Source organism: Delphinapterus leucas, chromosome 1 (genome assembly GCF_059928025.1).
Source record: "Delphinapterus leucas isolate spDelLeu-1000000601 "Yukka" chromosome 1, BTC_Dleu_Yukka2, whole genome shotgun sequence".
NCBI lineage: Eukaryota > Metazoa > Chordata > Mammalia > Artiodactyla > Monodontidae > Delphinapterus > Delphinapterus leucas.
This window is the reverse complement of record NC_143129.1, coordinates 88,845,254-88,917,342: the sequence shown is the minus strand read 5'-3', so window position 1 is coordinate 88,917,342 and position 72,089 is coordinate 88,845,254. Positions and strand designations below refer to the sequence as shown.

The 72,089-nt window shown below is 42.9% G+C and overlaps 1 pseudogene; it reads left to right on the top strand.

Moving 5' to 3' along the window:
- Positions 1-28,508: 28,508 nt before the first annotated feature.
- LOC111179881 (small ribosomal subunit protein uS2 pseudogene) lies at positions 28,509-71,603 on the top strand (annotated as a pseudogene).
- The last annotated feature ends 486 nt before the right edge of the window (positions 71,604-72,089 follow it).

Here is a 72,089-nt window from a genome sequence, read left to right as displayed (position 1 = left end):
GTAGGTTTATTCCTAGGTATTTTATTCTTTCTTGTTGCAATGGTAAATGGGAGTGTTTCCTTAATTTCTCTTTCAGATTTTTCATCATTAGTGTATAGGAATGCAAGAGATTACTGTGCATTAATTTTGTATCCTGCAACTATATCAAATTCATTGATTAGCTCTAGTAGTTTTCTGGTGGCATCTTTAGGATTCTCTATGTATAGTATCACGTCATCTGCAAGCAGTGACAGATTTTCTTCTTCTTTTCCAATTTGTATTCCTTTTATTGCTTTTTCTTCTCTGATCGCCATGGCTAGGATTTCCAAAACTATGTTGAATAATAGTGGTGAGAGTGGACATCCTTGTCTTGTTCCTGATCTTAGAGGAAATGCTTTCAGTTTTTCACCATTGAGAATGATGTTTGCTGTGGGTTTGTCGTACATGGCCTTTATTACGTTGAGGTAGGTTCCCTATATGCCCACTTTCTGGAGAGTTTTTATCATAAATTGGTGTTGAATTTTGGCAAAAGCCTTTTCTGCATCTATTGAGATGATCTTATGGTTTTTCTTCTTCAATTTGTTAATATGGTGTATCACATTGATTGATTTGTGTATATTGAAGAATCCTTGCATCCCTGGGATAAATCCCACTTTATCATGGTGTATGATCCTTTAAATGTGTTGTTTGAGTCTGTTTGCTAGTATTTTGTTGAGGATTTTTGCATCTATATTCATCAGTGATATTGTTCTGTAATTTTATTTTTTTGTGGTGTCTCTGTCTAGTTTTGGTATCAGGGTGATGGTGGCCTTGTAGAATGAGTTTGGGCGTGTTCCTTCCTCTGCAATATTTTGGAAGAATTTGAGAAGGATGGGTGTTAGCTCTTCTCTAAATGTTTGATAGAATTCACCTGTGAAGCCATCTGGTCCTGGACTTTTGTTTGTTGGAATGTTTTTAAACACAGTTTCAATTTCGTTACTTGTGATTGGTCTCTTCATATTTTCTATTTCTTCCTGGTTCAGTCTTGGAAGGTTAAAACTTTCTAAGAATTTGTCCATTTCTTCCAGATTGTCCATTTTATTGGCATAGCGTTGCTAGTAGTAGTCTCTTAGGATGCTTTGTATTTCTGCAGTGTCTGTTGTAACTTCTCCTTTTTCATTTCTAATTTTATTGATTTGAGTCCTCTCCCTCTTTTTCTTGATGAGTACTGCTAATGGTTTATCAATTTTGTTTCTCTTCTCAAAGAACCAGGTTTAGTTTTATTGATCTTTGCTATTGTTTTCTTTGTTTCTATTTCATTTATTTCTGCTCTGATCTTTATGACTTCTTTCCTTCTGCTAACTTTGGGTTTTGTTTGTACTTCTTTCTCTAGTTCCTTTAGGCGTAAGGTTAGATTGTTTATTTGAGATTTTTCTTGTTTATTGAGGTAGGGTGGGTAGCTATAAACTTCCCTCTTAGAACTGCTTTTGCTGCATCCCATAGGTTTTGGATCATCGTGTTTTCATTGTCATTTGTCTCTAGGTATTTTTTGATTTTCTCTTTGATTTCTTCAATGATCTCTTGGTTATTTAGTAACGTATTGTATAGCCTCCATGTGTTTGTGGTTTTTATGTTTTTTTCCCTGTAGTTGATTTCTAATCTCATAGCACTGTGGTCAGAAAAGATACTTGATATAATTCCAATTTTCTTAAATTTACTGAGGCTTGATTTGTGACCCAAGGTGTGATCTATCCTGGAGAATGTTCCATGCGCACTTGAGAAGAGAGTATAATCTCCTGTTTTTGGATGGAATGTCCTATAAATATCAATTAAATCTATCTGGTCTATTGTGTCATTTAAAGCTTCTCTTTCCTTATTTATTTTCATTTTGGATTATCTGTCCATTGGTGTAAGTGAGATGTTAAAATCCCCCACTCTTATTGTGTTACTGTTGATTTCCTCTATTATAGCTGTTAGCTGTTGCCATATGTATTGAGGTGCTCCTATGTTGGGTGCATATATATTTATAATTGTTATATCTTCTTCTTAGATTGATCCCCTGATCATTATGTAGTGTCCTTCCTTGTCTCTAATTGTTATATCTTCTTCTTAGATTGACCCCCTGATCATTATGTAGTGTCCTTCCTTGTCTCTTGTAACATTCTTTTTTTTTTTTTTTTTGCGGTACGTGGGCCTCTCACTGTTGTGGCCTCTCCCGTTGTGGAGCACAGGCTCCGGACGTGCAGGCTCAGCGGCCATGGCTCACGGGCCTAGCCGCTCCGCGGCATGTGGGATCTTCCCAAACCGGGGCATGAACCCATGTCCCCTGCATCAGCAGGCAGACTCTCAACAACTGCGCCACCAGGGAAGCCCATATTCTTTATTTTAAAGTCTATTTTATCTGATATTAGTATTGCTACTCCAGTTTTCTTTTGCTTTCCCTTTGCATGGAATATCTTTTTCCATCCTCTCACTTTCAGTCTGAATGTTTCCCTAGGTCTGAAGTGGGTCTCTTATAGACAGCATATATATGGGTCTTGTTTTTGTATCCATTCAGCAAGTCTGTGTCTTTTTGTTGGGGCATTTAATCCATTCACGTTTAAGGTAATTATCGATATGTGTGTTCCTATGACCATTTTCTTAATTGTTCTGGGGTTTTTTTTGCAGGTCCTTTCCTTCCCTTGTGTTTCCCACTTAGAGAAGTTCCTTTAGCATTTGTTGTAGAGTTGGTTTGGTGGTGCTGTATTCTCTTAGCTTTTGCTTGTCTGTAAAGCTTTTGATTTCTCCATTGAATCTGAATGAGATCCTTGCTGGGTAGAGTAATCTTGGTTGTAGGTTCTTGCCTTTCATCACTTTAAGTATATCATGCCACTCCCTTCTGGCTTGTAGAGTTTCTGCTGAGAAATCAGCTGTTAACCTTATGGGAGTTCCCTTGTATGTTGTCATTTTTCTGATGCTGCTTTCAATAATTTTTCTTTGTCTTTAATTTTTGCCAATTTGATTACTATGTGTCTTGGTGTGTTTCTCCTTGCGTTTATCCTGTATGGGACTCTCTGCAATTCCTAGACTTGGGTGGGTATTTCCTTTCCCATGTTAAGGAAGTTTTCGACTCTGATTTCTTCAAATATTTTCTCTGGTCCTTTCTCTCTCTCTTCTCCTTCTCAGACCCCTATAATGAGAATGTTGTTGCATTTAATGTTTTCCCAGAGGTCTCTTAGGCTGTCTTTATTTATTTTCATTCTCTTCTCTTTATTCTGTTCTGCAGCAGTGAATTCCACCATTCTGTCTTTCAGGTCACTTATCCATTTTTCTGCCTCAGTTATTCTGCTATTGATTCCTTCTAGTGTATTTTTCATTTCAGTTATTGTATTGTTCATCTCTGTTTGTTTGTTCTTTAATTCTTCTAGGTCTTTGTTAAACATTTCTTGCATCTTCTCAATCTTTGCCTCCATTCTTTTTCTGAGGTCCTGGATCATCTTCACTATCATTATTCTGAATTCTTTTTCTGGACAGTTGCCTCTCTCCACTTCTTTTAGTTGTTTTTCTGGGGTTTTATCTTGTTCCTTCATCTGGTACCTAGCCCTCTGCCTTTTTATCTCGTCTGTGTTTCTGTGAATGTGTTTTTTGTTCCACGGGCTGCAGGATTGTATTTCTTCTTGCTTCTGCTCTCTGCCCTGTCCCTCATTTGTTGTCTGTAGGAAATAGGCTTCTTTCAGCCTCTGTGACCTTCCCTGAGTTCCAAAGGGCAGATTCAAACAGTTGCTAATCAGAAAAGTGAGGGAATGCTGAAACAAAGGAGGAGCAATCAAGAAAGTGTGGTGCAGCAATAAAGCAGGATCCTGGTTCCTCCTCAAAGGATATACATAACAACACCTTTGGTCTTGAGAACTAAGGCCACCACCCAGGTGAAGGATGGTAACTTCAGGCTGAGCACAAGAGTCCTGGAGTACCACCCTGTTACCTCACCACCAGCCAGTCAGAAGAAAGTCTGCACACAGTGGAAGATAATGAAATTTCTGAACCCCTCCCCAGAGGATTAACTGCAATTAACTTCCCCTTTCTCCCTTTAAAAACTTTTATAGTCAAGCAAAATCTTCAGAGTTGGTTCTTGGACTTGAGTCTGCCTTCTCCTCAGGTTTCCAGCCTCCTGAATGAGGCAACCTTTCATTTCCAACCAACACTTGTGTCACGAGTATTGGCTTTCAAGAGGTGAGCAGCCAAACCTGATTTCAGTAACAGCATTTTATACAATCCAGGCTTCAGGTGTCTCACCAAAGGCATGGAAAAAAATAGCTTGTTTTGTTCACATTACAGAATACTGGATCACATCCTGGGGTATGACACGTAAGTGTAGGTTGCTTTCATGTAGCTTCTATATCATATGTACTGATATATTTCACATAATTAAGTCTATTGTGTCTGCAGCACTACATTTGAAGACTTGAAGCATTCCTGCAGACTGCCTTCTTGTCTGAGGAACCCATTTCCTGGTCTTCATGTTGCAAACATAAGCTTCTTTGCCTGAACCTTGCTTCTTAGGCTGTGCTTTCCTCAGCTCTTGGGTCTAAGCCTATCTGTCTCCCCTTCCATTCTGTCTCATTTTCATCTCTTTGCTTCTGCTCTTTTGTTTGAGTAGACAAATAAACCCAGAAAGCAATGTTTGAGGCAAAATTCTAAAAACAACCAACCAAACAAAAATCCAGCTGCTACAGTTTAAAGCTCATTAATGCTTGGAGGGAAAATTGCTGAGTGTAAAATATATTTCAGTAACATTTTTGGAGGGGAATTTGGCAATATCTATCAACATTTAAAATTTGTACACTCTTTGATGTTTTGATTCCACTTTTTGGAATTTATTCTATAGATAAACTTTCACAAATGTGCAAGTGTGTGTCTGTCTGTGTGTGTGTGCACATAGACACATCATTGTACCAACTTACAATAGATGTTGTAGCAGCATTAGAAGAGCAGGAAGTTGATAACAACATAAATGTCCATCAATAGGCCTGTTTAAATAAAGTAAGACATTCATATACTAGATTACCACATAATCATTAAAATAATGAAATAGAGCTTCCCTGGTGGCACAGTGGTTGAGAGTCCACCTGCCGATGCAGGCGACACGGGTTCGTGCCCCGGTCCAGGAAGATCCCACATGCCGCGGAGAGGCTAGGCCCATGAGCCGTGGCCGCTGAGCCTGCGCGTCCGGAGCCTGCGCGTCCAGAGCCTGTGCTCCGCAACGGGAGAGGCCACAACAGTGAGAGGCCCGCGTACCGCAAAATAATAATAATAATAATTAATTAATTTAATTTAATTAAATAATGAAATAGATCTATATGTACTGATTTTTAGAAGACATCTAGGAATCTAGAAAAATGGTACAGATGAACCAGTTTGCAAGGCAGAAATAGGGACACAGATGTAGAGAACAAACATATGGACACCAAGGGGGAAAAGTGGGGATGGGGTGGGGTGGGATGAACTGGGAGATTGGGATTGATGTATATACACTAATATGTATAAAATAGATAACTAATAAGAACCTGCTGTATAAAAAATAAATAAATAAAATAATATTCAAAATTTCAAAAAAAAAGATATCTAGGGATTTCCCTGGTGTTCCAGTGGTTAAGACTCCATGCTCCCAATGCAGGGGTCCCAGGTTCGATCTCTGTTTGGGGAAATAAGATCCTGCATACTGCAACTGAGCCCGCACACCACAACTACTGAGGCTGGGTGCTCTAGAGCCTGCATGCAGCCACCAGAGAAGCCCGCATGCCACAACGAAGAGTCTGCGCACAGCAACGGAGACTCAGAGCAGCTAAAATGAATAAATAAATAAATTAATTAATTTTTAAAAATAAAAAGACATCTAAAATATACTGTCAAGTAAAAAAATAATCAAGCTACAGAAGAGTATATTAAGCTCCTTTTGAGTTTTAAAAATGTAGGGTGTGTGTGTGTGTGTGTCTGTGTGTGTGTGTATACACCAATATTTTCTGAATGAACCCCAAAATTGCTAGGGGTTATTGACCCTTGGAGTCAGACTGGATGTTGTGAGATGGGTGGGAAGTGTGGTGGAGACTTATTTTTCACTTCATGCCCACCTGAACTTTTAGAAAATTTTCCCCCGTGGACACAATTTATATTTATAATTTAAAATAAATTTAAATAGGAAATATATAATTAATTCAGCAAAGTTGTATAAATCATCTTCCATGTCCCAAGTCATTTGTATCATTCAGGGTGTTAAGTTACTCGTAGTCAATCCACTCCTGTCAGTTTGAATAGCAAGGGGTTTATTACGAGATACTGGATAACTCACAGAATTGTTGGGAGGCCTGGAGCATTGGGTTCTAGGCCAGACTTCTAAGAATGATTCCTACAGCCACAGACTTGTGATGAGGGAGCTTCCACCACCCTCACCATCCAGGCCCAGGCTGGTACCCACGCCCAACCTCATGGAACTGACTCCAAACCCCATCTCACTCGGGCAGCCATGACCTATGGGATCTCAGTCACATGTTTGTCCTCTGGCAAGGAGGTAGGAAATACAGGGATGAAAAAGAAAAATCTTCCTTAGGAAGGCAGAACTCACAATGTGGGAAATACCAAAATGTGGAGAGGTTCAGTTTAAAAGACAAGGGCAATTAAAGGCGATAGATATCCACTACGTGGTTCTACAGGTTACTGCCTCTGGGATCCTACTAACTAAACATATTTTATCAGAGAAAAAAATGTTTTCCAAAATTGTGCTGTGTCACATTGAAAATGAATGATAGCAGTGACTTGGACTATCCTTTAGTTAACCATTTGTCAATTACATGTGGGAAGCTTTTCTGGCAGAAATAAACAGAACTTCAAAGTCCGGTGAAATCCAAATAAATCCTGGATTTAGATGGTTTTCTCTGAGTTCTAGAAGAGTAAATGATAGCTACCATTTAATTAATGCTCATTATATGTTAGGTACCATTCCAGGGTCTTTACACATGAAAAAGGGGAAAATTGTCTTAAAGAATATTACCATGGCCACCAACCCTACAACCTATTGTATCAGTCAGGGTTCAACCAGAGAAACAACCAGCAGGAAATATATATTAAGAGAGTTATTATAAGGAACTGGCTTATGCAATTGTGGGGTCTGATGAGGCAAGTCTGAAATCCAGGATGCATGCCTTCAGGAGGGGCAGGCTGGAACTCTTGGGCATGGGCTGAAGCTGCTGTCACAGGTAGAATTTTACCTTCTTCAAAGAAGCCTCAGCTCTGCTCTTAAACCTTTTAAATTATTGAGTCATGCCCACCCAGAATAGCTAAGCGATAGTCTCCCTTACAAAATCAACTGACTGTGCACCTTAATCACATCTTCAAAATACCTTCACAACAACACCTACACTGGTGTTTGAATCACTGGGGATTGTAGCCAAGATAAACTGATATGTAAAAACTGACTGACCATCACACCTACCTACTGTTAACCATAGCAGACATTTTATTCTGCAAAGATTGTTCATGGATTCTTTAGTTATGCAAAATAGCCCATTTGGTGCTAAACTAGAATGGGACTCATTGGGAGAAAAATGATTTGTACTCACTAATTCACTCAATTCATTGGACAAGTCGTGAATGCCTTACTACAAGTTATTGTTTTTGGTGCTTGGGATACATCAGGAAATAAAACAGCCCCAGTTTCCTGCCTCCATGGAATTTATATTCTTTCTGTAATGGAATGCTGACAATTGTGAGTTTTCTTCTTCTTTTTTTTTTTTTGTGTGAGTTTTCTTTTGGCATTTGCAAGATATTGAAGTTTAGAGGCCCAGCATCCAAGAAGACAGCTAAGGAAGACAGATTTTAGGAAAGAATGTGTTCCAACATAGTAGTAGGTTGGAATCGAGGAAATGCTGATCAGTGGGAAATCCTTTTGTGCTGACAGCTGACCATTAAGAAAAATGATTTCCAGTAGTCCAGTTGTCTGCTCTGCTGTATTTTCCTCCATTATCCCCAATGTTTCTGTTAAAGTTATTGACACACCCTGCCTCAGTGAAGTTTGTTAGTGTCCATGCATTGAGCAAACCGGTGCAGGGTGAGGACGGCAGCCACAGGGAGCAAGAGGGCTGACGAGGGAAACAGAGCTAGTAGCTAAACATATATATATAGAGAGAGAGAAATATAAATACATATATTGAAATACGTTTCAATATACATTGAATTCTCAATATATATTGAAATATATTTCAATATATATTGAGAATTCAATGTATATTGAAAATTGAAATATATATATATATACACATATATATATAATTTATATAAATAAATTTTCAAGAAATTGGCTTATGTGATTGTGGGAGCTGTCAGGTCCACAATCTATGGACAGACCAACAGACTGGAAACCGAGGCAGATTTCCTTCTTCCTTGGGGAAACTTCAGTTGTGTTCTTAAGGCTTTTCATCTGATTGGATCAGACCCACTCACATTACCGACATAAAGTCACAAAGTCAACTGATTGTGGATGTTAACTACATCTGCAAAATACCTGCAGAGCAACCCCTAGTTTCACGTTCAATTGAATAATCGAGTATCATAACCTGGCCAGCTTCACACATAGAGCTACCCACCACAGGCAGGAAATCGAAGTGACCAGAAGAATCTAAGACCCCAGGAATCCTCGGAAAATTGAGAATGGAATTGGACTTTTGTGGGATAGAGTTTGAGACAGTTTGTCTGTTAAAGTAGTAAGGAGAAAAAGATCAACAATTTGGAAATAGGCAATAGGATGACTGCATGTCCTATGAGTGTCATCCTGAAGCACCACCAGCTCCATCCAAGGATTATCTCATCCTCTGGAGGCATGTAAGTGTTTTATTCAAGATTTATAATTTTTTTTAATTTATTTATTTTAATTTATTTATTTTTGGCAGCGTTGGGTCTTCGTTGCTGCACGTGGGCTTTCTCTAGTTGGGGCGAGTGGGGGTTACTCTTTGTTGTGGTGCATGGGCTTCTCACTCTGGTGGCTTCTCTTGTTGCAGAGCACGGGCTCTAGGCACGTGGGCTTCAGTAGTTCTGGCACGTGGGCTCAGTAGTTGTGGCTCGTGGGCTCTAGAGCGCAGGCTCAGTAGTTGTGGTGCACAGGCTTAGTTGCTCTGCGGCATGTGGGACCTTCCCGGACCAGGGCTCAAACCCATGTTCCCTGCATTGGCAGGCGGATTCTTAACCACTGAACCACCAGGGCCCATGGTTTACTATTGATTAGGGTGCTTTACAAATCTGGAAGGGTGGTGGTTAACTTGCTGAAGATGATTCTTATTTGACTGCAATGCAAACATCTTTTGGCTGATATAAGGAGTACAAAGTCACAAAGTCAACTGATTGTGGATGTTAACCACATTTGCAAAATACCTTCATAGCAACCCCTAGATTCATGTTAGATTGAATAGTCGAGCACCATAATCTGGCCAGGTTCACACACAGAGCTAAATGCTACTTCAAAGTATGTCTAGAGGGACTTCACTGGTGGCGCAGTGGTTAAGAATCCACCTGCCAATGCAGGGGACACAGGTTTGAACCCTGGTCCAGGAAGATCCCACATTCTGCAGAGCAACTAAGCCCGTGCGCCACAACTACTGAGCCTGTGCTCCTAGGGCACATGCTTTGCAACAAGAAAAGCCACCGCAAGGAGAAGCCTGTGTGCCACAACGAAGACCCAACAAAGCCAAAAATAAATAAATAAATCAATTTATATTTTAAAAATCTATGTAGAAAATGTGTCTCTTTAAAAACACACACACACACACACACACAAAACAAAGTATGTCTAGAAGAAGATGCTACTCCAAAGTACGTCTCTTCGACAAACGGATTATTTTGAGCTATAGACCACTGAGAACCAGCAGATGAAAGAAAAATTCTAAAAGCAGGGCACAAGTTTTCCTTTTGTAAAGGAAGTTAACACTTATAAAGGAAATTTTAGTTTGCAAAAAGTATCTCGCTACCAGATCAGGAAGAGGTAGAAAACAACTTTATGAAATGACCCTTACTTACCATGCTTTTCTTGGTCACCTTCCCATTACTTGCTTCCTCCCCTCCCGACCCCCGAACCACCCAGAAGCCCCAAACCCCTTTTCCTTTGTTTTACCCTAACATGATATATAAACCCAAGTTCTAATCACCCCTCTGAATTACTCATCTCTGGGTACTCCCATGTGTAAGCACGATTCACAGGCTAATAAACTTCTGTTTGTTTTTCTCTTGTTAATCTCTCTTTGGCCAGTCTCATTTACAAGGTTTCAGCTGGATAATCTAAGACGGGTGGAGGAAAAGAATTTTTCCTCCCCTACACATAGAAATGAAAATTATTTCCAACCAGAGAAAAGACACTCCGCAAAGGTTACTGTTTTGTTGCCCTGTGGATCATTAACCAGTTTTGTCACAAATCAAGCAATCTTAGTCTTCGGTCTTTCTTTAAGTGACTGTAAATATTTCTGTCTCTACTATACGCCTTTGAAATAGCTTTGCCATTCTGGTGCTTCCCTCATCAATGAGTTACATAAGTCTTTGATGATGTGTGTACATTTTATATCTGTATGAGAGACCTGTTTTTAACTTTTGAAAGTTATACCTGGACAAAAGGAAAGGGTGAAGGACCCAGAGGCTGAATGACTTGGGAGTATTTGGGTGATGCTTGCCTTATCCTATTTAATTGTCACAAAAATCACAGTGGTTTAATATTAGTATTGCTATTTTAACATATGAAGAAGTAGATACTCTCCAAGGTTAAAAAACTTACCCAGAACTACATAAATAACATGCGGCGGAGCTAGGGTCCAAGCCCTGGTCTTTACTTGCCCTTCTCTATGCTGTGCTATCCACAACTGAAGAGCAGGCAGAAGGGATTCTACAAGTCTAAATCATCACACTCTGCCCGAATCCCCTCTGTAAGGTCCTTGATAAGTAGTTACTCTTTTCCATCAGACAGGAGCATAGTATTCACTTTCCTACAGTTTATCTTCTTTTCTGGCACATCCTCTGTGTTCTCACCCATTCCTCAAAATGTCACAGACTTCAGATCTGTAACTTCCTAGATACTGGCCCTTCATCAGCTATCTGTGACTATCACTCCTCAGACATAGCATTCTGAATTGCATATCATAACAGTGTACATGGAGCTGATAAATGAAAAGTAGAAAACCATCAATCATCTTCCTTATTGTATTCTTTCATTATTCTGCCTAAGATTGAATTAGCTTTCTTGGTAGTCTCAATAACTGATAGCGACATTAATCTTGTAGGCAAACAAAAAAATAATGTCCTTTGCATCTCAGCATTATTTATTTCACTACTTCTTGTTTTCTCCTGTCTTTCACTGAAATGAAACAGAAATGTGTGGCCCAGATCTAAGAAATCCATGAGAGGAGGGGAACAGCTCAAACAGTTTCTGTATGTATTTTAATCAAAAGAAAAAAGAATATCACTTTTTTTAAAAGTAACTAAGCTGAAACAGCCAGCTGCAGAAATTCCTAGAGGACAAAAAATATATAAAAAAACAGAAATCAAGATTTGACTGACATAGTCTAGGAAATATTTTAATGCAGACAAGAGTCATTTGAAAGTTTTAAAGTGAATTTCTCAACCATCAAAATAAAATGTTGCAATGACACAAAAAATAAAGCTGTATTTTTCAAAACAAACAAAACTGAATTTTGAAAATAAGTCATTCGTGTTTGGTTTCACAAGGAGTTGAATTACATGGAGAACTACTTGTTTTAGCATCTGCATGCTAACGATTGCATGAGGACAATGATTAACTCATGAAAATGCAAGAAAATCATCTTTTTAGATCACGAACAGCATTAACCTCATCTGAAATTACCGAGTCTGGAGCATCAAGCTGAGTGAATTAGGTCTCTTCGGATGACAGAAACCTATTCAAATTTTCTCAGAGACAGAGGTTTCATGTGCTGCAGGAAGGACCCAAGGAGACACATCAAGCCCTCTCTGATTCTGCTTCTCTTCAAGTTGGTGTCCATCTCTCCTGTTGAGAACATCTCCTTCTGCACCGTGGGCAGTGTGGTCAGTCCACAGGCTCATATCTCCACTCCCACAGATCTGAGACTCTCCAAGTAACCCCAGCAAAAGGCTCTCATTGACTCATCTTAGACTTGGTTCATGTCTAGATCTGAATAAACAGTTGTGGCCAAGAAAGAGGGGTGATATGATTGGTCTGGCTTAGGTTAGATACTGACTTCTGAAGCAATCACTATGGCCAGTGGGGTGGAATCTAAAAGAAAATGGCAAATCCTGTTCAAATCATATGGTTTATGTCCAGGAGTAGGTAGAAAGCTACTCTTTTGGGCATTCTGAATAACAGATATTCAATAAACAGGGACAATTAATATTTGGAATTTGGTTTTTTACCTGAAAAAAAAAAAACCAAACTATTTTTACATTAGAGTTAAAGCATTCCACTTCAAATGATTGTTCCATATATTCTGTGTGTAAAATTGAGAGGCGTTAGCATCTTGTCTGTAGGGGCCTGCAGGAATAGAAAGGTCTTGCTGCCACTTATGAATGCAGCTCACCATTTCATACCTCCAAGAGCTACTGCTTCTTGGCAAGCCTCCATTAAGACTTTGATTAAGTTCAAGGCGATGAGACTATTATTTACATTAGTCATACTCTGGTAGACTCATTTCGCCCCCCCCTCCATTCCTTTAATCATTGATTTATTCACTTGCTCAACAAATATTTAACGTGACATTTGTCTAGATATAGAAAGATATATAGAGAGAAATAAGTATGGTCCCTGCCCTCAAGTGCTACATCAAAGAGGAGACATCAAACAAGTAAACAGATTATTACAATACAGTATGATAAGTGCTGTGATTGCCCTATTCTGTTTTCCACTAGCCTCTAAGGTCACAGTGAACAACCTGTTTCTTTGCACCTCAAAATACTTATTCATCCTACCTACTGATGTCTGCCTCTTTTCAAGCAGGAATTAACTTTCATTTACAAATACAGAGAAGTATTAAAGTGCAAATGCCCACGAGAACTATTTTAAATTCACACTGGCAATTGGTTCAAGATGGCAGAGTAGACTTGAGGATGTGGGGAGGGGGAAGGGTAGGCTGTGACAAAGTGAGAGAGTGGCATGGACATATATACACTACCAAATGTAGAAAAGACAGCTGGTGGGAAGCAGCCGCATAGCACAGGGAGATCAGCTCGGTGCTTTGTGATCACCTGGGGGGGTGGGATGGGGAGGGTGGGAGGGAGGCAGATGCAAGAGGGAGGAGATGTGGGAACATGTGTATATGTATGACTGATTCACTTTGTTATAAAGCAGAAACTAACACACCATTGTGAAGCAATTATACTCCAATAAAGATGTTAAAAAAATAAATAAATAATAAAATAAAACACTATGTATATATTATGAAAAGTCTGGACTATCAAGTAGAAGGAAGAAAATTTTAAATGACTCATAATTCCAATACTCAAAGAAAATCACTATTAACATATCCTTATTCATTTGGTCGTTCATTTATACTTTCAACAAATATCACTAAGGGCTTACTATGTGCTCCATATGCTGGCTTTCCGGAGGTCATCCTTGCATAAATAAACATTAAAACCCAAATATCTTTCACAAAACCGGGATCATGTTACGCTATTAAATAAGTTTGTATTTTCACTTGTTGATATGTAGTGAATATTTTCAGATATCATTAAACATTTTTGTTACATTTATCAAGAAAAAAAAAAAGATGGCAGAGTAGAAGGATGTGCGCTCACTCCCTCTTACGAGAGCACCAGAATCACAACTAACTGCTGGGCAATCATCGACAGGAAGACACTGGAACTCACCAGGAAAGATACCCCACATCCAAGACAAAGGAAAAGCTTCAATGAGATGGTAGGAGGGGCACAATCAAAATAAATCAAATCCCATGACCGCTGGGTGGGTGACTCACAAACTGGAGAACACTTATACCACAAGGGTCCACCTACTGGAGTGAAGGTTCTGAGCCCCACATCAGGCTTCCCAACCTGGGGGTCCGGCAATGGGAGGGTGAACCCCAGAGAATCGGACTTTGAAGACTGGAGCGATTTGACTGCAGGACTTCGATGGGACTGGGGGAAATGGAGACTCCACTCTTGGAGGGCACACACAGAGTGGTGTGCATTGGGACCCAGGGGGAAGGAGCAGTGACCCCTTAGGAGGCTGAACCAGACCTATCTGCTAGTGTTGAAGGGTCTTCGTCAGAGGTGGGGGGTGGCTGTGGGTCACCACAAGGACAAGGACACTGGCAACAGAAGTTCTGGGAAGTACTACTTGGCATGAGCCCTCCCAGAGTCTGCCATTAGCTCCACCAAAGAGCCTGTAGCTTCCGTGCTGCGTTACCTCAGGTGAAACAACCAGCAGGGAGGGAACCCAGCCCCACCCATCAACAGACAAGCAGATTAAAGTTTTACTGAGCTCTGCCCACCAGAGCAACACCCAGCTCTACCCACCACCAGTCCCTCCCATCAGGAAGCTTGCATAAGCCTCTTAGATAGCCTCATCCACCAGAGGGCAGACAGCAGAAGCAAGAAGAACTACAATCCTGCAGCCTTTGAAACGAAAACCACATTCACAGAAAGACAGACAAAATGAAAAGGCAGAGGACTATGTACCAGATGAAGGAACAAGACAAAACCCCAGAAAAACAACTAAATGAAGTGGAGATAGGCAACCTTCCAGAAAAAAAATTTGGAATAATGATAGTGAAGATGATCCAGGACCTCGGAAAAAGAATGGAGGCAAAGATCAAGAAGATGCAAGAAATGTTTAACAAAGATCTACAAGAGGGACTTCCCTGGTGGCGCAGTTGCTAAGATTCCCCCTGCCAATGCAGGGGACACAGGTTTGAGCCCTGGTCTGGGAAGATCTCACATCTGCGGAGCAAATAAGAATGTGCATCACAACTACTGAGCCTGCGCTCTACAGCCCGCGAGCCACAACTACTGAGGCCCACGTGCCTAGAGCCTGTGCTCTGCAACAAGACAAGCCACCACAATAAGAAGCCTGTGCACTGCAATGAAGAGTAGCCCCCGCTCGCCACAACTAGAGAAAGCCCACGCACAGCAATGAAGACCCAACAGCCAAAAATAAATAAATAAGAATAAATAAATTTATGATAAAAAAAGATCTAGAGGAATTAAAGAACAAACACCCAGAAGAATTTTTTAAAAAACCAAACAGAGATGAACAATACAATAACTGAAATGAAAAATACACTAGAAGGAATCAATAGCAGAATAACTGAGGCAGAAGAACGGAGACAGAATGGTGGAATTCACTGCCACAGAGCAGAATAAAGAAAAAAGAATGAAAAGAAATGAAGACAGCCTAAGAGACCTCGGGAACAACATTAAATGCACTAACATTATCATTATAGGGGTGTCAGTAGGAGAAGAGAGAGAGAAAGTGCCCAAGAAAATATTTGAAGAGATTATAGTCAAAAACTTCCCCAACATGGGAAAGGAAATAGCCACCCAAGTCTAGGAAGCACAGAGAGTACCAGTCTGGATAAACCCAAGGAAAAACATGCCAAGATACATAGTAAACAAATTGACAAAAACAAAGAAAAATTATTAAAAGCAACAAGGAAAAAAATGACAAATAACATACAAGGGAACTCCCATAAGGTTAACAGCTGATTTCTCAGCAGAAACTCTACAAGCCAGGAGAGAGTGGCACAATATACTTAAAGTGATGAAAGGGAAGAACCTACAAACAAGATTACTCTATCCAGCTAGGATCTCATTCAGATTCGATGGAGAAACCAAAAGTTTTACAGACAAGCAAAAGCTAAGAGAACTCAGCACCACCAAACCAGCTCTATAACAAATGCTAAAGGAACTTCTCTAAGTGGGAAATACAAGAGAAGGAAAGGACCTATAAAAACAAACCCAAAACAATTAAGGAAATGGTAATAGGAACATACATATCGATAATTACCTTAAATGTGAATGGATGAAATGCTCCAACCAAAAGACACAGCCTCGTTGAATGGATACAAAAACAAGACCCATATATATATGCTGTCTATAAGAGACCCACTTCAGACCTAGGGACACATACAGACTGAAAGCGAGGGGATGGAAAAAGATATTCCATGTAAATAGAAATCAAAAGAAAGCTGGAGTAGCAATACTCATATCCCATAATATAGACTTTAAAATAAAGACTGTTACAAGAGACACAGAAGGACACTACATATGATCAAGGGATCAATCCAAGAAGAAGATATAACAATTATAAATATATATGCACCCAACATAGGAACACCTCAATACCTAAGGCAAATGCTAACACCTATAGAAGAGGAAATCAACAGTAACATAATAATAGTGAGGTATTTAACACCTCACTTACATCAATGGAGGGATAATCCAGATAGAAAATTAATAAGGAGAAACAAGCTTTAAACAACACAATAGACCAGATAGATTTAATGGATATTTATAGGACATTCCACCTGAAAACAGCAGATTACACTTTTTTCTCAAGTGCACATGGAACATTCTCCAGGATAGATCACATCTGGGGTCACAAATCAAGCCTCGGTAAATTTAAGAAAATAGAAATCGTATCAAGTATCTTTTCTGATTACAACGCTATGAGATTAGAAATCAATTACAGGGAAAAAAACATAAAAAACACAGGCACATGGAGGCTAAACAATGTTACTAAATAACCAAGAGATCACTAAAGAAATCAAAGAGGAAATCAAAAAATACCTAGAGACACATGACAACGAAAACACGATGATCCAAAACCTTTGGGATGCAGCAAAAGCAGTTCTAAGAGGGAAGTTTATAGCTACACAAGCCTACCTCAATAAACAAGAAAAATCTCAAATAAACAAACTAACCTTACACCTAAAAGAAGTAGAGAAAGAAGAACAAACAAAACCCAAAGTTAGTAGAAGGAAAGAAATCATAAAGATCAGAGCAGAAATAAATGAAATAGAAACAAAACAATAGCAAAGATCAATAAAACTAAAAGCTGATTCTTTGAGAAGATAAATAAAATTGATAAACCTTTAGCCAGACTCATCAAGAAAAAGAGGGAGAGGACTCAAATCAATAAAATTAGAAATGAAAAAGGAGAAGTTACAATGGACACCGCAGAAATACAAAGCATCCTAAGAGACTACTACAAGCCACTCTATGCCAATAAAATGGACAACCTGGAAGAAATGGACAAATTCTTAGAAAGTTTTAACCTTCCAAGACTGAACCAGGAAGAAATAGAAAATATGAAGAGACCAATCACAAGTAATGAAATTGAAACTGTGATTAAAAACATTCCAACAAACAAAAGTCCAGGACCAGATGGCTTCACAGGTGAATTCTATCAAACATTTAGAGAAGAGCTAACACCCATCCTTCTCAAACTCTTCCCAAAAATGGCAGAGGAAGGAACACGCCCAAACTCATTCTACGAGGCCACCATCACCCTGATACCAAGCCAGACAGAGACACCACAAAAAAATAAAATTACAGACCAATATCACTGATGAATATAGATGCAAAAATCCTCAACAAAATACTAGCAAACAGAATCCAACAACACATTAAAAGAGTTATACACCATGATAAAGTGGGATTTATCCCAGGGATGCAAGGATTCTTCAATATACACAAATCAATCAATGTGATACACCATATTAACAAATTGAAGAAGAAAAACCATAAGATCATCTCAATAGATGCAGAAAAAGCTTTTGATAAAATTCAACACCCAGGGCTTCCCTGGTGATGCAGTGTTTAAGAATCTGCCTGTGAATGCAGGGGACATGGGTTCGAGCCCTGATCCAGGAAGATCCCACATGCAGAGGAGCAACTAAGCCCGTGTGCCACAACTGCTGAGCCTGCGCTCTATAGCCCGCGAACCACTACTGAAGCCTGCGTGCCACAACCACTGAAGCCTGTGTGCATAGAACCTGTTCTCTGCAACAAGAGAAGCCAGCACAATGAGAAGTCCATGCACTGCAATGAACAGTAGCCCCCACTTGCTGCAACTAGAGAACGCCCGTGCACAGCAACAAAGACCCAACTCAGCCAAAAATAAATACATTGATTAATTAATTTTAAAAAATTCAACACCCATTTATGATAAAAACTCTCCAGAAAGTGGGCATAGAGGGAAACTACCTCAACATAATAAAGACCATATGCAACAAAACCACAGCAAACATTCTCAATGGTGAAAAACTGAAAGCATTTCCTCTAAGATCACAAACAAGACAAGGATGTCCACTCTTGCCACTATTACTCAACATAGTTTTGTAAGTCCTAGCCCCGGAATTCACATTGGAAAAGAAAAGGTAAAACTGTCACTGTTTGCAGATGACATGATACTATATACAGAGAATCCTAAAGATGCCACCAGAAAACTACTAGAGGTAGTCAATTAATTTGGTAGTCACAGGATACAAAATTAATGCACAAAAACCTCTTGCATTCCTATACACTAACAACAAAAAATCAGAAAGAGAAATTAAGTAAACAATCCCATTACGATTGCAACAAAAAGAATAAAATACCTAGGAATAAACCTACCTAAGGAGGTAAAAGACCTGTACTCAGAAAACTATAAGACACTGATGAAAGAAATCAAAGATGACACAAACAGATATAGAGATATATAGCATGTTCTTGGATAGGAAGGATCAATATTGTGAAAATGACTATACTACCCAAAGCAATCTACAGATTCAATGCAATCCCTATCAAATTACCAATGGCATTTTTTACAGAACTAGAACAAAAATTCTTAAAATTTGTGTGGAGACACAAAAGGCCCCAAATAGCCAAAGCAATCTTGAGGGAAGAAAACGGAGCTGGAAGAATCAGACTCCCTGACTTCAGCCTATACTACAAAGCTACAGTAATCAAGATAATATGGTACTGGCACAAAAACAGAAACATAGATCAATAGAACAGGATAGAAAGCCCAGAGATAAACCCACGCACCTATGGTCAACTAATCCATGACAAAGGAGGCAAGGATATACAATGGAGAAAAGACAGTCTCTTCAGAAAGTGGTGCTGGGAAAACTGGACAGCTACATGTAAAAGAATGAAATTAGAACACTCCCTAACACCATACACAAAAATAAACTCAAAATGGATTAAAGTCCTAAATATAAGAGTGGACACTATAAAACTCTTAGAGGACAACATAGGAAGAACAGTCTTTGACATAAATCACAGTAATATCTTTTTGGACCCACCTCCTAAAGCAATGGAAATAAAAACAGAAGTAAACAAATGAGACCCAATGAAACTTAAAAGCTTTTGCACAGCAAAACTATAAACAAGACGAAAAGACAACTCTCAGAATGGGAGAAAATATTTGCAAACGAATCAACAGGCAAAGGATTAATCTCCAAAATATATAAACAGCACATACAGCTCAATATTAAAAAAGCAAACAACCCAATCCAAAAATGGGCAGAAGACCTAAATAGACATTTCACCAAAGAAGACATGCAGATGGCCAAGAAGCACATGAAAAGCTGCTCAACATCACTAATTATCAGAGAAATGCAAATAAAAACTACAATGAGGTATCACCTCACACCAGTTAGAATGGGCATCATCAGAAAATCTACAAACAACAAATGCTGGAGAGGGTGTGGAGAAAAGGGAATTCTCTTGCACTGTTGGTGGGAATGTAAACTGATACAGCCACTATGGAAAACAGTATGGAGGTTCCTTAAAAAACTAAAAATAGAATTACCATATGATCCAGCAATCCCACCACTGGGCATATACCCAGAGAAAAACATAATTCAAAAAGACACATGCACGCCAATGTTCATTGCAGCACTATTTACAATAGCCAGGTCATGGAAGCAACCTAAATGCCCATCAATAGAGAAATGGATAAAGAAGATGTGGCACATATATACAATGGAATATTACTCAGCCATAAAAAGGAATGAAATTGGGTCATTTGTAGAGACGTGGATGCCTCTAGAGACTGTCATACAGAGTGAAGTAAGTCAGAAGGAGAAAAACAAATATCGTGTATTAACGCACATATGTGGAACCTAGAAAAATGGTACAGATGAACCAGTTTGCAGGGCAGAAATTGAGATTCAGATGTTGAGAACAAACCAAGGGGGGGCACCAAGGGAGGAAAGCCGTGGGGGGGGAATTGTGATGAATTGGGCGATTGGGATTGACATGTATACACTGATGTGTATAAAATTGATGACTAATAAGAACCTGCTGTATAAAAAAATTAATTTAATTTAATTTAAAAATTAAAAAAAAGAGAGCTTGGAGGAGGGGAGTATGAAGAGAAGAATATGGAAGACAGGGTCCAAAGATCAAATCTCCCTGCTTCACATTGTCTCCAGTAGGCAACAATGGAATCAGGAGGATGTTCCTAGGAAAGGAGAAGTCTGGTTTAACTTGGCCCCATTTTCAAGATCACCTGTTGGTGTGAGTAGTTGAGTTGCTGAGATGAAGATAGACAGCCAGGGCAGTGCGTGATTTAGAAGTCATCCAGGTAAGGAGGATTGTAAGCCAGCCTCAGTCACTAACAGCTAGACTCTGTCTTCATGAAATCTGGTGGAGAGCGGTATGGAAGAGGCTGTGAGCTTCTCAGAATGGGCCCAGCCTCACACTCTGGGCAGCCCCCCTGCTAGGGATGGAGGCCAAAAATGGAGGGAGAGATGAGGGCTTCCAGCCCTCGGGAGAGGCAGGGAAGTGGGAGCAAAAGAGGAGCTCTGCAGACGAAGCTCACTTATTTCCCAATTTTGTCCAAAGTGAGCAGTCCAGAGAAGAAAGAGTAGGGCCGAGGTGCGGGAGTGGAAGGGGTGATGGAGAATTAATTGGCAGTGCAAAGAACAGGTGAGAGAGTCTTAAGTAGAAACTTTATGCCTTTATGAAACTCCACAATATTCTGCTCCCTAGCAGTAAGGGATCAGTGCTTTTTTTCTGTCTAGCAAGTGAGAACTTGTAGGTAGCGTCCCCGAAGCTTCTGAATAAAGTGCGTACACTGGTCAGCATGGAAACTCCTTTGAGATCCTGGGAACTCCTTACAGACGGTCCCTTTGTGGAGCAGTGACGAATTTTTATTCAGGAAGGTAAATTATGGGAAGCAAGCTCTACTGAATGCAACTGAACTATGTAACGTCACAGGGGTTTATTCCTTACAGACCTTGCCACTGATTGTGACATTCTGTTGAGTCTAGACGTCAGCTCTGTAGCTGGCAGCTGGTATTTGCAAGAGAGTAATTGTTCAAGGAAAACCCTTCTGTCTTTTTCTGAGATCAGTGTGCTCCGGAGCCACTAGCACCCCTTTCTTTCCCCACTCCGCTTGCTGTCTGCGTGAAGTGAAATTCTGGGCTCCCTGTGAAATTACTAGGAACCAGGCACCATTTTAACGCATTGTTAAACATCGTCTGTTTTTCTCTGGGTCATAGTGGCGCCGAGCTCTCTTTCACTGAGGAGATGCAAAGTAGCATATTTCATGCACTTTTATGAGTCCTTTGGCTCTTCTAGGCTTTTCTTTGTTTAGCTCAGCCCACAGACCAAAGTGAGTATCTGTTAATATTTCCCCAGACCGCTATTCAAAAAAAGGAACCGCTTGATATGAATCATGATGGCAGAACTCCCTGACAGTCTTGGGTCCAGAATTCTTGAGGCTACAGTGCCTGTGGCACACTGCTGATCTAACTCTGCAAACCCACGAAACTCCCTGAGGAGTTCGCTAGCAATGCCGGATCCAGTAAGTTCCCCCAAAGATTCTGATCCAGTGGGTCTGGGGTAGGACCCAGACATTTGCACTGTTAACAAACCCGCCAGCTGATGCTCCAATAGGTGTGCTGAGGAGCAAACGTGAAAAACCCTGCAATGCAGGTTTTTTTTCCCCTTATTAGCGAAGTTGTTGGCTCATGGGTTAGATTCATTCATTCATTCATTCATTCATCCATTCCTGTTACCCAGCACTTGTTATGTGCCTCCTATCTTGATTTCCCATTTCTAAAGACTTTAAATTCCATCATCAAGTTTCACTTTTCTTGGGAAGACTTGCCAAGGGTGAGGCTCACAAGAGACAAAGTGAAATTGGCTGCAAGAGTGGTCACTCCAGCTGCAGGCCTGGAGGTGGGAGGGATGACATCCAGGTGGTTGGAAACCATCTGGTAGGGAAACAAATCCAATGATGACCCTCACCTAAGGAACTTGGCTGTTTGTCTAAGCCTCCAGAGGGAGTGATCCCTGGCCCCATAATGGGCTGAAGCAGCTTCAAGTGTTATGAGGGAATGGAGATTTCAACATGTGTGATCGGGAAGCTGAATACAATCTTTGTTTGGGAAGCTAGTGGGCCTCTTTTCTTTACTATTGTGCTGTGACTAATAATTGAGTGTTTGATTTTTGTTATATCTTGAAAATTGTGGACCAGGTGAAATGATGTCTTGTAAATATTCCACATGGGTATAGCCCTCTCACATCCTCAGTTCTCTCAAAGTCTTTCTGGAGGATTACAATCCCTCACTACAAACACAGGTTTCATTTTAGGGCTGACCCCAAATCATATGGACTCCTTCGAAAATGCCACAGTCACCCCTTGGATTGGGGAATGTGAGGCAGGCTGTGTTGAGCTTTTGGTTGGTTTCATTTTGTTAGTTTTCTTTTTGGGAGGGATGGTAGAATTTCACAAAGATTTGGTGGGAGTGAGTGAGGAGAGAGGTATCCCAGGGAGGAGGAGTACTGTATACCCCACATCACCCTCTGACCTCTATTATCCCATTCAGGCTGCTATAGCAAAACACCACACACTGGGTGGCTTATAAACAAGAGATATTTATTTCTCACAGTTCCGGAGGCTCAAGGCCCAAGATCAGGTCCAGGCCTTGGGCTTTCTTCCAGGTTGCAGACTGACATCTTTTCTCCTCACATGGCAGAAAGAGGGCAAGAGAGCTCCCTGGAGTCTCTTATATAAGGGCACTAATCCCGTTCATGAGGGCTCCTCCCTCATGACCTAATCACCTCCCAAAGGCCCCACCTCTAAATACCATCACTTGGGGGTTTAGGGTTTCTAATATGAATTTTAGGGGACATAAACATTCAGAGCATAGCATGACCTCACTTTTTAAAATGGACTTGTAACCCGTCTCCAAGAGACTTGGGTAAAGGTAAGTCGTGTGTGTGTGTGTGTGTGTGTGTGTGTGTGTGTGTGTGTGATCTATGTGTTTGCTGGGGAAAGCAGTGTATGGGTGAGTGGGTATACAACATTCCCAGTCCCACGATCAGGTATGCAGTAGCCCATCCATGGTAATAAATATGCCTGTTGTTTGGTTTGCCCCTTAAGTGTGGAATTCTCGGAGCCCTGATCCTATGGAGAAGAGTAATTTCAGCTGGGATAAAGAGAGATCACAGATATCAAAAATCCAAGCAGAAGAGGGAAATCTCATGGGTGTTACAGTCTCACCCAGCCAGCAAGCAGCAGAATTTGTGTTCTCCCCACCCCATCATGATAAATGGGGACGTCCATGAGGACAGGCCACCAACATGAGGAGGTGACATGTATAACAGGCTCAATCCTGGGCAAGCAGGAAAATGGGCATGCAGACACTCAGGCTCTGCCTTCCACAAAGTTTTTCCCATGACTATCCAACCCTCCACCTTCACTCCTCCTTCTGTTGTCATCCCAAGCATAAACATGGGCCCAGGAGACTCTCCTGCTCACTCAGAGTCTCTCTGGCAGCCTCACTTGGCAGCTGTCGTAACATCAAGGACTTGCAAGGCAGAACTGACTTCCTGGGTGTGTGACCTGTATAGTCTTGCAGAACCTTGTGCTCAAAAGCGCCCTGTGCTTGGTTCAAAGCTCTGCTGTCACCATCTTGAAATGTTTAATAATTTTTTAACTAGGAGTCTGCAAATTATGTCTCCAGTCATGCTGACAGGGCCAGGAGGATGCTTCTGGCTCAGTGGTGGGCAAGGCAAGGTGGCTCCTGGTTATGTCCTAGCAGCAGAGCACCCCTGTGTCTTCTAGGTCTGCTACTCATCACCTGCCTTCCCCTCATCCCTCCAGGAAATGACCTAGAAAGACACAGGGAAGAGAGAGCTCTGGTGTTATTTATTACTGCTTCTGGTAGGATCCAGGGGAGGGCACAGGGGAAGACTGCGAACGTTGGGACTGAATGAACTTTGATTAGGGGAGGCGAAAAGAATGGCCCTCAAATAGGCCCCCAGCACGAGGGGCAAGTGCTGCTCACGGGGGTAGAGGCCAGGCCCTGGTGGGATGAACTGCTGCATGACCACCTTTATCAGTAGACCCTCTCCCTTGGCCCAGCACAGGCCTGGCCTGGATCCCAAGAAACTAGGGCATGGAGACCTCATGGGGCCCATCCTTACCTGACTTGTCTTAGGATTGGGGTGCTGCTAAGTGCAGAGCCTCTGTCTACTGTCCTGTGTGCTGTTGGCAGTACCCCAGCACATCACCCTGGCTTCATCACCCCGGAAAGGAGCAGGCTCATGTGCAAAGCTTGTGGTGGGATTCATCATGACCTAGTCAAGGAATCGAAAGAAGGTCAGTGAGGCCGAAGTGGACAGAAAGAGAGGTGCATGGGTCCAGAAGAGCCTGAAGAAGAAAGAGGTCAGAACCCGCAAGGCCTTTGAGGATTTGAGTCTTTATCCTAAGATCAATGGAAAGCCATTGATGAGTTTTAAGCAAAGTGACAGGACCTAAATTGCAGTTTAAGAAGATCACACTGAGTGCTGTATGGAGAACACGTTGAAGAGTGGCAAGAGTGGAGATGGATGACCATTGTTGGCTATTTTAGAAGTCCAAGAGAAAGACAATGGTGGCTTGGAGGCAATGTTGGAGATGGAAAAAAACTGAGAGAGAGTAAAGAGGTAAAATTATAGGTATTGACTATGATTGAATCGGGGAAGTGAGGAAGAGAAAATTTTCAAGGATTTGAATTCAGGTCTGTTAGTCTCCAAAGACTGTACTTTTAATCACTACTCTTAAGCACTTGGGTTTTCAGGTTTAAGTTCAGCTGTATATAACCAGAAACAGCGAATAGCAATAGTTTAAATAAGATAAAACTTTATTTTTAACTCACATTTAAAAAGCCTGAAGATGGTCAATCCACGACTAGTTCAGGGTTCTGCCATGTCAAGCACACAGGCGTCTTCTATTTTCTTGCTTTGCCTTCCTTAGCGCAGAGTCACCACCTCCTGGTCCAAAACTGTCACCTTGAGCTCAGCCATTGCATCTGCATTCCAGCTAGCAGAAGAGGGGAAGAGGAAAAGAGACATGTCTCCTCCCTTTGAGGGTATTTCTTGGAAGTCACATGCCAAACTTCTGATTACCTCTCATTTACCAGAACTTAGTCAATGGATATACTTATCTGCATAGGAAGCTGAGAATTCTCCCCTTTATGAAGTACCAGCTTAAAACCAAGGGTTCACTTACTTAGAAGGAAGAATAGATGTCAGGGTACAACTAGCAGTCTCAACTATAACCACTAGTCCTGAGTCTGTGCAATGCCCAATGACACGCTAAATGATGAAAAGTCAGAAGCAGAGACTCAAATATAATGAAATAAATTTCTCTATAAAATTGAGACATAAAATGTCTCAATTTTATGCATATTTTGAGGTTCCGTTTTTGTATAGCCGTTAGACTGTTTACTAGGTTAAAAATACCCACTTGAATATAACATGGTGCAGCCACTGTGGAAAACAGTTTGGCAGTCCCTCAAAAACTTAAACATAGAGTTACCATATGATCTTACAATTCCTCTCTTAGGTATATACCCCAAAGAACTAAAAATATATGTTCATGCAAAAATGTGTAAACACACACACATTCATGGCAACATTATGCAGAGTAGCCAGAAAGTGGAAACAGCCTAAATGCCCATCAGCCGATAAATGGGTAAATAAAATGTGGTATATCCATACAATGAAATATTATTCAACAGTAAAAAGGAATGAAGTACGGATATATGATAGAACATGATGAACTTTGAAAACATTATGCTTAGTGAAAGAAGCCAAATAAAAAAGGACACACTGTATGATTCCGTTTCTATGAAATGTCCAGAATCGGCAAAGCCATAGAGATAGACAGTAGATTAGCGGTTGTCAGGAAATGGGAAGAACAAATAAGTCGTATTTTTGGAGTGATGAAATTGTTCTAGAGCTAGATAAGGGTGATGGTTGCACAGAATACTGAGTACAATAAAAAAGACGATAAAGGTTGTACACTTTAAAGGGATTAAGTTTATCACATGATATTGCTTCTATGTGGAATCTGAAAAAATAATACAAATGAAATTATTTACAAAACCAAAATAGAGTCACATAACAAACTTACGGTTACCGGTGGGGGTCGGGGGGAGGGATAAACTGGGAGGTTGGGACTGACATATACACACTACTATATATAAAATAGATAACTAATAAGGACCTACCGTATAGCACAGGGAACTCTACTCAATACTCCGTAGTGGCCTATATGGGAAAAGAATCTAAAAAAGAGTGGTTATATGTATATGTATAACTGAGTCACTTTGCTGTACGCCTGAAACTAACACAACATTGTAGATCAACTATACTCCAATAAAAATTTATTTAAAAAAGGATGAATCTTCTGTTATAAGAAATACACCTCAGTTTTTTAAAAAACCTCCATCTTTAGTTCCACGTGTAGTTCTTTTTTTTAAACCTCCTCCCAAATCCCATAAATATATATTTCTTGGTTAAATCTAATTAAATAACACTCTAATTCTGGCTTTGATCCACGTCGTCAGGATAACTTTAGCTATAGGAAGCCAGGCATTTATGTTTTTGCCTGGATTTGGAAGTCTTCCTAAGGATGCCCATCACCCCACATCACTGCAGTGCTTCTGCGTAAAAGTTATCTAGGGCTGAGTAGCAAATCACATCACAACTCAGCCGCTTAAGACAACAGACTTTGGCTGTATCAGAGCTTCTAGGGGTCAGGAATCTGGGAGCAGAGCTGGGGGGTTCTGGCTCATATTTTCTTGTAGGGTTTCTGTCAAGCTGTCTGTCAGCCAGGGCAGCAGTCCCTGGACCCATGACTACGGCTGCAGGACACGCTTTGAAGCGCCCTCCAGTGGCCGTTGGGCAGTGGACTTCAGTTCCTCACCATGAGACTCTTCACGGGGCTACTCTCAACAGAGCTTCCTCCCAGAGTGAGTGATGAGAGAGAAAGAGAAATGCCAGCTGCTGTGTCTTTTTAACCTAATCTGAGACGTGACACCCGTCACTTCTGCCATATTCCACTGGGCCAAAGACCAAGCTAGCAGAGTGTGGGCGGGCACTGCACAAGGGTGTGAACACCAGGACGCAGGATCACTAGGGCCATCTGGGGGGCTGGCTGCTCTGGGGAGGCAGCAGCTTTCAGACTGTACGAACCCCAAACTCAGAAACTCAGTGACACTTCCCGAAGTGCCGTCACTCAGCTAGACAGAGACCCCACTTGAGTGCTGTAAGGTGAAGGCTCCAGTTCAGCAGGAGTGACACCCAGGGGTCCAGTTGTTAGTGCTGCTGCTGTGGGGGCTGCCCCGGGGGCAAAGCGTGCCAGACCCGGCATGAGGCGTCCCTGAATCCACTCTGCGAGCTCCTCCCTCCGTGAGCTTGGACAGGCCGCTGTCCCACTCCAGGCCTCTGCCTCCTGATTTGTAAAAGAGACAGTATGATTAGGCCAGTGTTTTTCAATCTGCGATCTCTGGGCCCCCAGGAATCCAAGAAGGTACTGCCAGGTGAAGCTCTGGTTTGATCAGGCCCCATGTAAGAGTTCATTTGGTAAAAAAATAAATAAATAAAAGTATAATGAAAGGAACACAGGTAAAAAAAGAACGAAGTCGTCTTGAAAGCCACCGTACTCTATGATGTTTGAGCCCCCTGTGCCTTCACTTTTTTTTTTTTAACATCTTTATTGGAGTATAATTGCTTTACAATGGTGTGTTAGTTTCTGCTTTATAACAAAGTGAATCAGTTATACATTTACATATGTTCCGCTATCTCTTCCCTCTTGGGTCTCCCTCCCTCCCACCCTCCCTATCCCACCCCTCTAGGTGGTCACAAACCACCGAGCTGATCTCCCTGTGCTATGCAGCTGCTTCCCACTAGCTATCTATTTTACGTTTGGTAGTGTATATATGTCCATGCCACTCTCTCACTTCGTCCCAGCTTACCCTTCCCCCTCCCCATATCCTCAAGTCCATTCTCTAGTAGGTCTGTGTCTTTTGAATGTCCTGATCTCTCAGCAAATCCTTCACTACAGGATCACCCTCAGTCACGCTAAAGGTATGCAAAGAATGTGCAGTTATGTTCCATCCCGGAGTTGGCTAGCCAGAGGGAAATTGCCCTTGTATCAGATGTCACAGTAATTGTCATTCAGTCGTTTTCTTGTTGTCTGGAGGGGGAGTAATCATAAGGAAAGGGCGGTGTCGGCAGTGTTGAGAAGGGGCCAACATATCTGCATGGAAAGAGAAAGGTCAGTCATGGAAGTTGGAAGCCCGAGCACCGGAAGGAGCACAGGGGGAGAGCGCCGGGTTGAGAAAGGGCTGCACCTGGAGTCCTCTGAGCTCTGCTCTCCTCACTGTGATCACCTCAAGCGTGGCCAAGATGAGCAAATGAAGTCGTGGCTCACTCGGAAAGTGTATAAACAGGTAGTGCCCCAGCTGAGGGAGGCTGTAATACGATAGGGGTGGTGGTGCCGCAGGGGAGAGGGCAGGAGGGTCCCCTGGAATGGTGGCAGCCTCCACCCACTCCCTTTCCACACGGGAATGCAGGCTCAGGGTTGCAGATCTTCACATTTTCCAGGAGAAGCCAGAAATCCAGGTTTTCATGTGAAATTTTCCAATTTTAAAACTTGCCAAACAAAACTTATCACTGCACCAGACCTGATCCATTGGTCCAGTTTGCGACCCCTGAATTCCAAATGAGTGACTCCATTTTAATTAAAAACACCAGGAAAATTGGATTAAATTTTCCGTTCTCCTTCTGAGAATTTGGAGGCACATTATTCAACTACCAAGTCCCTACTGTGTGCCAGGCACAGAGAGGATTCTAGAATGTTCTCATTTTCTCATCACCTCTCTGACCACAGAGCCCACTTTCTCCCTTGTTCCATCTGTGGCAGGAAGGGGGACCCCTTCCAGGACCCGAGAGTGGGCTCTCGTCTAACACTCGGAAATGAATTGTCCGGGGAGACACACGTGCTGACAAAGCAGGAGACTTTACTGGGAAGGGGCGCCCGGGAGGAGGGGAGGAGGGAAAGGGAACCCAGGAGGACTGCTCTGCCACGTGGCTCGCCGTCTCGGGTTTTATGGTGATGGGGTTAGTTTCCGGGTTGTCTCTGGCAAATCATTCTGACTCGGGGTCCTTCCTGGTGGCGCGCGCACATCGCTCAGCCAAGATGGATTCTAGCGAGGAGGATTCTGGGAGGTTGGTAGGACACATGGACTGGTGTCTCCTCTCTCCTTTGACCTTTCCTGAATTCTTCTGGTTGGTGGTAGCTTTTTAGTTCCACGTTCCTTACCAGGAACTCCTGTTGTAAGAGAATTCATGCAAGTGGTTAATATCGGGGCTAGCCAGGGAGCGTGGTTTCAGTCAGTGGCTCCCCTAACACATCCATTAAGTTTTCCAAACGTGGGAAAGTGGGAAAAATAGAAATAGAAGGGAAGGAGAATCGAAGCCTGGAAGAAAAATTTGGCCAATGTCTCATTCCACAAGCGGGGGTAAAATTATGCCCCCCAAATCACCATCTTTGTTCCCTCAGAAACTAGCCCAGCGCTCATTACGTATTTATCGAAAGACTCAATAATGATTATAGCATACATCGATGGATCACCCACCGTGTGCCTGCCCAGTGGGGGCATTATCGTATTACCATGCATTTTATTCCTCATAACAGGACCCCTTTGTAAGATGAGGAAACCAAAGCCTTAAAGAGGCTAAGTTACGGCTGGAGTTCACAGAGTTCTCAAGCTGTGGGGCTGGGATTTAAATCCAGATGTGCTGACGCCAGAGCACACATTTTTAACATTATACCGAATGAATGAATGAATGAGTGAGTGAGTGAATAAGTGAGTGAGTGAGGCCCTCATCCCTTACCCTCCAGCCCCACCCTGCCTCCCAACTCCTGCCCTGGTTCTGAGACTTAAAGGCCTGAGTGACATATTTTCAGGTCTCCCAGAGGAATCTTGGGGCCATCAGTTCCCTTAGTGGCTCAGGAGGCTCCTAATTGGCACGGCCTCCCAGGAGCGGTCAGTGTTAAACAGGAGCTCAGCCCCCTTCCTGTCACGCTGATACACTTGGCATCATTTGCCTTTTAAACATGGTGAAAGGGAAAGATTCAAGAAAGCTGCAGGTTTTATGCATCAAGGAGGGGTATTATTTACCAGCGCACTAGTTTCTGTTATTTTTTTCTGTACCTTAGTGTATAATCAGAGCTCATAAATGTGCTACTGTGTGGGAGGTCTACATTTCCTCCCAATTAAGCATCCCCAGATGTTCACAGATCCTGACAATTTGTGCCTCCCTGCCTGCTTCAGCTCACCTTCCATCCTCACTCTTCCGCTTTGCTCCAGCCCAGGAGGAGCTCGGAATGTCCCGCCCTGCGGTTGCCCTAATCAGTCAGCATTCCCCAGTACTGCAATTCGACCTCTGCCTGTGTCTGTTTCTTCCTTGATGTGGTTGAGCATCTACTGTCTGCTTTGACTCAGAAATCTCTCCTTCATTAGAACCTGACTCCCAAAGGCAGCTGGATTTCCTTGCTGCTTTTGGAGAGCACCAATAGGACTCCCTTGGTGCAACCACAGAAGTCCCTATGTGATACATGCTGGCCTGATGGCTAGACAAGGGATCAGCAAACATTTCTCTACACCGCAGTTAGCAAACTTACAATTTCAGGGGCTGTTGGGATGAAACCAGGAAATACTGTGGTCCTTCAGATAGGCCCAATGGTCTATGTTTGCAAAGTATCATACCCAGAGGATACTAGGGCTAACCCAAATAGGGGCCTCTCTGTTTTCCCCCAAATCCACCCAAGACAAGCTCCACGGGCTTAATGGCTCTGTCCCGAGGGCTTTGGCCTTTATTCCCCAGGAAAAGACAATGAAAGGATCTTAGAATGACATAAGACTTGGAATCTGCAGAACTGGGGTCACATTCTCGCTCTGCCATGTATTGGTTCTGGGATCTAAATAAAATCACTGAATTTGGGGTTTGTTTTCCTCACCTATAAAAATGAAAGTAATAAGGACAAAAATTGGCTCACAAAATTATTGTGAGAATTACATAAATTGGCATCTGTGAATGTACTTGGAACAGAGTAGGTTTTTTACCAAATGTTAGATGAATTTCTTTAATGAAAGAATAAAGGTGGGGCTTCCCTGGTGGTGCATTGGTTGAGAGTCCACCTGCCGATGCAGGGGACACGGGTTCGTGCCCCGGTCCGGGAAGATCCCACATGCCGCGAAGCGGCTGGGCCCGTGAGCCATGGCCACTGAGCCTGTGCATCTGGAGCCTGTGCTCCGCAACGGGAGAGGCCACAACAGTGAGAGGCCCACGTACCACAAAAAAAGTAATAAAGGTATCCCCTTTCATTTTCCCTTCTCACCATTGAGGAGAAAGAAATATCATTACCTCCAGTGAGGAGCTCTGCACCCAGACCTGAGGCCACTTCTCTCTCAGCATGACGGTGCGGTCCGGTCCATCCTAGTCCTGGCTTCTTCTCTCTACCTGGCCAAGAAGTCTGGTGTCACTTTTTACCTCTACTCTTTTACTTAATTTTTTCTATTATGAAAAATTTTACGTCTACAGAAGAGTGAAAAGAACAATATAATGAACAATCTACCACCTAGTTAGCATTTTGCCATATTACATATTATGTTATATATGTGTGTATATGTATGTATGTATATATATATATATATTTGCTGAACTACTGCAGAGATAGTGACTCTTCATCCCAAAGTATTTCAACATGCATTTCCAAGAGAAGTCATTCTTTTATAACTAAATTAACATTATACACTAACCAAATTAACAATTTCCTAGTATCATCTAATACCGACTTAATGTCAAATTTTCCCAAATTATTTCCAAAATAGATCTTGTAACTTTTTTTGGAATAGGTATCCAATCAAAGATGCACTTGGTTGTTATGTCTCTTAAATTTTTAAAAATCTAGAACAGACTACTTCCCACCCACCCCCACTCCCAGCTTGCCTGCCACATACACACACTTTCTGTCTCCTTTGATGCTAATTTTTTTTTAATTACGGTATAGTTGTTTTATAATGTTGTGTTAGTTTCTACTGTACAGTGAAGTGAATCAGCCATGTATATACATATATCCCCTCGTTTTTGGATTTCCTTCCCATTTAGGTCACACAGAGCACTATGTAGAGTTCCCTGTGCTATACAGCAGTTTCTCATTAGTTATCTATTTTATACGTATTAGCGTATATATGTCAATCCCAATCATGATGCTAAATTTGATTCCAGGGCTAAGATGGTGATCAGCCAGACCTCCATGTTTTTAAGGTAGAGTGCTCTCCTTTGTGATTAGCGAGGTATGGGGGTGAAGGGGAGGAGGGGCGGGGAGGTGGAGAGTTGGCTATTCTCTTTCCATTCCCCAGTTCCATTTGCTCCTCTAGTGCTGAGGAATAAAGAACATTCCTGGTTCTTCAGGAACAACCGTTGGTTCTGAAAAAAAAAAAAAGGACCTCTAGGTGACTTTGACCAAAAGAGAAGTTCAGGGAAGGGAGAAATTGCAACCCTAGGGAGATGATAGGAATATTCATTCATTAGATGGCATCTGAGTCAGCTCTTGAAGATTGGATTGGCAGATGTGGAGAAGTGTGTGAAGGGTGTCTGGCAAAGGGAACAGCATGAGTGAGGACATAGAAGCAGGAAAGTCTGGCGTGGTGTGTACAAGGAACAGTGAGCCGTTTACTTTAAATATAGGGTGGGCTAGCCCTACTGATAATACCCACAGTGGTGGAAAATACATACAAAAGGAGCCAATTGTTGTCAACCGTGGATACCCTCAGGGATCCAGACGTCAGAACAAGCATTGCTTTGCGGTCCCCCTTGAGTCAGAAGTAAGGCTTACTGTACTTTGCAAGGGTGCAGGGGAGCTCTTTCCCCTTGGGTCTTCCCCCTTGCTGTTCTACTCTTTATCCCCGTGGTCTTGGCTCCACATTATTGCCTCATTCTTTACCTCTGCAGCCAAGCCCCACATCTCCTAGATCTATGCTATCTCCGGATAGCTCAAAGGAGGCAATCCAGTCTCTCCTGCTAGATTGATTGCCTCTCATGACTTTAATACTTTATTATGATAAAATACCCTAAATCAAGGATGCTGAGAGTCACAGGGGTGTCAGGAGCAAAGAACCCTGTACTGATGAGTGAGTCAGGCAGAATCTCCAAGTGATAGGAAGTAGGGTTGGAAGGGTTGGTTGGGATTTGGTCATCAATGGTTTCTGATCAAGGAAAGGGCCAGATCAGAACTCCTGAAATGTATCAATCTTGCAGCGGTGCATAAGTGCATAAAATGACTTGGTGAAGAGAAGTGATCTGAGGAGGGGAGATTCGGGTAGAGACACCAGCTGGCAGGTGGCAGGTGACTCTAGAAGCATGGATATCACTGTGTAGAGAGAATGTTGAGATGTAGCAAAACAGCAACAAGGATGACTCCTCAGTGGACACCCAAGGGCTGGGAGGTAAAAAGAAGCACCTGAGGAGAAGATAGAAAAGACTCATCCTGAGAGGGAAGAGGTAAACCGACCCATCCCTGTATAACACAAGCAAGTGAAGACATTGCCTGCAAGGAAGGAGTGGTAATAGTACAGTGCCGAACTATCTATATTTTCACAGAGATGAGAAGTGAGCAAGAGACTTTGAATTGGGTGGACATGTTTCTCCTCCAGCCCTACCACTTGCTCGTCTGCATCCATCTCCCTTTCCTGTGGTCCTCCTCTGCCATCCATAGCTCATCTCTCCTCTGAACTCTGGGACCATCTCTCTTCCTTCATGTTCCATCAGTCCCTCCTCTCCCTCTCACCCTGCTCGGCCAAGAAGAGGCTCAAAGACTCTTCTATCTTAAAAACACAAACCAACCAACCTTCCTCAATCTTATATCTACCTCCAAATCTTGCCCTTTTTCTCTATCATTCCACATTTAACTCTGGGAGGAAGTTATCTTAGCTGCATCCGTTTGTCTCCTTTTACTCATTCCTTACTGCTGCCCAACCTCCCTTCACCAAAATGTTCTCATTATGATCACTGATGTCCATACAGTTAAATCCAATGGACAATGTTTGGTCTATAGCTTATCTTGACTTTGTGAGCCATTGATAATATTAATTACTTTCTTTTTCTTGCAGTCTCCTCTTGCCTTACCTCTGAACACCACTTATTCCTGTTTCCTCTCATGCCTCTCTGTCCGTTCCCCCTCAGTCTCCTCTGCTCATGCTGTACACACCCTTGGACACCCTCGGGAAGGCCCATGGTGACCACTACCATTTTCATTCTGATGAGTGCCAGATCTGCGTCTCCAGCCCAGACTTCTTCTTTGAGCTCCAGAACCATATGTGGTATCTAACTGTCTACCAGAGAACTCAATTTTTATTCAACAAATCCTTATATACTCTGTAGCAGGTACTGCTCTAAACCCTTTCTGAAATACTAGCTTATCCACTGCCCCGACCCAAACTGAAAAGCACCATGACCAGAATTGTGCTCATCACCTTTCCACCCAGCCTCCTCCTTCTCCCCCTGTGAGGCCGGCATTGTAGAAGGTCATCCACCATTCACACAGCTGCTCCAACCAGGAATTACTGGCTCTTCCTAGGCGTACCTCTCCCTCACCACCCAATCCTTGCCCTTTCTCTCCAAATACAACTAGTCTTCAAGACTGGCTGATCCCACCGCTTTATCACCTCCCACTGCCACTGCTTTAATTCAGGCCTTCATCACTTGTGACCTGGATCATCTAGAGACTCTCCTGCCTCTGGTCTGACCCCGCTCAAATCCACTCTCCATGATGCTTTCCAAATAATTTCTTCTAACATACAGTTTGAGCCTGTCTCCATCTCTGCCTTCATGTTTAAGTCCTTCCATTTTGCTTCAAGATTTAAAGATGAATAAAATTCTCAGACCCAGGAAGTAAGGTTAGGGGGTCCAGGTGGGCTCCGGAATGGCTAGCTGTCTCATGCCTCTGAATATTCTTGCTATGCCCTTCCCCTCTTCTCTCTATAACCATCACATACTCCTCCATACGTGACTTTTGCTCTCAGAAGACTTTCTTATTCCGATTTAAACCCCCTTTCTTGGTGTTCCCATAGCATACTTTGTATATATCTGCTGTTGTATATATCATTCTGTCTTTTTTTTGTGGTCTTATCACTGACTGTAAACTTCTTAAGAGGAGAGATTAAACATTATTAAACTGTGACTCCCCAGTATTCAAAAAGCTTCTCTTGGATGAATGAACAAATAAATGAATGAATAGCAATAACTGAGTAGCATTATAATTAAATATTTAAGGATGTGGGGTTTTAGAACAATCGAGTTCAGTTCAATCCCAGTTCAGCTATCATTTACAAGATCTATGACTTTGGGCAAATTTCCTAATACCCGGCACCTTGATTTCCTCTTCTATACAGTTAAGATTAATGAGAGAACTCCATCAGTTCAACGTGATAATTAAATGAGATTATCTATATAAATCAAGTAGCAAAATACCTAGCTCACAGTAATGCTTAATAAATGTTTGCTATTATTACCATCTTTAAATTAGGAAATCAATTACTTTTGAGGCGCTTGGAAGTAATTTTTTAAATGTAGATGGAATATTCTCCCTGAAATGTTTTAAATTAATTTTCATACTTTTTACTATTTATTGTTACTGTTGTTAATTTGCAGAGTTAAAACTTAGTTTATAGCTAGGAAAAGTTCAGCCCAGCCCCTGGCATATCATCAAAACTTCCCCCAAAATGGAGCTGAATTCATAAGATGATCCTACCCTGTTGAAGGTCCCAGAGTCAGATGGCTAGGGAATATAATCTTTCATTCCAGGAACTAGGGAATGTTGCCACTCACTTATGCTTTAAGCAGTTTCCTGACTCAGAAGCCAGATGATCAAGATATACATTTACCAGCACCCCAGATACCCACTAACTGTTTGTCCCCAGCACATTTCAGAGACAGTCCTTTCTTTCACTGGTTGGAAAGGGCATGGGGATGCAAAGGTATTTTCATATTTGTAAAAGCAATACTATGGATCCTTCAGAACACTTAAATAGAGCAGAGTTAACTCTAAGACTAAACACAAATAGTTTCTGACCTAGCCACGGATTTGGAATATCCACGTAAGGAATACCCATCTTGAGCAAAAAGGAAAACCGACTATAGAATTTTGAAAGCCTGTCTTGGTTACTGAGCACTCATTTCAACAACTGATTAAACAATATCACAAACTTAATTGACAAACCGCTCATCAGCTCAATTTCTTCTATTAATACCCATTTACCTGAATGTACATTTACAGTTGGAGCCAGTCCAGCTGCTGCCACCAGATGGTTTATAGATGCATGCTGAGACGCATCTGAAAAGTAACATCTGGAAATCTTTGAATCACATTCTTCTTGCTAAAATATCCCTGGGGGAACGGGGGCCTCAAAGAGAGAAAAATCCAAACTTTTAATGTATATTGTGAAGGATGTGAGATGTTAAAGTTTTTCTGTCTTAATTAAAAGTCCCAGAGAACAAAACAGAAATTAATCTAAAATTCTAATTGAAAAAGCATTAACGCTATCGATAAAGGAGTATCACCTTTCAAATTGTATTATGATATCATTTATGAGAGCTCATCTTTAATACAAGTTTATGAAAATGCCCAACCACTCATAAGGTCTACACTCAAAACCATTTGTCCAACCGTGGTGACAGATTTGCACTGACCCTCTACATGCACATTTGCTCCAAGGGGCCTGGAGCAAAAAACTTCCCTGGGTTGTTCCCAGGTTTAATGAGATAATGAATGTGAAAGTGCTTTGTAGAATGAAGAACACTTTGTAAACTGTAAAGGGCTACATTAACACAAGATTAGTCACTGTTAAAGACAAACTGTTTGACAGAACTCATAGTACAGCAAATAATCGTGGGTAGAGCAAAGAAAAATGATTAGCTCAGGCAGATACAAAACCACAACTAAGTCTTTATTTTCAGACCAGTGATCAAACCACCACAATTAAAGGGCCAGCTCGCATTACAGACCTGGGGTGGGGATGGGGAGGCTGTTCTTGTTCTTTTTCCTAACTTTGAAAATACTCTATATAGAATATTATCCTAATTTGGGACTTCCTTCCCTGCCTGTGACTTCAGACTTTCTGGGGCCACAGGGTTATTATCAAGTATCCATGGATCCTTATGCTGAGCCAGCCCTGAGAGTAGCCTGGACAATTTGTACTTACTAGGCTCTGGTAAATATTTATTAAATGAATGAATGAACCACCTCATTCATTTACATACTAGTGTATTTCAAATTATGTAAATACCATTGTATTTAGATTATCTATGGCTGCATAACAAACTACTCCAAAACTTACTGGCTTAAAACAACAATGATCTTGTCATTTCTCATGATTCTGTTGGTTGCCTGGGTTGTCCTGCTGGTTCTACCTGGGATCATTCATGTGGCTGCATTCAGCTAGCAATCAGCTGGTGACTGGACTGATAGCTCAGCTGGGACAGGTGGGCCTCTCTCTCCCCTTGTGAGGCTAGACCAGCTTCCTCACATGATGGCAGCTAGGTTCCAAGAAGGCAAACCCCAGAGAGCAAGCACTTACCAAGCTATTGCTGTGTCAAGTTTATTGATGTCCCCTTGGCCAAGCAGGTCACTCCATCCAGAGTCAATGTGACAGGAAACTAAACCAGGGGGTTGTTTTTTTTGGACCAATAGTGTGACAATCTATAACAGTGTGATTAATTCATTGCAAATTCAGAGTTACTGAATTCATAAGAGCTTTTGGTCATAATGTTCTCTCAAGCATCAGGATGTTCATTAAAGTTCAGACATTCTTGTGAGGCTCCACTAAATTGTTTGGCAGTTTAAAGGGATCCTTGTAATCAAAAGAGATGGAAGGAATTTAAAGTATTTGATCTTATTGATATATTTGGGATGAGATTTGAGGTATTTGGAAAATGTTGCTTTAATATTTATTATGTTCTCCACCATAGTAGGACAATGAGTGCTAACTGAAGAATGTTTAAAAAGTTAATACAGCGGCTTCCCTGGTGGCGCAGTGGTTGAGAGTCCGCCTGCCGATGCAGGGGACACGGGTTCATGCCCCGGTCCGGGAGGATCCCACATGCGCGCGGAGCGGCTGGGCCCATGAGCCATGGCCGCTGAGCCTGCGCGTCCGGAGCCTGTGCTTCACAATGGGAGAGGCCACAACAGTGAGAGGCCCGCGTACCGCAAAAAAAAAAAAAAGTTAATACATTACTGCACTTTTGATAGAGGGATAAGATGGAATGTTGGTTCTTTCTCATCCAGGGCAGAGCACATCACCCTTAACGCCTGAGGCCCACCCCTGGCTCCTATGACTTTAATGTGGCAGAAATCAAGGATGAAGTACCAAAAGTCAACTTTTGCAAAAAAAAGCGACATTGTAAAAAGCTGGCAACTGACAAATATAAAACTTTTACTTTTACATACTAGTTCTATAGTGCCAGCCAATAACTATAGAGTGAGAAAGGCATCAAACAGTAACAGGAGAGCAGGCAGGGGAAATGGCAGGTGAGTGAATGTGCCCACTGACAGAGAACCTAGTGGTCATCCTGTTCAGAGGGGTGAAATCAGAAGTGGGAACTTAAGTGTCTTGGTGAGTTGGATATTTTCCTTGGTGATAATGAGTCTGTGCTTTCTTTGGGCAATCAATCAACTAGCGATGTCGAGAGATCCAAAAGGAGACCAGTTCCCTTCCAGGGGAGCCTACCTACAAGGATGCTCGCTGCACGTGTGGCCAGAAGGCAACGCGTTGGCTTGTGGCCCAACTGCAGGCAGCACCGCTCTGGCTGACCGCAAGGGGCTGCATTTGGGCACGTGGCCACCAGAGTGGCGTAAGTTGTTCACCCCATCTTTATTGGCACCTTCCAGGCCCCACCCACACAGTTTTCTATGTGATCCTGACGTTTCTCTTAAGACCTTTCTAGCAGACCATTTTCCCAGTTTCTCCTCTGTGGCTCAACACTCCTCTCCAGTTTCCTCTTTGTTTACTTATTCTTTCCATTAATTTACTCAACATGTCTTGAATGGCAGCTGTGTTCAAGGTTCTCGGTGAGGTCCTGGAGCTACACGGGGCAAATACAGTTGGTTAAGGAAGACATAGCCTCCAAAACGCAGGAAGTGCTAGTAAATGTCACACGTGGTAGAATAAAGGGTCAGAGGAAGGAACTGATCATTTACGACCACTGCTTCTCAGCTTGCTTCACGGCCCCTTTTCCCCTTTGCCAGGATTCACTTTCCAGCTGCTTCTGTCTCCCTCACCAGCCACCCAGCCACTCTGGCTTTGATACCTCGTCCCAGCCCTGATCATTCTCCTTAAATCCCAACCACCCTTTCCTCTCTCTATTAGATGTTGTCATTGAAGGATTCTGGGTCTTTAGTCAGGCAGCATGGTGGCTAAGGCTGAACTTATTCTTCTGGGACCTACTGTCACTCCTGTATTCCCGGACTCAACAATGGCTACAAGTAACCTACAAGAAACCTTAAGTAGTCTTGGACATATCCTATCTGTGGGCTTCTGAATTTACCTTGCCAAATACTTGTGGGTTTTACCTTCGTTTTACCTGGGAAATGCCTCATCTCATCCTATTCCTATTAATCCCCAGGACCATCACACCAACCTACTAACTGGACTCACACCTCCATCTCTTTCTTCTCTAAACTATCCTCCAGGGACTTCCCTGGTGGCATAGTGGTTAAGAATCTGCCTGCCAATGCAGGGGACACAGGTTTGATCCCTGGTCCAGGAAGATCCCACATGCTGCAAAGCAACAAGCCTGTACACCACAACTACTGAGTCTGCGCTCTAGAGCCCTCGAGCAACAACTACTGAGCCTGCGTGCCACAACTACTGAAGCCCGTGCGCCTATAGCTTGGGCTCCGCAACAAGAGAAGCCACAGCAATGAGAAGCCCGCGCACCACAACGAAGAGTAGCCCCCGCTCGCTGCAGCTAGAGAAAGCCCGTGCACAGCGATGAAGACCCAGTGCAGTCAAAAAATAAAATAAAAAATAAAAAGCATAGGCTCAAGGGCCAGCCTGATAAACTATCCTCCACTGAGACCAGGGTGATTTTTTTTTAATATATAAAGTGATCATGTCACTTCTGTGCTTCAGAACTTTATCATTGTACACAGAGTAAATTTTTTGGCATGGCATAGAAGACTGTCCGAATGTGATCTCAGTTCCAATATGTTAATACTTCCCCTCCACCGCTCCACCCTGCCCGCACCACACACACACACACACACACACACACACACACACACACACAGATACTTTTAACTCCTTCAAAAAGCTCCTAGGGAAAAAAAAGCATGAAAGTCTCAAAAGTGAAGAAAATCGATTAGTAGAGTACCTTCTGTGAAATGCTGGCCTTGCCTAGTGTGATTGTCAGGGACGGTCTAACTCTACACGGACTGTGCACCTCTAATTGCCTTTGGTGGGCGAGGCTGTTTCAGAACTCTAGAATTAGAGGTTAAGTTGTGGAAAATGGATGGTAATGCAGATGTCTTCTTCCACAACAGGGCAAATGATTCCTTTTCCTAACTATGCAAATACATTTTGTCTCACAGAGACTACAAACTGCTGTAAGCCAAATCTTGATTCAAACTGATTTTAACATCTTACTGGTTCCCTCATTAATTAAAGAATTACATAACATCCTTGGTACATGTTCATTTTAAATTTCTGTGAGAGTCATCAATTTACCACTTGACAATATTTTGAGGATTTCATCAGTCATCACCAAGATGCTCCAGTGTACTTTCCTGGGGGAGCCAGGGAAACTGCTTTGCAAGAGAAGTCTCCCTCCTGGGTTGCTTATGCCTAAGCCCATCTTTTCTTTGCCCCCAGAGTGCTCCTTAATTGACAACAGAACCTTAACTTTTTTCCTCAGTTTTTTATATCAACAAAAATTATGTGTTGTCTGCATCAGCTTACACATAATTTTCAGTATTTTAGGAAACTTAAAACCTTGAACTAATATCTTTTTACATAAATTTATTTTTTTTATATTTATTTTGGGCTACATTGGTTCTTCATTGCTGCACATGGGCCTTTCTCTAGTTGAGGCGAGCGGGGGCTACTCTGTTTCGGTGCGTGGGCTTCTCATTTCAGTGGCTTCTCTTGTTGCGGAGCACAGGCTCTAAGCACGCGGGCTTCAGTAGTTGTGGCAGGCAGGCTCAGTAGTTGTGGCTCACGGGCTCTAGAACGCAGGCTCAGTAGTTATGGTGCACGGGCTTAGTTGCTCCGCGGCATGTGGGATCTTCCCAGACCAGGGATCCAACCCGTGTTTCCTGCATTGGCAGGCGGATTCTTAACCACTGCACCACCAGGGAAATCCCTTGAACTAATATTAATTGAGCCAATAAAAGGAAAATACTGGACACAAGTATTGATATTTATTTACTTTTGTTTTCATTTTCATATGCTATAGAGTGGTTATGTTGGGGGTCATTTAATAAACATGGTCATTTTTGCCACTTTAAGAAGGTGTACAAGGATTGGGTGACAGTAGAAAGTTGTGCTTTGTGTATTCGAGATCTTTTTCTGGCCTGCTAAAATGCTTGTATACGACTAAGGCCAATCATCTATTGTGCAGTTTTCTTTATAAAACAGAAATTAATTACTTTGATTAAAAGTAATGGTCATATAAGTGGTTACAACTATATAAGAACAATAGTGATGAAGAAAAACAACTTTATGCATTTTTTTATTTTCAAGGGAGAAAGAATAGTTTCATCCTAAAATAAGAGTTTGTTACAGTCAGAATAAGAATGAAAGACAAAACTCGAGAAAAGTACATTTTATTTGCCATGGTTTTGGGGCTTTTTTAATTTATTTATTTGATTTATTAATTTTTGGCTACATTGGGTCTTCGTTGATGCACGCGGGCTTTCTCTAGTTGCGGTGAGCAGAGGCTACTCTTCACTGCAGTGCGTGGGCTTCTCATTGCAGTGGCTTCTCTTGTTGTGGAGCATGGCCTCTAGACGCATGGACTCCAGTAGTTGTGGCACGTGGGCTCAGTAGCTGTGGCTCTCAGGCTCTAGAGTGCAGGCTCAGTAGTTGTGGTGCACAGCCTTAGCTGCTCCGCTGCATGTGGGATCTTCCCGGATCAGGGCTCGAACCCGTGCCCCCTGCATTGGCAGGTGGATTCTTAACCACTGCACCACCAGGGAAGCCCCTTGCCTTGGTTTAAAGCATCTCAGTCTGAAAATAAATTTATGAACTCTTAAAATTGTTATGGGCTTTCTTCCCTGGTTTATTAATGCCCTCGTTTACAACGTGAAAGGTTATTTACCATCTCTGTCATCTACCTAGAAATCAAAGATTCCATGTCTTTGCAGAATAATTTTCTGTGACGATGTTGACTTTATGATGTTTTTGATTATTTTTTTTAAGTTTCTTTACTTGTGAAAAGGCTGAGTTTCTATAGAATTGTATTATTTTCTTCTGTTTATTTTAAAATATTTTATTCTAATTAGATTAAGTTGGTAAGTTTCTCAATATTGTTTCTCAATCACCCATGATCCCATTTTAATCAAGTGATTAAGATAGGATTAAAACTCCTCTGACAAGCTTTTTAATTTTGTCCTCCTAAGATTGAGCCCTAAGTTTAGAAAGAATAAAGTAAAGTTTCCGGAATATTATTTGCACCTAAACCTATCGTTGAGGTAACCTAAAAGGCCCATGGAAAATGGCAACAATTTGTTATTTTGCCTCATAAAAGGAGCAATGTTAGAAATAATTAGGTTTGTTGACATGCCCATATTTCTTAACAAGCTCAACATTATTGTAAAAGCTGCATAAGAATTACCACATCATGGGGCTTCCCTGGTGGCGCAGTGGTTGAGAGTCCGCCTGCCGATGCAGGGGACACGGGTTCGTGCCCCGGTCCGGGAAGATCCCACATGCCGCGGAGCGGCTGGGCCCATGAGCCATGGCCGCTGAGCCTGCGCGTCCGGAGCCTGTGCTCCACAACGGGAGAGGCCGCGGTGGTGAGAGGCCCGCGTACCGCAAAAAAAAAAAAAAAAAGAATCACCAAATCATGAAAAAATCTTCCATGAATTAAGTTAGAATAGGTAAACTATTATTAATATAATTTTTTAATTGTATGCTTTATGTGAAACTCCTGGAAACTTTTCAGTATACTCACTGTCCTTAATATGTTTTTACTTTCAGGGGAAATCGCTGCTCAAACTCATACGAAATGTCCCCCAGTAGAGGATTTTATTTTTCTATATACTGATATGATCAGTTAATGTGATAAATTAACCTCAGCCTTTCTGTCTTTGTCATTTACAGATAATTTTTGCTTTACTTTTATGCTTGCCTGATGGCTCTCTCATAAGCTATAAACTAGAGTTTCTCTTGTCAACTAAGAAAGAGTCTCAGAGCTTCATGGGAAGGATTGCATCAGGGACTTTGAACTATTGATACTCCAAAGAACAGATTCTCAGGGACAAGCTTCTGAGCTGACACTGCTTGGACAACTTCAGACCACACCAGTGGACCGGGTGGGATTTCCAGGACTCATTTTAGTCTGGAAGCAAATGGCTTTCTGAAAACAAACTGCCGACAGAAAACTCAGCAGCAGAAGAATTAATTATATTATTAATTGTGAATTATAGTATATTAAGAATTAATTACTTACATTAGATTGAGTGAACTTGATGAGCTAAGTTTAATTGGAGCTACTTGTTTGGAGTATTGTTCATGTTGCTTTTGTGTGTCTGTGTTTGTAGGTTTTTTTTCTCCATTGGATACATCAGGAAACCCTTTCTCTTTCTTCTTAAGCTATCTCTAACCTTCACTGTAGTAGACTCTGCTTTGGTACCTGAAGTTAAGCAAATGGTACCCAATTCTCCCTGACACTCCTCTCCCCTCATCCTTCAATTCAGAAACTCTTATAGTCTCCTAACTTCCCTTGAACAATATAGTTATTGCATGGGTTTAATTAAAATGTCTTCTTTTTGCCAGAATATAATTTAAAACACTGACTTGACAACCAAAGCCATCCACTCTATTTAGAGAAAGACGGAGCACCATATTTGAGAAAGATTCCCATTTAATTAGATATGAAAAAAGCAACATATGTGGAGCCAGTGCTCACAAAGCTCTCTATCAGGGAGATTGTGAAAGCTTTGGAAAGGGGCAAAGAAGAGGACCTAGTGTCCTATCTAGACCACCCTCTAGGTTATCTCTCTGCTATTCATTGTCTTTGTGCTGTGACACAACTCTGTATGTTGTAGAAATTAATAATACATTTTATTCTCATCCATGGAAAAGCAAATTGTGTCTGGTGAAGATGCACTTGATTACTGCCCTGTGGATGCTAAGTGGTTTCACATAATTAAGCAAATTTATTTCTATATTCCTGATGGCCTATATAAGTATCTCCTCTTTGATTTCTCCTTTGAACTAGTTATAATGCCCTGCTGTTTCCCATATTAATAAATGGGTTAAATAAAGCCTTTGGCATGAGTTTATTATCATGATTTTACTTTTGTTAAAAATTTTTATTTTTTTAAACAGTTTCAGAGGTTAGCCTAGCTACCCAATGGATTTACCTGACAGAAACAGGTAAATTGCATTGCCTCAGGAGTGCGCTCCATGGGGAGGCTAACCCAGATATATCTCTTCTTGACACCCACAGGTGAGTTCCAGGTGACAACAGAATTTAACTTTGCTAACTCTCCCCTTCTCTGGTTTATTTTTATTCTTCCCTACTGGATTTTTGTTTTTGTTTTCTTATGGCCAATGAGTTAGTCCCCATTGTTGGTAGGAATGATTAGGAATTTGGTTTTATAATCTCACAATTCGGGTGATTTCTCTAGAAGGAGGACAGACATCTATTCTCTGTTGGGAGAGATGACAGATAATTCAGTTCAGTAGGGTTTTTTGTTTGTTTGTTTATCTGTTTGTCCTTTTATCTAAAATCAATTAATCATTTAGTGCACAGTGGGAGAAGAAAAGCTCTTTGGTATATTTATAACTGAAATTTTTTTTTGTTTCTGTATTTTTCTGTGGCTGAAGTTGCAGATTTAAAGCTATAAGCACTCTGCGTGTCTGTCTGTCTGTCTCTAATTCAGAAAGGCCTTTATCGTTCATTGTAAGACTATGGAAAGATTTCCTATTTTCTGAAGGCTCAAGGTTTGTCATGAGTTTGCAGTCCAGCTGTTGGCCAGGGCTGCAGTTTCGTGTGAAATCTCGAGTGGGCAAGAATCTGCTTCCAAGTTCACTCATGTGGTTGTCAGGACTCAGTTCCTCATGGGCTGGTGGGCAGAGGTCTTCAATTTCGCACTGGCTGTTGGGCAAAAGCCTTCCTCAGTGTCTTGCTACATGGGCTTCTCTAGAGAGCAGATCACAGTGTGGCAGCTGACTTTCCTCAGGGTGAGCCAGAGAGCAGGAGAAAGCACCCAAGAAGGAAGTCATGGTCTTCTTGCAACCTTGGTATCAGAAGTAACATCTCATCACTCTGTCATATTTTATTCATTGGAAGCAAGTCAGTAAGTCCAGCCTACGCTTAAGGAGAAGCAATTACAGAAGGTATGAATACCAGGATGTAGACTCAGTGATCGTCTAGAGGCTGCCTACCACAGATCTCAAAGAGCTTTTATATATGTGGGTTATAGAACTGTCAATATTTCCCATATTAGAAATTGATATTCAGAAATTTTACAAATATTTATTAATTGGCTCATTTAAAGATAGCAATGATAAATGCATTTCATGTTAACATAAATAACATCTTAGCATTATTATTAAAATAATTTCAACCTCATGGACCCCTGAGAGAGAACTGCTATCTTAAAGTGTCAGTTTGCTCCAGAATGTGAAAGGGCATAATGAAGAAAAAAGCTTGGAAAGTTATGTTTCTTTTCCTTGGTTTAACATACCTGCATTTGAATAAAAAGTAATGAAATATGTTAAAATTATAGCAAAGTCCATTCAATGCCAATGGGCTTACTTGGTTTACCAACGAATGCATTTGACTATAACATGAAAGGTTATTCTCTGCCTTCTTCATAACCTTCCTGTGTAGTAGAAACTCTGGGTCTTAACAGCATAATTTTCAGAACTTTATATTGACTGTATTAAGGCCTTTATTATTTAAGAAAAAACAAAACAAAACAGAGTCCTCTCTTACAAAAGAACTAAGGTTCTTTTCCATCCCATGTTATCTTCTGTGTTTGTCCTTTAATGTGTGATTGTCATTTTGATTGAGTAGGTAACCAAGTTCTGTTTCTCTTCACCCATGACCCTATCTTAGTCAAGTGTCCAAATTTCCTCTTACAACATTTTTTTAAAAAATGTTTGCCTACTCAAAATTAGATCCTAGATATAGGAAAGAATAAAACTTTAGGATCTCTCTTACATCTAAAACTATCTTTCCAGTTCCCTGGAAAATCACAAAATTTGTTCTTTTACCTTATAAAAAGAGAGGTATTAGAAAGAATTTGATTTATTTGATGTGCTTTTACTATAAGAGTTACATGGGAAGAGTTGTCACATCAGAAAAGATACTCATTCTACCCTAGGTTAAATTTGGATAGATAAAATGTTATTAATATAAATATTCCAGGAATTGTATGCTTTGTGGGAAGTCCCTGGGTAATGGTCAATACCCTTGCTGTTATAATGTTTTTTCCCTCTAGGATAACTGATCAAAACTCTGATGAAGTAGTTTTGCAGCATTTTCCTACACTTGTCAGAGTCCTGGAGGTGCTTTGCCTGATATTAGAAAACAACAGTATCTTGTTAGCCATAATAATTTTGCATATTATTAAAATGTTTAATTGGCCACAATCTTCTTTTATTTGCATAAAGCATCTTCTAGGCCAGTGGATGTCAAGCCGCATGCACATCAGACTTATTCTTGGAGTTTTATAAAAATTCAAATATCTAGGCCCTACTCTACACCTACTGAATATTTTTTTTATATACAGCAGGTTCTTATTAGTTATCTATTGAATCTTTTTACTTAATATTCTAAGAAAAAAATATGCCTTTAGACTATTATATGTTAACCTTAAGATTTTTCTATCTTTATTTTATGTGCCATTGAAACAACCAAATTTCTTCAACCAGTGTATTTTTCATGTTACGAAACTTCATCAGACCTTTCACCTTTGAAAATGGTCAATTATAAAATAACCATAGCCATTATTATTTCTGTGTTGTGGAAATTTTTTTAAAAAACCACCCAAATGAAAATAAGCAAAGCCTATTTTTTCTGAGCTTACTATAACAAGGGAGTCAGCCACCATTGCTTGCATCTTGGCAGAAACTCAAAGGCGGGTAGAGGAGTGGGAAAGCTCTGTAGTGGGAAAAAAGGGAAGGCTTCAAGTATGCCCTGATTGGAGGCTGTTGACCAGGAGAAACTGGAGGTGGCAAATTAGAAATGGCACATCCTGTGTGATTGGTTAGGGGGGGCACATTTAGCTTTGTTGGTTGGCTCTAAGTTGGAAGCTAGGGCAAAAATTCAGGAAGCTGTCAGTTTTTAATCAAGTGTTGGCCATTTGGGGCTGATTGCTACAGGAATTATCATTTGGCTTCTTGGACAGGTTGGCTTCTTGGGCTGGTTGCTGCAGGTTGTGGGTCAGAGTTCTACTTTTATATATAGTCTGGCCCTAGTCCATTGGTATATTCAGTCTCCCATCATCATTTACAGATAGCTTTTGTCTCACTGTCTTCAAGCAAGTTGCTTGCTTGAAGTCTCTTCTATAAGCTACAGGCCAGCATTTGTGTCTTCAGCAAAGGACAGCCTTAGAGCCCACCTTGTGGAGATGGACAGTACCACATCCTACGAACTATTGATGCTTCAAAGAGTAATCTCTCAGGTCCAGGATTCTGTGCTGGCTCTGCTTAGACAACTTTCAGAAAACAGCAAGATTTCCAGGACTGCTTTTAGTTCAGAAACAGACAGCTTCCGCTTCATGAAAACAGACTACTAACCCAAGATCCTGCAGAACAAGAATTAATGACATAAGACTGAATGAACTAATGAAAAACATTTTTGTGACTATTCATTTTGAATACTGTTGATATCATTTTCATGTATTTAAGAACGTCATTTTACTTTCTTCCTAAACTTTCCATAAACCAAATCAATTTAGTAAACTCTACTTTTGTAAACCGAAGTAAAACATTTAAAAATGGTATCTGGGGACTTCCCTGGTGGCGCAGTGTTTAAGAATCAACCTGCCAATGCAGGGGACACGGTTCAAGCCCTGGTTCAGGAAGATCCCACATGCCGCCGATCAACTAAGCCCGTGCACCACAACTACTGATCCTGTGCTCTAGAGCCCATGAGCCACAACTACTGAGTCCGCGTGCCACAACTACTGAAGCCCCGGCACCTAGAGCCCGTGCTCTGCAACAAGAGAAGCCACTGCAGTGAGAAGCCCACGCACCACAACGAAGAGTAGACCCCGCTCGCCGCAACTAGAGAAAGCCTGCATGCAGCAACAAAGATCCAATGCAACCAAAAAATAAATAAATGAACTAATTAATTTTTTTAATGATATCTGATTATCCCTGGACCCCAAATCAGAAGTTCTGAATTCTGACTTTCCTTACTTTCCATGGCGATGCAGTTACTTGCACAAGTTCTTACCAGGATATAATTGGGCAAATGGATTGTGCGACCAAGACCTTAGCTGGAGTGTCACACTTGAGAATGATCCTCATTGAATTAGGTATGAGCAGCCTCTTTTAAGGAGCAAGGGCTGACTTTACTCATCAAACTGATGCCCACAAAGCCCTACTGGAAGTATAAGTTGGGTTCCTGATTTCTAGGGTCCCATTCTCACAGATGGTAAAGAAGGTCATTTCCTGGAAAGCCAGAAACCTTTGTCAATTTGGGGGACCTGGAGAAGAGTGGATTTTCCTTTAGTTTATAGATACTGCAGGTAGAGTCTAGTGGACAGAGTTTCTTGGGTTCGGCTTTCTAACATGCTCTTCCCTCCGCCTAAAGTCCCTACCTCTACTTCTCTATCAGACGGATTACCACACCAAAGCCAAACAATCCTTCTAGACTGAACTAAAATTCCTCCTCCTCTGGGAAAGGCTTCCCGGCTCCTCCTCTAGATAGAACTCTCCCTCCAGGGTTCTCAAAGCACTTGCACATTTTCATTATCCAAGAGGCCTAGAGCAGAGCACAGTACATGGCATCACATGGCAGATGAACAAAAAAGGAGGGAAGGAAGGAAGGCAGTAGGAAGGAAGAAGGGAGAGAGAGAAGGCTTGCAGCTAAGAAGAAATAGTGTGTGGTTTAAATTTCAAGAGAGATTGGATTTTAAAATTGGGGAGGGAGCTCAGACTTAGGCTCTCAGTAATGCTACCTCTTAGCCACTTTGGCCTACTTTGGGGTCTGCTGCTAGACTCTCCTTTCCCTCCCTCCCTCTCTCCTTCCCTTCCAGGAATGGGGACATGAAACATCTAGTCTGTAATCCTCCATCACTTACTCCTGCGTGAGCCAGCAAGTTACCTAACCTCTGTGAGCCCTCCGTTTCCTTATCTCTGGAGTGGGAAAAGCGATATCCACAGTCTGGGGTGGCTGGTAATGTCTGTAAAACCTTTTAGCCTGGTTCCTGGCCAGAAGTAAATGCTGGCTATTGTACTGTTATCATCGCCGCTCCCCCTCCAGGAATCCCAGTGCCTGTCCCATTAGCAAGTTAATAAGCAGCCTGACCTCACTGTGCTTCCTTGACACATCTGTAGTCCTCAGTGGCCCTTCTGCCTGCCAAGTCTTCTCCCTCTGGAGGTCAGGGTCCGGAGTTAGTGATTTTTGCTAGCCGGGTGTGTGTTTCTGAGACTCCTGAGGCTCTGATGCCCACTCTGCTCCCAGTCTGCAGAACTGGTGTCCAGGGAATTCTCTGCAGCATCCCCTGGGCATAGTGTGTGTGTGTGTGTGTGTGTGTGTGCGCGCGTGTGTGTGTGTGTGTGTTTTGGCAGTGGAGACGCTGGGCTGCGAGGCACAGTCTCTTGGGTGGACCTCCGCCGAGACACTGTGTTGGGGAAGAGCCAGCCGCCCACCGGGAGGAAGCAGGGAAGGCTGGGCAGCACCCTCACCCTCCCACCCCCGCCCTCCCCCCACCCCCTCACCCGCCTCCACCCCCGCCCCCCTCACCTGCCCCCTCCCGCCACCAGGCACGGGCCCTCCCCACCTCTGCTTCACAGGTGGACCAGGGCTCCCTCAGAGGGGAGAGAGGAGACGCACGCTAGAACTCACCGGTACTAAGAAGTACCTGCTCCGTTTCAGATCCTCTGTGACCCTCTGGGGCAAGGCCTTCATAACCTGAGAAAGACCCCATCTACTTCCATTTCTTGAAGCTTCTATTTTTAAGAAATGCATAAATGCCAAAATGGGGTCATAAAAAGGGCAATTTATACATTATTCTTTGATGCTTTTTAACAAAAAAGCACCAACTGAATGACCACATTTGGAGACAATATGGGGGTCACATTTCAGGCTTACTGTGCAGGGGAGACCCAGGCCGCCCGGCCCTGCCTCCGCAGCCCTTGCTGTCCGGTGTGGTCCTCTCCCGCTGGCGGTGGACGTGGTGGGACGTGCGGTGTGTGTCAGAGGGAGCGGACTGTGCACGTGACGGGAAGTGGGGGGGCTGTAAAAACAAGGCTGGTGCTGGGCCTTGCGGGGGACACAGCTTCCTCCCAATCTGGGTGTGCGGGGAACCAAAGGACCCCAGTCCTCCCTTCAAAGCCCTACCCAGCCTCGGAGCCAATCCAGTCCAAACTCCGGTCATGGTAAATGGTCATTTCTTTGACCCTGAGGTCACAACCACGTCGCCTTATCGCCGGAGCAGATCCCCACGCTCAGCCCTGGGCTCCAGGAGCACCGTCCGGCACGCCTGGAGTTGTGGATGTTCCCCGGGGCCCTGAGAATGAGAATGAGAAGGGCAGGACTGAGGAGTGGGAGGGCACTGGGGCGAGGGGAGGATTGACGAACAACCACACAGATGATCGTGGAGACGTCAAGGCTCCCTGTCTCAGAAAATTAGAATTCAGGCCCCCGGACTGTGTGTTGAAAGGATGGGTTGGGGGCCACTGGATGGGCCCAGCCCAGTCTGACCAGGCCTGCAGCTGGCCTGCTGCCTCTCGGTCCCTGCGCTGTCCTTGGTCCAGAGGATGCAGCAGGAGAGCCCTTGCACTTGCCCTGGGACCTAATGGCCAAGCTGGGGGCTAGTCTGATTCAGTTCTAAGCCACTAGGCACAGCCATGGGAATAGAAGTCTCTGGCCAACCCTCTGGATTCCTAGGCATACAGGGAGGACATGGCAAGAGGAGAGACCCTTGCCCTGGGTCCCCCCATCTCCCCCACGCTGTCCCCAGCCAGGCTCGTGTGATAGGCACACGTTATCTCTTTGAATATGCACAAAACATGGAAGATGCACATGGTCGTTTCCCGCTGTTCCACGTTAGGCATTAAGAAACCTGCCCCAAGTGTCTATTGTGGAGTAAGTTTTAGGGCCAAGCACAGGCACCTGTGGCTCCCAAAATTCAGCACCTGCTCCCAACATCATGTTGAAATTGCGAAGGGCTGAACACCAAAGGGCGTCTTTCCTGGTCCCGGTCTCTTATGCTGATAGCCTCGTCTTGTTCTTCCACGATCCCTGTTCTGCCTTCTCCTCTCTGCCCTCTGCCTTGGCTGAACTTCACACCAGCATCAAAGGCTCCCCTGCCCTCTAGCTTCCCACTGGGCTTGGCAAAGGGAGGCCCCCACGGAGACCCAAGGAAGAGAGATGGGAGGAAGCAGGCAGAGGAGACGCGAGGAAGGCAAGGTAGGGGCATTTCCCCAGCCCTGGCGCTCCAAGTCCTGCTTCTCCCGCTAGATTCCAGTCACTGCCCTTGCACTGGACCCTTGGCCCAGGGATGGTAATGGCTCTCTCCCCGCTGTTGCTAGCATTGCTGGAAACATCATCTCTCGTTGGTTTTCCGTAATCCTGCCCCTTCCCTCGTACCCTGCTCCCTCATGAAACCCTCCTCGGTCACCCTGTTCAGGTGTATCTTCTCTCTCGCAGGGGTTCCTGACTGAGCTCTCCTGTTTGCTCCCTCTTCTCAGCTTGTGGTACTCTTGTCTTCCCTCTTTGCATACCCCGTGGTCCCCCGGGTCTACTCTTCCCTTCCCAGCCCCCCTCCACTAATCCTCCTCTGACACAAGATGGAGCTATTGCTTCTGAGGAAAAGGATACAGGATGCCCCTGGTTCTGCGGGGCAACCCAGGCCCTTGTGTCTGACCGTGAAACGTAAAGCTTGGCCTGTGCTGGGGACACATGGACACCCGGGTGGGAGGGGGCAGACCCCTGGCTCTCCACAGCTGTGCCTCTCACTGGGTCTGAGGAGACTCTCACCAATACCTCCTAGACCTGTGTGATGGAACAAGTGTGGTCCAAGGAAGTCAGTCAGTAGAGGATTCTACCTGCTCCCTGCCAATCACTCTAGGTTCTTCGGGGCAGACCTTCCTCGGGATGACTGACAGTGTCAGTGTAGGTATTTTAGCCTTTGTCATTCCTTCACTGTCGGAAAGGGTTGGCAGAAATCCTCTTACAGAATTTCTTTTAAAGAATGCGGAGGAGCCTTTTACAAGTCCTTTTTACATTCCGGCTGAGCGATTGAGCGCAAAACTGGAGATTTCATGTGGTTTGGCGCCATCTAGTGAGTCAGGAGCCACCTGTCTACCTGTTGGTCACGCAGCTCTCCTGGAAGGCAGTTTGCGTTCTCGCTGGGCAGGCGTTCTCTGACTTAGGTGTGCAGGAAAGTCATCCGGATGCTTGTTAAAAATGAGGATTCCTGGGCTCTACCTGAGGTTTTAACTCAGTCAGGAGGGAATCTAGGAATGTGCATCTAACTAGCATCTCAGACGTTTGTGAGGCAAGGCTCTGGCCCACACATTGAGAACAACTCTCGTGAAGAACTGTATCTTCTAAGTGTCCTGCTTTGCGTGGATAATTATGTACACTGACATTGTTCTAAGAACTGTGCTGACCACTCCTAAGTCTGTATCTTCAGCAAAAGCTCCTGAGTTTCAGGCTTGTGTTTTTGACTGGTGGCTTCATAACTATGACTAGAAATAGACACACAGATTCACCGTGGTCATCTCTGAATCTCTGTACCTCATCCTCAACTCCCTCTTATTCAGGGGAGGGTCAGTCTTTTTTTGTGCTATTCAGGCCTTCAACTGATTGAAAGAGGCCCACCCACGGTATGGAGGGCAATCCGCTTTACTCCATCTATCAGTTTAAATGTTAAGCTCCTTCAAAAACATCTTCACAGAAACACCAGGATAACGTTTGGCCAAATATCTGGGCACCCCATGGCCCTGTCAAGTTGACACGTAAAATTAAGTAAGCATCACAAAGCCACCCTTGTCAACCTGGCACCTATCACGTCATCTTAAACCATATGTAATTTCCAAATAAAGACAATAAGAGGGTCATAATTCCACCTCACACGAGACAACTGTCCTATGTACAACTGAAAAATGCACTAGCTCCTCCCCCAAAAGAGGAAGTAAAGTCCTTGAGTGACATTTACTCTTCTTCTTGATATCTTGTAGCTTAAATACTATGATGTTAAATTAACAATACTTAAATATTATCATATAAAGTCAATACATGTTATGCTTCATGATAAAGGAATAAGACAGGGAAGAAAACAAAAATATTTAATATATGTATTATGTATCTTATATATAGATATTGTATATAATAATACAAATTATAATATATATAATATATATCTTCTTCCACTACTCATTCACTCATCCCATCTTCCTTTTGCTTCACGGTAGGGTGACCCAAACTTTCATTCCTGAAGGGTCTGAGCCGTTCATTGTCCTGCCTGGATTGGGTAGCTGTCGTTTTTCCATTGATCTTAATCACAGGGCATGGTAATATTTTAAAACACCCTAAGGAATCTCCCATAGTCCCGACATATTCCTCTTTACCGCCATTGTGGAGTCGCAGTCCAATTTCTCTTTGATAGTCGGGCTCAGTCACATAAGTCAGCACAGTAACTCCCTTCTCTGCCTGTTGATTCAGAGGCATGAGGAGCTCAAAGTGACCGAGCGGAAGTCTTAACTCTCAGTTTAATGGAATCATTGTTGTATCTTCTGGGGCAAGCATTCCTCCCTCTGGAACGAAGACCTCTATGCCAGCAGAGCATAAGGTCATGGGAACAGGAAGCAAAAATTTTGCTAGTGGGTCACTAGGAGTCATCGTGAGGGGTGACACTCCCATTCCCACCCCTTGATGCCTGGACCTGTGAATCTGGGCGATGCAAGGAAGGGCATCATATACTGGGTGCTGATTCGGAGCCTATGTAGCTTTCTGGAGAACCATGCCCCAGTCCTGCAACATATCGCCACCTAACTGGCACGATAATTGAGTCTTCAAGAGGCCATTCCACTGTTGAATCGAGCCATCTGCTTCAGGGTGCTGGTGAACACAGCAAGACCGGTGAATTCCACAAGCACGTGCCCATCGCTGCACTTCCTCCTGCCTCACTGCCTTCAAACTGGGACATCAGTGTTTTCCTGCCTTCGGACTCAAACTGAAACAGCAGCTCTTCCTGGGTTTTAAGACTGCCGGCCTTCACACAGGAGCTACACCATTAGCTCTCCTGGGGCTCCAGCTTGACAACTGCAGATCCGGGCCTTCTCAGCCTCCATAATCACGTGAGCTTATCCCTTACAATTAAAAAAAAAAAAAAAAATGAGTGTGTGTGGGACGGGGATAGATAGATGGATAAATAGTAAATAGATATAAATATCTCCTATTGCTTCTGTTTCTCTGGAGAACTAATACAGATTTTGGCTTTCGGAGTAATGTTTGACCAAATAGCTGAGCACCCTATGACCCAGTAGAGTTGATATATAAAATTAATCATCAGGGCTTCCCTGGTGGCGCAGTGATTGAGAGTCCGCCTGCCGATGCAGGGGACACGGGTTCGTGCCCCGGTCCGGGAAGATCCCACGTGCCGCAGAGCGGCTGGGCCCGTGAGCCATGGCCGCTGAGCCAGCGCATCCGGAGCCAGTGCTCCGCAACAGGAGAGGCCACAACAGTGAGAGGCCTGCGTACCGCAAAAAAAAAAAATTAATCATCACAACACTTTTTCCTTCTTTTAGATCTTTTAGGCACCACCATATTCCCAAACCATACCAGAAAACTTGAATTCTCCTTTAGACTGTCTTCTTCCTCACCCCTCAGGCTACATTGGTTGAAATCATGGCTCTACCATTTACTAGCTGTGTAAACTTAGGGAAGTTACCTAACCTCTCCGGGCCTCAATCTACTCATATGAAAAGACATTTAATAATACCTACCTCATAAGGTTGTTTTGAGACTTAAAGGATATTCCTTGATATCCTTGATATTCAAGGAGCTTAGAAATGTCTAACGCCTAGTAAAGGGCTAAATGTTTATTAAATAAAATAAATTTTATAAATAAATCCAGGGACTTCCCTGGTGGTCCAGTGGTTAAGACTCAGTGCCTCCACTGCAGGGAGTGCGGGTTCGACCCCTGGTTGGGGAACTAAGATCCCACATGCTGTGCGGCATGGCCAATAAATAAATAAGTAAATCCATGTAAAGACTACAGGACAGCAGATAAAAAAATCTTTGAAGCGGAGGAAAGAGAAATTGGCTCTAAAATTGACAATTAAACAGATAAGTGTCTGCTCAAAGACAATAATGAACAACAGAATATAGTGGAATTATATCTTTAATTTGCTGAGAGAAAAAATAACTAGAATTATACAACAATAAAAAATATTTTTCAAATACAAAGGTTAACTAAATTAATTTTGAGGCAAACAAAAACTGAAGGAGTTGACCACCAAAGACCATCACTAAAAACAAATCCAGAAGATTCTTTAGAAAGAAGAAAAATTATTCCAGAAGAAATACCTGATATGTGGGAAAGAATAATGAGAAAATAAAATAGTAAAGATGTAAGTAAATCTAAGTAATATTGACTATCTAGTAGAGTAATAATGATGCCTTATGAAATAGAAAAGGAGAACAGTAATAGCATGACAACAGCAGAGAAAGTATGTGAGCCTTAAGCACTTTAGGGGACGGGGTGGGGGGGGGTAATTTGGAAGGAGGAGGTATCCCTTAGAGGCTTGATAGTGAAAGGAAGGGAGGAAGAAACATTTGAATTTAAGTGTCCTTAGAAACAGAGAGTATCACAGAATCAGAAGCATGCCACTAATGATGGCACACACACCACCCTTCATCAAAGAACCTGAACTCCATTGTACCAACAGAAGAGGGCACTGTTGAACTAAGAGACGCAGTAAGCCAGCCTCTCAGCCTGGGTTCCCACCACAGCAGAGTTTGAGACCAGGGCTTGTACGCAGATCACCTGAGAAGTGATCGCGGGGAACAGATGTGAGGGACTAGGGAAAGAGTCAAAGGAAGGAGGGTAAATCAAGCCAAGGGTGCACCATCAAGCTGGTTACTGCTGTAGGCAACTAGGGCTCAATCTTGCTGGAGGCCCTCTGTGGAGCCCTGTAGAATACAGCATTGTCTGCCCTAGGGATAGAAGGAGGGGGTATTTCATCACTAGTTAAATGTAATTTAATCCCACTGGTTGACGTGGCAACCATGGAGGTGTGCTGTTTGGATCTCCCCTCAAAAAAAGAATTTGCCATTTAGTTGAAAGGAGGGCAGCCTCCCGCGGCAGTGCCCACAGGATTGGCCTTGGCTTTGGAATGAGCTGTGTCCTTCTGGGGCAGCATCCAATTAGTGAGTGAGCACAATGGTGGGTCCTAGGACTTTGCCATACATAGTTAGAGAATGTTTTTCTTGTGATGCGAACTTTTAAGATTTACTCTTAGCAACTGTCAAATATGCAATACAGTATTATTAACTATAGTAGCCATGCTGTACATTACCTCCCCATCACTTATCTACTTTATAACTGCAAGTTTGTACCTTTTGACTTTCTTCACTCTTTTTGCCCAGCCCACCGATCTGTTCTGTATTTATGAGCTTTGGGGTTTTTTTGGGGGGGTGGGGGACGGGGATTCCACATATAAGTGAGATCATGTAGTATTTGTCTTTGTCTGACTTATTTCACTTAGCATAATGCCTTCAAGTTCCACCCACGGTGTCGCAAATGGCAATATTTCATTCTCTTTTATGGCTAAATAATATAATACATATTAATATACATAAAAATATATTAATTTATATAATATATATTTTATATATCCATTCATCCAGTGATGGACACTTAGGTTGTTTCCATAACTTGGATGTTGTAAATAATGATGCAATGAACTTGGGGGCACATATATCATTTCCAGTTAGTGTTTTCATTTTCTTTGAATACATTTCCCAAAGTGGAATTGCTGGATCATATGGTATTTCTATTTTTAATTTTTTGAAGACCCTCCATACTGTTTTCCACAGTGACTGTACCAGTTTACATTCCCACACACGGTATCACGTACTGTTTTTAGCTTTCAGGCTTCAGCAGAAATTCTGACACCACCATAAATGTCCAATTCAAGATGAAAAGATGTTCAGCCTCTCTGTAGTCATAGAAATGTAAATTAAAGCAATAATGAAATATCATTTTTGACTCGTAAGGTTGGCAGAAATTAATAAGAGGAATAACAACCAATTTGGAGCAAGACCTGGAGCAATCCTGCAGGGAGCTGATGAGAATGTGGCTATAATTTTTTTCTTTTCTTTTCTTCATATGGAGAAAGGAGACTTCTGTACCTTGAAAACACTAATTACAGTTCATTGTGGGTTTTTTTTTCAAAATCTAATATGCAATATATCAAAGTTTTAATTCTTAAAGCCTAGTTTATCTTAAACCTTCGAGCTCAACCTACAAATCAGTTTCGTCTGTACAAATCCAGCAATGAAAAAGAAGTATAAAAATTGTTTCTACTGGCTCTTTGATTAATGTCAATTAACTTAAGTTTAACAGATTAAATCCTTCTTAAACATTTACTTCATTTATTTTTTAATTAATCACACTTCCTCAGACATTTGAAAGTACAATCACAAATTCGATATATTGGATTCTTCCAGGTAATTGAAACTCCTGTCGTGGCAGACTTAACAAGAGAAAAATTATTCTCAGCAATTATGAGAACTGCAAATTAATAAATCAGTCTTGCAAATGTGGTGTGTCAGATTGTCTTACCCATTTCCAACATCATAAAAACAGAAAAGCAGACAAAGCATATATAAAGCAGTAGAATGATTTCAAGACTTGTTACAAATCCCATACAATATAACCCACTGGAAAGAATTCTGCATCCAGTGTTTCATTATCTCTATAGTTATTTTATACCTGTCTAGGGTTATAAATTGCTACCTCAGGAAACAAAATTATGATCTCAGCTGAATGATTCTATTCCAGCTGCAGGTTGAAAAGTTGACTAATTTTACTGCCTGGTTTGAGATGCGTCTGCACCCTCTTTCTCTATTACTTGCTTACCTGTCTCATCGCCCAGGTACTCTAGTACTTTAGTACTTTTTCTAGAGTACTGTGTTGGCATAGGTGGAGGTGATGAGCCTACATGGGGTGGTCACTCCAGCTAATGGGGCCTCATCCATAACCACAGGCTGGCGAGTTTATACATCCTCATGGGAGAGCCTACCCTCTCCTCCACACCAGGAGGCAGGGAAATGCCATGCAAGCCCACCCCTTGAGAATGCATTCTCCCATTTTAGATCAACAAGGAAGCTTCTGTGACGGGCTTTCTTCTCTGTAAAATTTAACTGTGTACAAACAAGTCCTCCTATACTCAGCCAGGGAGTACCAGTGGTAACACTCCTGTTTATGAATCTTTGGGGAACAAAGTCCTTTCCTGTCAAAGTCAGCCATGGTTGAAACACAAATAGATATACACGCCCCTCATAAAGTTTGTTGGCATATCATAGAGTTTGCCAATGGTCCTCTTCTCCCTTCCCTATTCATCCCAGGTGGAGTCACAGACATCTTCCACCGGCCTTCCTAGTTTCTCCACTCCCCTGCCTGTCATCTGGGGGCTAAGAGTAGGTCTTGTCTACATGGACGCAATACTTGGCCACCAGGGATGAGCCCAAACAGGTTCAATTAGCAATTGATCCTACTGCTGCCTTGCTGGTATGTCCAGGGCCAGGCTTCCATCTCCACTGCCAGCAAAACTCACTACTAAAACACTGAAACCCTCCCCTAGTCCCCAGCCTCCTTGGGTGGGACCTTCCCCTCCTATACCAGTGCTTCTTCAAGGGTGGCACAGGATCACTTGAAGCAGACTCATTTGAGGTGTTTGTTAAGATACAGAATCCCAGGCCACATCCCAGACATACTGAATCTCTGGGGATGGACATATCTCCCCTTCAGCTTGAAAGGTGAGTCTTCCACACCAGAGTTTGAGCGCCCTCTATCATCCTTGTCTCTGCTTTCCTTGGACCAATGGAGGTGGCATCCGATTCCCCGCTGTGAATGGCGTGGACCTAGGACTCTGTCGACCCTCTGACCATGGGCATCACCTCTGACCAACATGACCCTGGCAAGGAGCCACTTTTTGGTTGTAATTCTCAACCATTTTTACTTAAATCCCAGCATGCTCTGTACTCATGGCTTAATTTATATTCTTGCTTAATTTGACTTGACTGCTTTTGTTTTTTTGTTTGTTTGTTTTTTGCGGTACACGGGCCTCTCACTGTTGTGGCCTCTCCCGTTGCGGAGCACAGGCTCCGGACGCGCAGGCTCAGCCACTCCACGGCATGTGGGATCTTGCCGGACCAGGGCACGAACCCGCGTCCCCTGCATCGGCAGGCAGACTCTCAACCACTGCGCCACCAGGGAAGCCCTGCTTTTGTTTTGTATTGCATGATAATTTATTCCATAAGTGCCCCCCTTTTGATAACTTGAAATACTAACGGCACGGTTTAATTTATCTCTTAGCAAGTGAAGTTTCTGCCTCATTAGGACACTCTCTGAGGGGTCACCAATCACAGACTGGCGGGTTTCAGGCCAAAGAACTGTTTCCTTCAGTTAGTTGTAGAACTGGAAGCCTGTACCGAATTGTGCAGCTGCAGTGTGCTAAGTGCTTTCAGGCAGGGAAACGGCCTCCTTTAGGAAAGGCAGTCAATTCTCTTAGGAAAATGGAGCTTTCAGGTTTGAGCTGCAAAATGAACAGGCCACTCAGCAGCGGGGATGGCCAGGCTCCTGGAGAGCAGGGGTGGGCAGTCCACTCTTTCTTGCTCTGGGCAGCAATGCAAAACCCATCTTTTGCCCCTTCTACTCTGAAGAGTAGCACCCACATCCTTCCAGATGGGCTCTCACCCCCGCCCTTAGCACCTGCCTCTGTGGGTTCTAACCCTCAGGATCTTTCCTCTGCTTCCCAGGTAGATAACTGATAGATGGACCCACACAGGTTATGGATGGTTTGCTGTGTTACCTCTTCTAAGTGAGTCTGAATCTCCATGAGACACGCACAGAGCCATGATGTGTCAGACCTTAAGATGATCTGGTCCAACTCCTCCTCCACGGACAAACAAATGAGCTCAAAGCAGACAATCATCTGAAAAAACACATACTAGGAAGGGGTGGGGCCTAGGTGTGAACTGTCAGAGCCCCGCCCTCCTTCCAGTGCCTTCTTTATGCCCCCCTACAGACATACCTACATGGGGAGAAAGAAGGGACGGTCCCCAGACACTGCCCTACCTCCCTCTGTCCACTGCTCCCTCCAGCCTTAACCTCTTCTCTGCATGCCAGACTCATGCATCCATCTGTCTGCTGACAGCTCCTCTTGGGTGTCCAACAAACACGTCCAAAACCAACTTGTAGCCCACTGCCTTCAATTTCCTCATTTCAGTAACTGGCACGTCTGTCCTTCCAGTCGCTCAAGTCAAACACCTTGTAGTCCCCCTTGCTGTCCCTCTTATACCACATTCCATTCACCAGCACATCCTGTGGCCTCCACTTTCTATACAGGATCTGATCTCTTCTCACCAGCCACACAGTTGGACCAAGGTCCTAGACAACATTTCCTTACATCACCATGGCTCCCTGAACGGTCTCCCAGTGTCTACACCTCTCCCCTTCCTGCAGTCTACACTCCACACAGCACCCCAGGTGAACATGGGCCACCCCTCTCTTATGACCCTCCCACGGCTCCATCTCAGGGTAAAAGCTGTGGTTCTCGTGGGCCCACAAGTCCTACAGGACATATAACACCCTCGGCCCCTCTTCCTCTCCCATGGCTCCTGTCCACACTCTGCTCAGGCCACCCTGGCCTCCTTGCCCTCCCTCATCCCTCACACTTGCTCAGCCTGCCACAGGATCCAGACCTTTGTTCACTCTTTGTTCCTCTACCAACTCTCTCCCCATATCTTTGGCACTCACACCCTCACTTCCTTCAGGCCCTGCTCAAATATCACTTCAAGGAAGAGGCATTTGAACACCCCATATAAAACTGGAATGATGCCCCTTCCCCATACTCCCTACCCCCTTGCTCTGTTGTTCCCTGGAGCACTTACTATCTGACATACTTTATATTTCCCCGTTTATTTACTTTTTTATCACCTTGTTCTACAATACGAGCTCCATGATGGTGGGGAATTTGCCCTGTTCACTGTTGAATGCCCAGCATGTAGAGGGGGTGCCTGGCACTTAGTAGGTGCTCAATAAATATTTGGTGAACGAATGGGTGAATGGGTGACTCTTGTGGGATACGCTGTGTGAGGCATTTTATGTTCACCGTCTCACTTCATCCCCACATACCTGTAAGCGGGTAATCATTGTCCTCATTTTACAGACGAGGGAATGAATGCTCAGAAGGCTTAAAGACTAAAAACAAAAGGTTCGTAGCGCTCATCGCTGGTAATTGGTAGGGTGAGGATTTGAACTCAGTTCTAATGGATTCAAAACCCATGCTGTTCACATAAAACCAAACCAAAGGAATTAAACATATCACCCTTCTTAGATTTGCATTTTAAAAGACATGGTATGGAGGACATGGTAAAGTATTGAATCCCTAATCGTGGGATTTCATCCACTCTAGCATTAGACCTTCCGCGACCCCTCAAGCCATTCACCTAGGTGTGCCTACCCTGTCTGCGCCTCTGTCTGTAGCAGGGGCAACCTCACTGGGTCCCTTTTCATGCAGCTGGCTTGGAAGAGCATCCCCAGCAAGAGCTGTCATCGTTACCCTGCTGCGCTAACTCTGTCTCATTTGTAGCTAGACACTTACGTCTTACCAAAACATTAGCACTGATGGATGAGATGCATCTCTCCAGGGCTGCTCTAGAATTGTGATAAAATGAGCAAGCCCATGTTTGCCTGTCTCTGCTCCCCTCTGAGTGCCCTCTGAACCATCCCTCACCTTTGCTGGGGTGCCCTCCTCCTGCCAGTCACACCCAGAGCCTTACTTTCATTTCACATACACAATGCACACTCTTGCCCTCATCACTCTCTTGGACGGACACACACACACATATACATACAGAGTTGTTCCCCCCTATCTTCAGCTTTGGAAGGCAGACCTGAGGGCATTTTGTGAGAGTCAGACAGGGCATTACAGGTTCAGGCAACACCTTGAAGAAGTCAATAATGTCAGGAAAGGGAGGAGTGTGTTTGAAAAACAGCAAGTAGGCTAGTGTGTCTGCATCGTGGAGGAGCATGGAGTAGGCTGGGAGTGGCGGAGAGCACAGCTGTGAAGGTCAGGGGGTCAGGCAGTGGAGGGGGTGTGAGGCATCGTCCTGGATCCTGAGTGTAAAGCAGAGGTGTGGTGGATGCATTATCACCGTCCTCCACAATCCTCCTCCCCTACCCTGGGTGGGTCAATTCCTGGCCAGTGATGTTTCAGAAAGCCACCCAGTCAGGCTTTTTGGTTTGGTTGATAGCTAGATTCTTGCCTCTGACAGAAGTGTGAATATTTGGACCCTCACCCCTTGGACAGCCTCTATTCCCCATGCTCTCTCACCTCCCAGGGTGCCCAAGCTTTCTGCTGTCTCATCCTGTCCCTCCATCCCAATGAAGACCTCACAGATTTCTGGTAGCTGAGGAGTCCCACCATCATCACCTACCAGTCGAGGAGGATAACCTCTCCAAGATCTCAGTTTCCTCTGTGTGAAATGGGAGACTAACCTCTTCTGGCCATTAAGAAAAAGAGTGAATTCGGGGACTTCCCTGGCGGCGCGGTGGTTAAGAATCCACCTGCCAATGCAGGGGACACAGGTTCGATCCCTGGTCCGGGAAGATCCCACATGCCATGGAGCAGCTAAGCCCGTGCGCCACAACTACTGAGCCTGCGCTCTAGAGCCTGTGAGCCACAACTACTGAAGCCCGCGTGCCTAGAGCCCAGGCTCTGCAACAAGAGAAGCCACCGCAATGAGAAGCCCACGTACCACAATGAAAAGTAGCCCTCGTTCGCTGCAACTAGAGAAATCCCGCGTGCAGCAAGGAAGACCCAACACAGCCAAAAAATAATAATAATAATAATAATTTTAAAAGATTAAACAAATTTTTTTTAAAAAAGAGCGAATTTGATGCTAAAAGAATGAGGCTTTCTCGCAGGATGAAGAGAGCTGGAAAGAATGTTATTCCCATCCTAACAATGAGTAAAAGCTAGATAAGCCATAAAATTATAACTTTTATAGAGCCCATGAGTGATCTGAGTTCACAAGGCAACTAAGTTAACCAGATTCCAAGGAGGAACAAGACCCTCAAAGGCAAGGTGGGACACACACAGTATCTCTCTTTTGGCAGAGCCTGGGAGAAAGATGAGGCTGCTAAACAAACAAGTAAAAAGTAAACTAAAAGCTTAACAAGGGCTTCGCTGGTGGCGCAGTGGTTGGGAGTCCGCCTGCCGATGCAGGGGACACGGGTTCGTGCCGCGGTCCGGGAAGATCCCACATGCCGCGGAGCGGCTGGGCCCGTGAGCCATGGCCACTGAGCCTGCACGTCCGGAGCCTGTGCTCCGCAACGGGAGAGGCCACAACAGTGAGAGGCCCGCGTACCGCAAAAAAAAAAAAAAAAAAAAAGCTTAACAAATTCTTGGAGGCCAAGAGTGCGTCAGCATGTCAGTTTGGAATAGTGGGGGCACTAGGCACCAGGAGAGCTTGCTTCACTTGTAAGCTCTTCTTCATGAACCTCTACTGGGTGCTCACAAGAAAGACTGGGCGCAGGGGAGCAGATTGACGAGAGCCTCCTCTGACACAGGAGGGAAGAAGGTAATGATGGCTGAGTGGGACAGGCACAAAGCCCTGTTGCTTCCCTGGACCCTTTTCTCCTATGAAGCGAAAGCCCTAAGCTGTTGAGGGAGAGAGAGTGCACCTTATAGATACACGGCTTCTGAGAGAAGAGGAGGAGTAAAATCCACCTTTTTTGGGACAAGGTAGGAAACTCTCCCCCAGGAAATAGGCAAAGAACCATCACTGCTAGAGGAAGAGTAGAAGTAAAAATCCTCTACCCCCAGGGACAGCAAGAAAGATCTTGGGTCCAGAATTCTACACTGATGTCAAGAAAACAGCATGACTGGGAAAAATATAGATCAACAGAACAGAATAGGGAGCCCTGAAGTAGACCTGTATGAATAGAGTCAACTGATCTTTAACAAAGGATCAAAGGCAATATATTGGAGCAAAAACAGTCTCTTCAACAAATGGTGCTGAAACAACTGGACATCCACATGCAAAAAAGATGAATCTAGACACAGACCACCCTTCACAAAAATTAACTCAAATGGATTAAAGACCTAAATGTAAAACATAAAACTATAAACTCCTAGAAGGTAACATAGGTGAAAACCTAGATGATCTTGGGTATGGTGATGACTTAGACACAACAACAAAGGCACAATTCAAGAAAGAAATCATTGAAAATCTGGACTTCATTAAAATTTAAAACTTCTGCTCTGAAAAAAAAAAAAAACTTCTGCTCTGTGAAAGATAATGTCAAGAGAATGAAAAGACAAGCCACAGACTGGAGGGAAATATTTGCAAAAGACATATCTGATAAAGCACTGTTAAAATATACAAAGAACTAGTAAAAGTCAACAATAAGAAAACAAAAACCTGGTTAGAAAATTGGCCAAAGACCTTAAAAGACATTTCAGCACTGCCATACAGATGGCAAATAGTGTATGAGAAGATGCTCTACCTCATATATCATCAAGGAAATGCAAATTGAAACGAGATACCACCGTGCACCTATAAGAATGGCCAAAATCCAGAACACTGACAACACCAAATGCTGGTGAGGTTGTGCAGCAACAGGAACTCTCCTACATTGCTCATGGGAATGGAAAATGATACAGCCACTTTGGAAGACAGTTTGGCGGTTCCTTACAAAACTAAACATACTCTTACCATATGATCCAGTAATTGTGCTCCTAGATATTTACCCAAAGGAGTTAAAAACTTACATCCACACGAAAACCTGAACACAGATGTTTATAGCAGCGTTATTCATAATTGCCAAAACTTGGAAGCAACCAAGATGTTCTCCAGTAGGTGAATGGATAAATAAACTGTGGTACATCCAAACAATGGAAAATTATTCCACACTAATAAGAAATGAGCTATCAAGCATGAAAAGACCTGTAGGAACCTTAAATGCATATTACTAAGTGAAATAGGCCAATCTGAAAAGGTTATATCTGTATGATTCCAACTACAGGACATTCTGGAAAAGGCAAAAATATAGACAGAAAAATGAGCAGTGGATGTCAAGGTTGGGGAGGGGGAAGGATGAATACACAGTGCACCAAGCATTGTTAAGGCAGTGAAAATACTCTATGATATTGTTACATGTCATTATACACTTGTCTAAACCCATGAAATTTACAACACCAAGTGAACCCTAAGGTAAACTATGGACTTTGGGTAATTATGATGTGTCATTGTAGATTCATCAACTGTAACAAATGGACCACTCTGGTGGGGGATGTTGATAACAGGGAAAGCTGTGCATGTATGGTGTACATACATGGAGTACATGGGACATCTCTGTACCTTCCTCTTTATTCTCCTGTGAACCTAAAACTGCTCTAAAAAAAGTCTTTTTAAAAAGTAATGAATGAATTAATAATGTATAAAATGAAATCACGAATAAATCATTAATACCAATGAGAGCAAGAAAAGAAAAATAATGGAAAAGAACAAATCGAACAAACAGAAAACCCTGAGCAACATAGTAGATATAAAGCCAACCAAGTCAATAATTAAATTACATGTAAATCATCCAGGGGTTCTACTCTTAAATAAGATGGAATAACAGTGACCAGATTTACCCTCCTGCCTAAAACTATTAAACTGGACAAAATTCACAAAACAGTGGTTTTGAGACATTTCACATTAGGCAACAGAGGACAGTGATCCCTGATAGATGGGGAACAAACAATGTGAGACCTATGATTGCCCAGGCTTACTCTCTTGGGAGAAATCCTACTGTGGTTAGGAAAGGCAAACCTGGAAAAGCCCAGAAGACTGCATGAGATAAGGAGACATTTCTCTGAATGTCCAGAGAAACTAAGGTAGCTAGAGTTTCCAGTAGAGAGTACCAGAGAGGAGAGAGCTGCACAGAGAGAGAACCTCAGAGATTCTCAGAGAGTCCCTTTAATGACTTCTACAGAATACTGATGAGTGTATTAACGTGAGGAGAGTATTGAGACTGAGGAAAGAACCACTCAAAAGGATTAGAGAGACAAGTGCCTGGTGCTCACACTAACTAGGAATAGTGCCTGTTCCCACCTCATAATCCATGGGGTGTTGGGTAGAGTACTCAGAAATGTCTTCCTCAGTATTGGGAAGCAATTAGCCCTACAGTAAACATGACTCTGGTCCCACATAACAGGTCTTAAAAGGAGGACCTAAAAGGATCAAACGACTTCCAAATAACTTAGCTGCATCCCAGAGCAAAGCTCAGGAATATTTATAGGAATACAAAACTATCTAACAGTCAACAAAAAAAATCACAATGTCTAGTATCTAATAAAAAATTATTAGACATCCAAAGAAGCATAAAAATATGACCATAGTGAGGGGGAAGAAATCAATCAGCCATTTGAAAATGACAAAGAATTGATACAGATGTTAAATTTAGCTGACAAGGACATTAAAATAGTTATTTCATTTCAAATTTAAGTAAAAACATGGACAATATAAAAGAGACACAAATCAAACTTTTAGGATGAAAACTACAAAATGAAGAAGTACACTGGATGGGATTAACAACGGATTGCACATTGCATAAGAAGAGGTTAACAAACTGGGATAGTTTCTTTTGCTATATTTTCAAATTCACTGATCTTTGTTCCTACTATGTCTAATCTTTTGCTAATCTTACCTGGTATATTTTTTATTTCAGACATTATAGTTTTCATCTCTAGAAGCTCAACTTGGACTTCATCTTCCATTTCTCTGGTTATCATGTTTAATTTTCCTCCAGCTTTGTTTAAAATTAATTTTTATTGGAGTATTAGTTGATTTACAAAACTGTGTTAGTTTCTGTTGTAGAGCAAAGTGAATCAGTTATACAAACATTCACTCGTTTTTAGATTCTTTTCCCATATAGGCCATTATAGAGTATTGAGAAGACGTCCCTGGGCTATACAGTAGGTCCTTATTAGTTATCTATTTTATATATAGTAATGTGTATATGTCAATCTTAATCTCCCACTTTATCCCTCCCCCCCTTCCCCCCTTGGTAACAGTACGTGTTTTTCTTCATCTGTGACTCCATTTCTGTTTTATAAATAGGTTCATTTGTACCATTTTTTTAAATTCCACATATAAACAATGTCATATGGTATTTGTCTCTGTCTGACTTACTTCACTCAGTATGATAATCTCTAGGTCCATCCATGTCGCTGAAAATGGCATTATTTCATTCTTTTTTATGGCTGAGTAATATTCCATGTACACGTATACCACATCTTCTTTATCCATCCTTCCATCGATGGACATTTAGGTTGCTTCCATGTCCTGGCTATTGTAAATAGTGCTGCAATGAACACTGGGGTACATGTGTCTTTTCAAAATATGGTTTTCTCTGGATATATGCCCAGGAGCGGGATTGCTGCATCATATGGCAGCTCTATTTTTGGGTTTTTTTTTAAGGAACCTCCATGCTGTTCTCCACGGTGGCTGTACCACGCCTAGCTTTCTGAATTACCGTTTTAAAGGGGCTTTTGTTTGTTTGTTTTACTCATTCTATCATCTGTGTCAATTCTGGTGTTTCAATTGATAGATTTTCCTCCTCCTTTTAAGCCACATTCTTCTACTTCCTTATACGTTTGGTCATTTTTACAGGATCCCTGTTACTGTGCTTTGCTGGATGCTGCATATTTGTGTACTTCATAAATGTTCTTGACCTTTGTTTGGAACATAAAGTACTTGGAAACAGTTTGATGCTTTCAGGTTTTGCTTTTAAGCTTCGTTTGGCCCAACCAGAGCAGCATTTAGTCTAGGGTGTTTTTGCCCCACTACTGAGGCAGGACCAGTCTGATTACACTACCCAGTGCTTCATGGACTGGGAGGTTTGCCAGCCTGGCTGGTCATAACAGATACTATTTACTGTGTGACTCTAGGTATTGCCCCCTTTTATCCTTTCAGGGTGTTCTTTCCTCACACACATACACTGAACAGCACTCAACTGAGTACTTCAGGGGAGCCTCTGTGTTTTTCTAGAGTTCTCCTTACCTGCAGCTCTCTCATCTCTGTTACTTTGCCTCCTTAAACCCTATTAGCTCTACCTGTTCAGTGCAGGGGGCCCACTAGGCTCTGCTTGGTTCCCCCTCCTTATACCACAGCCTAAAAACTCTTTAGGCAGAAAGTTAGGGCCACCATGGGGATGACCTAGTTGGTGTCCTGCATCTCAGGGATCACTGTCTTCTGTTACCTGATCCAATTTCTTGAATCCTGTTGTTTCATATATTTTGTCTGAATTTATAGTTATTTCACATGGGAGGATAAATCCAGAGCTTTTCCTCTATCTTGGCCCTGGCGTTTTAAAAAAAGCATTTAAAACAAAGTACATATTTGAAATTGGATTATTGCACTTAAAATGTAAAAATAATTATAAGTTCAGAACTGAAAGTTTTTGTAGTTAAAAGAAGAAATTTTATTATATCCTGGAATTTATGATTTGTCTTTCAGATTTTCACCTAGTTAAGAAACACACACACAAATAACATTGCCAAGAAATTTTTTTGTTTAAGGGGAAAGGTAGGGCCTTTCTGAACTACCCATATTGTGCTGTTCTGCGTTCCCATAACAACTTAAAGGGAAACTTTCACAATATCTGAAGCCCTTGATGTCCTGCAAATAAAGGAGGAGGATGTCCTCAAATTCCTTGCAGCAGGAACCCACCTAGGTGTCACCAACCTCGACTTCCAAATGGAACAGCACACCTACAAAAGGAATCTACATGGCATCTATATCATAAATCTGGAGAGAACTTGGGAGAAGGTTCTGTTGGCAGCTTGCACGATTGTTGCCATTGAAAACCTGGCTGATGTCAGTGTCATATGGTCTGGCCAGCGAGTTGTGCTGAAGCTTGCTGCTGCCATCAGAGCCACTCCTATAGTGGGTGCTCCATTCCTGGAACCTTCACTAACCAGATCCAGGCAGCCTTTGGGGAGCCAAGACTTCCGGTGGTTACTGATCCCGGGGCCGACACCAGCCTCTCACAGAGGAGTCTTACGTTAACCTGTCTACCATCGCTCCCTGTAACACAGACTCTCCTCTGTGCTATGTGGACATTGCCATCCTGTGTAGCAATAAGAGAGCCCACTCAGTGGGTCTGATGTGCTGGGTGCTGGCCTGGGAAGTTCTGCACATGCGTGGCACCACCTCCCGTGAACACCCGTCGGAGACCATGCCTGATCTCTGCTTCTACAGGGATCCTGAAGAGATTGAAAAGGAAGAGCAGGCCTCAGCTGAAAAGGCTGTGACCAAGAAGGGATTTCAGAGTGAATGGACTGCTCCAGCTCCCATGTTCACTGCTACTCGACCTGAGGTCACAGACTGGTCTGAAGGAATAGGTTGATGGAAAATAAACAGTTGCTAATAAATAAATAAATAAATGGAAAAGTAAAAGGAAAGAAAAGTGGTAGAGGATGGGGTAAGCAGTGATCATTAAACAGAGAAGGGAAGAGGGAATAAAGTAACAGCAAGAAGAAATCTGTCTTAATTATCTACAACCAGTGCAATGGGAAAGCCTGGCTGAAACCCAGAAAGCCTGGGTTTAGCTTCTGTGACCTTGGAAATGGCACTTAAACTATTTGAGTTTTTGTAAAAAAAAAATCTACACTACAGTGTTACCAGGAAAATACTATTAAACAATAGATTAAAAATGACTATTACAATGCCTGCCACATAATAAAAAACAGAATAAATATTAATTCCTTCTCTCTGCCTAATCATTTATATGGTTCACAAATGAGCAGCTTCAATAGAAACCCTGTTTTAAAATGTAGGTTTTATTATTATTCAGGTATGATAAGGCCAACAGATCAGGGGACAATTGCCTTTGAGAGGACAATTCCAAGAGGAGGGGGTACACTACACCAGGCAGGGCCGCACAGAGAAGCACCAGGGTCAGTGAGGAGGCAGGGAGAGTGGAAGGAAAACATGGGCCAGAGCCTTTATTTTCCTGTGAGAGGGAACAAGTAAGGCAGGGTAAGCAAGCTTAAGCATTTCTGGTTTAAATAATTTCAGCAGGTTCTGGGGTGTAGGGCCTGTCTCTACTTGTCCCATACCTGACCCTGGGGTGATTAGGGCAGATGGATAGTGGTCCAGAGTGTGAGAGTTGGATAGAGGAGAAGGATGGGGTATGGGTTCGGGATTGGTTGGTTTGCATATGAAGAGCATCGCTTGTGAGTCTTTACTATGTCTAGGAATTAGCCAGCCCTGAGGGGGGAAGTCTCTCCTGGGGCAGCAAGGCCCCCAGATGTCAAAGCATTAGAAATGCAGAAAATAAAAAGGTATAATTAACTCAAACCCTGATCACTAAGATGGATTAATGGTGCTGTCCTTCTATGCCCAGACTTGGCCTTCCCCTTCTGCAGCAACCATGGAGACTGTTGGTGACTTGCGGTGAGTGGATCTGGCTGTGGGCCAGAAGCCGAGGCCTTCCTTCCACACCTGTGTCTGCTCCACAGCCCGGAGTCTGAGCCCAGGCCAGGAGTGCCAGAGGCTGGTTCACCCTTAGGAAATAATGCCACCTGGCGTTAGTCCAAGTAATTAGCTTAACGCAGTATGCAGGGTGTTATTCAAGTGTTTCTTATAAACAGGTAATGAATTACTGATGATGACTCCCCAGATTAAAAACAACATTAAAGAAGAAACTTCCAGTCCCCAGAAGGTATTATTAGCCAGTCCATCCCTGCCCATGACTGGCCCTGAGTGTGATCCTTTGCACAGCCCAGGCAAGTGGAATCACCTTGGGAACACCTAGAGGCCCCAGAGCCATGTGTTCTGACTGGTGTCTCCATCAGGTTCTCTGCCCCGGCCTCTCTCCTTTTCACTGATAACAAGTGAAAAGGAAGGGTTGACTGAAGCCTTGGCAGCATCCTGCTTCTGAGATCTGAGCTCTACCTGACATCGCGCTGCCTCCCAGCTCCCCTGGTAATGAGAGCCGCTGGGCCTGGGAGTCAGCTGCCCACCCAGGCCTGTGGACCAGCGCGGATGCCAGGGCCTGGCCCCACTGGGGCGTTAGTGCACTTGGTCCATGGGTCATGGCTGCGTGTTTAGGTCCCCCTTTACACAGAGCACATTTGCTTTCTTGTCCATAGACTACA